General features: G+C 37.6%; 1 long non-coding RNA gene and 1 pseudogene across 1 annotated transcript; one reads left to right on the top strand and one right to left on the bottom strand.

Annotated features, from left to right (window-relative positions):
• Nucleotides 1–38,220: 38,220 nt before the first annotated feature.
• LOC145159571 (cytosolic sulfotransferase 5 pseudogene) lies at nt 38,221–39,444 on the bottom strand (annotated as a pseudogene).
• Nucleotides 39,445–39,613: 169 nt separating this feature from the next.
• Nucleotides 39,614–40,700, top strand: LOC145159654 (uncharacterized). The gene is made up of 3 exons (XR_013737850.1): nt 39,614–40,008; nt 40,267–40,389; nt 40,552–40,700. It is a non-coding gene; the product is annotated as an uncharacterized LOC145159654 (long non-coding RNA).
• The last annotated feature ends 31,389 nt before the right edge of the window (nt 40,701–72,089 follow it).

The raw sequence follows: 72,089 nt of genomic DNA, 5'->3' as shown, positions 1-72,089 counted from the left end.
TTCAATGTATAAATTATACCTAAACTATTACATAGGTTTGAAATTACGATTTGTTACATTATCCCCCCGTTAGAGAGAATTTCGTCCCGAAATTAGTATTTCAGGTAGACTAGGGAAAAGATGTGGATACTTCTGTTTCATTTGATCCTCCCGCTCCCAAGTGAATTCAGGTCCCCGTTTGCATTCCAGCGAACCTTCACTATCGGGATACGACTTTGTTTGGTTTTCTTAACTTCCCCGTCTAGAATCTCTACGGGTTCTTCCACAAAGTTGAGGCTCTCGTTTAACTCGATTTCCTCGAGTGGGATCACAAGAGTCTCATCAGATAAACACTTTTTCAAGTTTGAAACGTGGAAGGTAGGATGAATGTTATTTAGTTCTTGGGGTAGTCGAAGTTCGTAAGCTACAGGACCAATTCTAGCAAGAATTTCGAAGGGTCCTATGTACCTTGGACTCAATTTGTCACGCTTTCCAAAGCGTATCATGCCCTTCCAGGGTGAGACCTTTAACAAGACACGGTCACCAACCTGGAATTCCAAGGGTTTTCTTCGTTTGTCAGCGTAGCTTTTCTGTCTATCTCTGGAAGCTTTAAGTCGCTCCCGAATTTGTATGATTTTCTCGGTGGTTTCTCGAATGATTTCCGGACCAGTTTGAGCACTGTCAGGAGTTTGACCTCTAGCTAGCTGCATGTCACCCACTTCAGCCCAACAGAGAGGGGATCTGCACTTGCGGCCATAGAGGGCTTCGAATGGAGCAGCTTTAATGCTAGTGTGATAACTATTGTTATAAGAGAATTCAACAAGGGGTAAGTGAATATCCCATGCTTTTCCAAAGTCTATCATGCAAGCTCGCAACATGTCTTCTAGTGTTTGAATCGTCCTCTCACTTTGTCCGTCGGTTTGAGGATGGTAGGCTGTACTCATGTCCAGCCTAGTTCCCAAAGAGTTTTGTAAAGACTGCCAGAAACGAGAGGTGAATCTACTATCTCGGTCCGAAATAATAGATATTGGTACACCATGCAGTCTAACAATATCCCTGAGGTAAGTTCGGGTTAGTTTCTCCATCTTGTCGGTTTCTTTTATTGGTAAGAAGTGTGCGGATTTGGTTAATCTGTCGACGATTACCCAAATAGTATCATAACCACCCGAAGTCTTGGGTAATTTGGTTATGAAATCCATTGTAATCCGCTCCCACTTCCATTAAGGGATTTCAGGTTGTTGTAATAAACCCGAAGGTTTCTGGTATTCTACCTTAACTTTGGCACAAGTAAGACACTTGGCCACAAAGGTAGCGATTTTGGCCTTCATGTTAGGCCACCAATATAGTTTCTTAAGGTCCAGATACATCTTGTCTGAACCTGGATGAATGGAGTATCGGGTTTTGTGTGCTTCATTCATAACCACGTCTCTGTAACCACCGAACTTTGGTGTCCAGATCCGGTTCATGAAATAATAAACTCCATTATCCCTGACTTCGAAGCTTTTATCCATTCCTCTCAGGGTTTCACCTGCCACGTTTTCGGGTTTCAAGGCTTCTAGTTGAGCTTCTTTGATTTGTGTGGACAGATGTGAATGGATTTTCATGGTCAACGACTTTACTCGGCGTCCCGAATATTCTTTTCTGCTAAGGGCATCAGCTACTACGTTTGCTTTACCAAGGTGATAAAGAATTTCACATTCGTAGTCGTTCAGTAGCTCCACCCATCGTCGTTATCTCATGTTCAGCTCTTTCTGATTGAAGATATGCTGGAGACTTTTATGGTCCGTGAATATTGTGCATTTCGTGCCATATAGGTAATGTCTCCAAATCTTCAGAGCAAATACCACCGCTCCTAGTTCAAGGTCGTGTGTTGTATAGTTGACTTCATGCGTCTTAAGTTGTCGTGAGGCGTAGGAAATAACCTTTCCTCTTTGCATAAGTACACACCCAAGCCCTTGATTTGAAGCATCGCAGTACACTACAAAGTCTTCTGTCCCTTCAGGTAGGGACAAGATCGGTGCACTGCATAAGGCTAGTTTGAGCGTTTGAAATGCTGCTTCTTGCTTCTCCTCCCAACTGAAAGTTACACCTTTTTGCGTTAGGGTGGTAAGTGGTTTAGCGATTCAGGAGAAATTTTGGATAAACCTGCGATAGTAGCCAGCAAGACCTAAGAATTGTCGGATTTCTGTAGGAGTTGTGGGTGCTGGCCAGTTTTTAATTGCCTTGATTTTGGAAGGGTCCACGTGTATTCCTTCTGAACTGACCACGTGACCTAGGAATTCAACCTTCCTAATCCAAAACTCGCACTTTGAAAACTTCGCATAAAGTTTTTCGGTCCTAAGGGTTTGTAATATTTGACGAAGATGTTGGCCATGTTCTTCTTTGCTTCTTGAATAGACAAGGATGTCGTCGATGAAGACTATGACGAATTTGATGTTTTGAGTATTTTTAGATAATTTAATGTTATTTTATCATGATTTGAATCATGGTTTTATAACACAAAGTTCTTGTGTTATGCTTGTATTCCCCCCTTTAAAACAGTAGAAATTATGAAAATACGGGGCTATGAACTCACTTGATAGATGGTGAACCGGACAGAGTTTTGTTTCACGAAAAAGAGTTTATTTGTCGAGAAACCGGCTCAAATTGGGCAGAGTTTCGACAGGAGAGAGGTTACTTCTAGGGAATCTCGGGGCTTCGAGGCTTGCTTAGGGTTCGAGACTTGATATCGGGGCTTTAGAGGTTGTATATGAGCTTATGGGAGTGGAGAATGTGAAAGAGAATGAAAATTGGGGTGAAAAAGTGTAAAATTTCGGAAGCCCTCGCATGCATATATATAGTCCGAAGGTTCGGACCTGGAGCTATGCGAAGCTGACACGCGTCGGACAGGTGGCTTACTTCGGACCGAAGGCTCGCAAGGTGCTAGGCTCGGATTGGACCAACCCTCGGTCCAATGGGAAGGAGACACGTATGCGAAGGAGGTGTCCAAGGTGCTGTCCGGGGTGTCTCCGGGGTGTCTTCATGCGAAGTTGTTGGATTCTAAGTGGACCTCGGCTGCGGTCCAATCAGGAGGTGCCACGCATGGCTTCGGTCCACTCAGCAGTTGCCACGTGTCACTTGCGAAATTGCCCGGTTTTGCTATTTTTCTTTATTTTTGTGCCAAAACTTGCGAAAATCATAACTTTCGCATACGAGCTCCGTTTTTGGCATTCTTTATATGCACGCGTAGGTAAAATCATACTCTACGACTTTCATTTAGACTTTGTCGGCTAATTTTGATTTATTTTTAATATTACTATTTTAAACAGACCGGGACGGGAATCCGTTAAAAATTCATAACTTCTTCATCCGACGTCCGTTTTCGTCTGTCTTTTTACCGTTTTACTACTACGGACGAGACCTTCAATTCTCGTTTAGGTTGTGTCGGCTAAAAATCGCTCGATCTTTCTTTCGATTTTTTAGCTGTACACTGCTATACTGAAACTTAGAAAAATCATAACTTCCTTATACGAAGTCAGATTTTTCCGTTCTTTTTATGAAAGTTCTCGGTTTAACATAAACTACAACTTTCATTTAGATTGTTAAGGCTAAAAAGTCTTTTATCGAAAATTCAGTTTTTACACTGAACAGTGTTTTGTCGGTTTTGTCGCGGATTTTCGATTAGTCATAACTTCTTCGTTATAACTCGGATTTTAGTGTTCTTTATGTTTTTGGAAACCTTGTTACAATCTCTATCACTTGGTTCATCCCAATCGAGATTGCTAAATAATTTATTTTTGAGGGTCAATTATGTAAATATGCACATTATGCTAAAATTTCTCTTTATTATTATAAAAAGAACTACACATTGACCTAAACTATTACATAGATTTGAAATTACGATTTGTTACAGTTTTCGACCCCTATTATCTCCAGATTGACTAGCCCGGATCTACGGGCGTTACAATTATCTCCCCCTTAGGATGATTACGTCCCAGAATCATCAACGAAACAAGGCTCATATGATGACTCCATACGTTATCTGTTCATCCTATGTAATAATCGTAACTTCTTTGTTTCTTCGAACGAGTATCTAACTCTAAGACTTCCTGACTGCAGGCGGTGCCCGATCTTGGACCCGCTCTCTATCTCATGTTAGATTTCCAATCATGATCTTTATGTCACGATCTCGATCTTTATTGGAGACTCCTTCTTTAACAAACTTGAGATAAGTTTCTTCCTTTAATTATCATAATAGACCGATGGATCATGTTCTGATGACCTCTCATCGTATGATGCATTGCTTGGACTCAGGTCTTTTAGAGTCAAATTCCAGAACAAACTATACCTTCCTTCATGTTCTAATCACAACTTAAAAGGTAGCATTTCTAGCTACAAGCAACTATCACGATACCTCTACCGATGGCTTTGATTATCTTTTATTTCATTCTTCCGGCTTAAGTCAGATGCTACATCAAACTTGGTTCTCTGAACCACGTAACATACTCATCGTAGTCGGACTCAATTCGATATGACCACTAGGGTCGGAATAACAATCATCTTCTTGGTAACGACATATTTGAATAAAACGGTATCAATTACTAGCTTCTTGGTAACCTTGTGACTTTCCCTGATCCAAGTGTGAGTCCTGTGCTTCCGGTAGTATAGGCCTCTACTACCATTCACACCTACTCATACTCGTCCCAAGTACTGGCTCGCAGTTTTTCCAAGTCACCATACAAGAAAATCACACAATAGCTTAACACATCAGATAGCAAACTGAAGGTTTTATATTATTCCTTGAAACGATTACACAGGTGTTCAAGTTCACCCTAGACTATGCCTCTAATAGGCTACACCTCCTGATACTAACCGCATGACCACTTTATAACTTGATCTTCAGATATCAGTTCTCATTCCCGATTCCTTGCATTGTCATCTGCTTCGTCAAGGATCATATGAAATGCTCTTGCCTTCGGCTTTGGCTATACATTTGGCTTTGCGGCTTCTTCTTTCCTTGGGCAGTCTTGCTTGAAGTGTCCTTCCTCACCACACTTAAAGCAGACTTCCCTCTTGGTGGTGCATTCGCCGGCATAATGACCAGTCTTCCCGCATTTGAAGTAGGTCATTTCTTTAGAGCATCTCCCAATGTGCTTCCTTCTGCACTTGTCACACCATTGTGCTCCTTCCCCAGACTTTGTTAATTTTCTCTTCTCGTCGGATCTTGTGGATCCTTCAAACTTTCTCTTATCGCCAACTTCAACCTTGCTGGCGGCTCTTCCCTTGATCATATCTTCAACAGACTTCGCAGCCCAGATAGCTGCATCTAGAGTAGGTGCCTGACGTACCAGCACCGCATACTCCCAGGGAAGTCCCTTTGCATACTTGTCAACTTTTGTCAGCTCGTCTGGGACAAAGCGCAAAGCAAACTCCATTTTGTTCGTGAAGTTGTTGGTGTATTCATCGATGGACATGCTTCCTTTCTTCAAAGTTAGGAATTGGTTCTCTAGCTCGAGCAGGTTTTGGGCTGAGCAGTACTTACGCTTGAATTGCACCAAAAAATCTGCCCAAGTCAATTGCAGGGGCTCATTGGGGCTTAGAGTCTTCCCCAGGGTGTTCCACCAGCGAACAGCGCCTCCTCTGAATTGATGTACTGCAAACGTGGTTTGTAGCTTACCTTTACAACCACATGTCATAAAGGCTAATTCCATCTCCGAGATCCAATCCATGACTCCGATCGGATCTTCCTTCCCAGTGAAAGTCGATGGCTTGCAAGTTAGAAAATCTTTATACTTGCATCCATTCCTCTCGACTCCGTCATCTTGATTGTTCCTCCTAATCACCGGTGGATCAGCTTGACCAATGGTCCTGCTGTCGTTCCCTTCCTCAGACTGCCCGTCATTCAGCTCGGGCTGTTCAATAGGCATCATAAGTTCCTCTTGATTTTGTTGAAGCAAACGTCTGGTTTCCTCCATTTGACGATCCAACATCATTTGGAGCATCTCCTGTACTCCGGCCATCGTGATGGGCTCAGGAGTGGCTACCACAACAGGTATTTGCTCAATCACTGGAGGTTGATTCATGTTTCCGTTTGCGTTCCCGACTCCACTTCGGGTTCTTGCCATTTCGATCTATACACCAATTCAGACGTTCGATGGGTAATGACGAGAATTAAGATAGGAAAGATTTTATTTACGATCGACGTGTAAATCTCCCTATTACTCCGAAAAGTTATATGCCAGTTCTAATACCGTAATTAAACGTTTAGAAATCTGAACACATAAAGTTTCCAGGTCCGGTCGGAAACAAACCATAGATCCGATCATATAATGCATATCATAAATCATTTAGCACATAAAAGCATGTTAGGTATTTTCCCTAAATAAGCTAATGCTTGTGTCTATTCAGGTGTATTACCTAAACTTTATTAGACACACTCCTCACAATCATTGCTTAGAATTCTAAGTTTAAGTCTAGAAATAAATCCATATTCCTAGTTCGCTTAAACTAATGCTCTGATACCAACTGTGACATCCCCATTTTCACGGCCAGAAAAGACCGATTTTGTTTATGCTTTATAAAAATCAGAGTACTTCTTTTAATAAAATGTTGCGGAATTTGTTCCCAGTAAAACATGATAAATACGTTATCAAAGCATTTCCGAATAAATGTATTTTTATTCATTTTTAAAACATTTGGGATGTCATCGTCAATACAGAAACATAAGCATAAACAGAACTTACATTCATTTACACTAGTGATCTACATCTCTTTTCAATCTCTCAGTGTAATGTAACTTCATATCGACAGACACCTGTGATAGAAATAAGTTGGAGTGGGTCAGGTTGGGAAACCTGGTGAGTACATAGGGATTTCAATCCCACAATGTTATATCATATATATAATTTAGAACTCACAAAATATACCATTTCACCATATATATAAGCAACTTTTACCCTACCCCGTTAATCCTTTCAATAAGACTATCCATACTCTCGGACCTTAATTTTTTTACCTCTTACTTAACCCATACTCTCGGATCTAATTTATGCTCTCGGATCAATAATTGTGCTCATTCCATACTCTCGGATTAGGGACAAGTGTCTATGTGTAAATTCATTCTCCCGGATTAACGACGAATAACTATGTCCTATCCATACTCTCGGACTGAGGACGACTGACTATGTCTTAATCCATACTCCCGGACTAAGGACAACTGACTATGTCTTAATCCATACTCCCGGATTAATGACAGTTGGTTATGTCCAATCCATACTCTCGGACTAGGGACAACGACTATGTCTAATCCATGCTCCCGGATCAATGACATATACTAATTTTCTATTCTCTGAGTATAACTCACTCGTACTCATAAGAAAATACCACCCAATATTCCCCATAATTAATTTAGGTTTACTCTTTATCCTAAATCATCATATATAATCAGGTATGTTCTTTCACACGTATTTCAGGCAACATCAAATAACTCGCACATAATCATATATTTAATACTTTAATCAATACTTGTATTAAAATCATGTTCATGAAAGGGCCTATGCACTCACCTGGTAAGGTGGTAACGCGGAACTCGGACAGCGCTTCGTTATCTCAAAACAATTTTCCCTTGACAAAACCTAGTATCAATACCACTAGGGTTTAGTCTAACGTTAACCGCGACTAATTAATAGTCTAGCTATTATTATTATTATATAAGCGTTAAACAACACCCTATATAACTCATAATAATAGCCCAAATAATTATTTTAAGGTCCTAATAATGTTACTATAATTAATTAGAAGCTATATTAAAAATTGCGTAGGCGTAGCTCACTTACAGCGGGTTTCCTTAAAAACCGGGCTTCGCTTGGAGCAGCGTTTCCGAATCGAAAGACCCTTTTTCTCGGGACTCCGGGAGCCTCGGGGATTCCTTCGGGAGCTAGGGGTTTACCTAGGGTTTAGGAGGGGTTTGGGATCCTAGAGAGAGAAAGAAACTAGAGAGAGAAGTGATTTTGGTGCATTTTCTTCGGAACCCTTCGCACCTATTTATAGGCTCAGCACCTTCGGACTACGCTGCGCGTTCAGCAGCACTACGTTGGGTGTAGTTCGGATGAGGGTGCCAACTCGCACCAGCTGGCTCGCACTTGCATCGGAATGGATAAGGTCTGAAGTACGTTGGGCGTACCCGGCCTCGAACGCGGGGCGTAATGGCGACGTGACGTGTCCTTCATCCGAAGGCTATCTGCGATCAGTAATGGACGGCTGGAAATGCGCCACGTCAGCACTTCTATCATCAGCTTCGCAAATTCAAGTGAAATCTTTAAAAATTCATAACTCTCGTGTGCAATCTCCGTTTTTGACGTTCTTTATATCCACGCGTAGGCGGGAACGTACTCTACAACTTTCGTTTAGACTCCGTCGGCTAATTTTGACTTTATTTTAAAAGTTATATTATTAACAGGCCGGGACTGGATTGGTCCGTTAAAAATTCATAACTTCTTCATCCGATGTCCGTTTTCGTCTGTCTTTTTATCGTTACGCTACTATTAACGAGATCTTCGATTCTCGTTTAGGTTGTTTCGGCTAAAAACCGCTCGATCTTATATTCGAATTTCGGGTTGTACACTGCTAAGCCGAAACTTCGAAAAATCATAACTTCCTCATACGAAGTCAGATTTGGGCGTTCTTTTTTTATGGACGCTCTTGGTTTAACGTATTCTACGACTTTCTTTTAGGTCGCTAAGGCTAAAAGTCGCTCTATCGTAAATTCACTATTTACGCTTCCCGGTGTTGTGCCGGTTCCGTCGCGAAACTTCGACGGGTCATAACTTCTTCGTTATAAGTCGGATTTCGGCGTTCTTTATATGTACGGAACCCTTGAGACATATTCTACAACTTGGTTAAGATTATTTATTCTAAATAATATTTTGTCGAAAAGTCATTTTCGACCCCTATTATCTCTAGATTGACTAGCCCGGATCTACGGGCCTTACAAGAGGATACCGTGCAAGGATGAAAAAGGTCAACCCAGTTTCAAAATGGACTGGGTTCCAAAGGCCAACTGATCCCGCTCTGTGTCGGAGCAGCTATGGAGACATATCTTCAGACTTCGGTTTGTTGGTAGTTGTTGTTCCAGGCACATGATAGGAGGCATCTCTCAACTGTACAACATTCAGAACATTGTTTGAGAGTATGTGGCCTTTGCGGGAAAGGAAGAAATGAAGGGATCACACATGGGGTTCGTGCTTAATGACATGAAGAATTTTCGGATCTGTTCTGAGATTATGCGTGCTCTTCTTAGACCTACTGGATGCAAATTCAATCGGTGAATTACGGTTTGAGTTTTTCTTCTCGATACTCCTGAGTTTTTCTTAAGATAATTCGCTTCGAAGACAAATTTTTGTTTTAGGATAGTTTGAATTTGCACATTTACTTTCGTTTCTCTCCTATGCACAAATTTAGGGGGAGAAATAAAAACAAAACAAAAATTTTAAAATTTTAAAAAATCCAAAAACATTAGAAAATCAAAAAATCCAAAAATATTTTTGTTTCCGTTTAGTGTGCTAAATTTTCTTTTAGTTTTGTTTTGTCTTGAAAAGTGAATTCAGTTGTAGATGAGACTCATGGAGACTGAATCGAAAAATTCCAAGCCAAGACTTCATCCGTGAGTGTCAAAGAATTTTCATTCAAAGAAGCAAGAAATGAAGATTATTCTTTCAACATTCAATCATTCCACCCCAGAAGCAAGGTCAAGCTGTAATTGAAGATTATGTGACAGATTGCATTGAAGCCTCCTCAATCAATTTGCTACTATCTTGTACCTGCTGAAGTGATCCTGAAGATTAGTTCTCTCTGATGTTCTCTCAGAAGATTCTCAAGCTGAAAGCGCTATCTTTCAAGAATCTTTTCAAGAAGCCTCCTCACCCACCGTGCGTTCAAAGCCAAATTCTGAAGAAAATCCCAACTGCTCAAGATGAAGTCATTCATAGAAGATTCATATGTTCATCTTGATGCTGTGAAGATATCGAAGATTAAAGCTGAAGCCAAAGCTCCCAATGAAGATTAACAAGAAAAGCCAGCTACTTTTTAGGGGGAGCTTGTTGGGTCAATTAGAAAAGAAAGCTATAAACCAAGGGGGAGATTGTTGGGTCTAAAATATTGGTTTATACTTTACTTTTCTAGGAAAATGTACTTTTATGTCTAGGACCGTAAACAGCTTGGTGTTTACGGCTGTATACGTGTTTACGGCTGTGTTGAACAGGTTTACGGTCGTGAACCTGTTCACGGCCCTTGTATCATATATATATATATATATATATATATATATATATATATATATATATATATATATATATATATATATATATATATATATATATATGGTGAGGAGTGCATGTGGGTAAATAGTTGAGAGGAGCTTAAGTGTGTGTATTCTAAGGTGTGAGAGAACATAGAGAGGAGAGCTTAAGTGTGTGAAACCCAAGGTGTTCTAGAGAGAGAAAGTGAGAGAGAAGAGAGGAGCTTTAGTGTGTGTTAGTGTGTGTGTGAATCTTATATCTGGATCTTAATTCATATCAATTCATACAAGATTCATCATCTTCTTCTTCTTCTTCTCCTTCTTCTTCATTTGATCTGACATCATCCGTTTGATTGGGATTCCGCACCATCAAACGGATCTGATTGATACACAAGCAGATTGGGGACTTACAAAAATGCAAATTGCCGATTTATTAACCAAAGGTCTCAACACAAGTCAGTTTCAGTCTTACTTGGAAAGATGGGTATTATCAATTTAAATGCCCCATCTTGAGTGGGGAGTATTGGATAATGTTTGATAGTTTTGATCCCGTTTTTTATTCTTGGTTTATCCCTTGTATTTAGACTAGTTTGTTATTGTTTTGCTGTAACTATTTATTGGTCTTCAGACCTTTATTGAACGATGAATTAATACCATCAATTTCTAGACTTCCATAGTACCATTTTCTGTCAACAATATTCGAAAACTATGTTGTAAAACTGCCGCATACGCCTAGGGTTGGCAATTCTCGACACGACCCGCGACACGACACGAAATAAATGGGTTTGGGTTGAGTTTTTCAACCCGCCAACCCGCTAACCCATTTATTAAACGAGTCATATATGGGTTTCTCAAAAAATAAACGGGTTGACCCGCCAACCCGTTTATATTTTTTTAATAAAAATATACATATTTTAATTTTAAATGTATTTATGTATCAAGTATTAATATTTAATAAGTATTATATAATATATATATCATTGATTCATAGACCACTTGAATTATCTATGTTTGTATTAATGTTTAGTTTGAATATGTTTGTATTAATGTTTAGCTTGAACATGTTTCTATGAATGTTTTTAACTTTCATTTGGATGTTTAAGAGTTAAATGTCTAAAATTCGGATATGTTTGCATCAACCATCAAGAATTTATTCATGTTTAATTGTCAATTTTATTTATGGAATCTGACCACAAACCCAAATCTAACTCACGAACCCGCCAACATGTGAACCCGTATAAATAAATGGGTTGGCGGGTCATATATGGGTTTATGTTCCAAACCCGCCAACCCGTGACTTGTATATTTAAATGGGTTGTGTTTAGGTTGACATATTTTGATCCGCCAATCCGCCAACCCGCGACACGCCAACCCGAACATGACACGATTGCCAGTCCTACATACGCCTGAACCATTATATAACAAACCATACATAAGATTATCCGGTTAATGATTAACAAAAAAACTATATATTCTGTATGAATATACGATACACGTTATTACAATATAAATATAAATTCTATCATAACAACAATATAGTGTGTATCAAAATTTTTTCTTATATTATATTATCTCTACATGATGCCAAACGAAAAAAAAATGCTTTTGAACTAATATAATCTATAAAATAGTCTTACCTCTTTATTTCCAAAATCTTGCCTAAGCCTATCCAACATTTCATCTTCGTCAAACGTTCCATCATTAGCACAAACATCTTTATGGTCATCCTGATTTTGCATTCCAAACCCACCCGGTTGGAGCTGGAACTTTTGTCAAATTACCATTGGTTACATGTCGGATAAAAGGTAGCCTTTTTGTCTATTGGAACCGTTGAATACTTCATGTTATACACATATGCCAGCTACATCACAAAGGAAAAAAAATCATTATTTCAATAAAAATTAAATACTGCAATTTATACATTTCACTTATATAATAAAACACACTTACTGTTAAGATTAAAATAGGTCCAGTGTAATAGCATGTTTTACCATCCCTTCTCCACATATCCTTTCTATTAACCAAACTGTCGAAAATATACTTACACCAATCAATTTTTGAAAAGTATTTGACAATGACCAACTACTTAACAACATTGATTTGATTAGTGCCTCCCAACATTGATTCAACAAAAGTGTTAACGAACAATGTAAGGAAATTGAGCCTAAACATCATATTATCTTGTTTTGTATCAACAATCCTATCTAAATACTCTTCCCCATTAAATTTTTTTTCTTCATATTGATTCTTCAATTCTTGAAGAATCACATTCCCCTTTTCGCAAATTGGCATCAACATCAAGTTATCCCCTTCATTTGGCAAACCCAACATATCATGAACTGTGTCTTTCGTAATATGAATAACAACATTCTATAGCACTAGTCTGCTACTTTGCGGATCGTAGCTATCTAAAAGGTAGTAGTTCAGTAAAACCGGAATACCATTCATATTACATTCAGTAGTGATCCAAATCCCATACGTACAATCACATTTTTCTGTGCAGGGGACATCACTTTTACAGTTGCACTTATCCTTCCAGCTGTCATTCTAGTCGGAAGTCTTCTAAGTCCTGGTGGATACTCTTTATTAACTTTTTTAACCTTCTCATCAAATTTCCTAACATTCTCATTCTCTTTAATTTATTCTTTTCTCTTTTTATTCTTCTTAATACCTTGCCCATTCATACCTTGTACCTTCTCAACATCATCTTTATTTTGTTTCACATTTTTCACAAAATCTGCCTTTTCATATTTCTCTTTGACCTCATCTTCCTTTCCATAATAAATTCATTTAAACCTCTTGACTTCTTTTTTCAGGTGTTTCTCTTACTGAATTTTCCTTTTTTTTACGCTTGTACTAGGAATATCAGTTGTCTCATGTGGGTGTTGTATATGAACTGCTTAATCGCAAAAAAGAAAACATCAATAAATAAAATTAATATAATCAACATTAATATATTATATAACTTCTATCTTCAATACACATTCAACCAAGCATATATAAAAAAATATACTCATGCAAACAAAGTTGAGAGGTTAGAATCTATTTTCATTTACTAGGTTATTTTAATAAGTTATATTTTTTTTTTCTAATAAAATACAGTCTTCCTAACATATTTATAATATTTTGCTCTTCTAACTTGAATTCTTATTCTCATATTACTACATACTAGTATCATATATCCATTATACATTGGAACTATACTCATTCTCATAGAATTATTTTGAATGATTAATCACATAAAAAGAAATCATAAATTAATGAAATGAATACAATCACCATTAACATATTATATAACATCTACATTCACTACACATTAAAAAAAACAACACTTAGAACACAAAATTTAGTCATTCTAATTCTAAAAGAACCAAACAAGAAAAATTTATTACTTATTCTAAACGAATACATAATATTCTAACAAAATTTGCACCCTTTATAATACTTACAACATAAACAATTAGAATATAATTCAACAATTATGTTAACTTTTACATTCTGATAGAATTTACTCTTAATAACATACTAATCTTTCTCAATTTGACAAATAAAAACTTACACTTTAAACAAACCCATTTTTGAACTTTATTGTACCTATAATTTGTTTGGTAGAATTCATATTTTGCTTTCGATTTAAGATACCAAACAACACTAAGAAACTATTATATCATAGATCTTTCATACATTCCATCAGAATTATCCACAAAAATAACACATTGGAACCTCAATGATTCTTGAAGAATACAAAATTGCATTCAATTGCAACCAATAAAAAAAACCCAACAGAACAAGAATCTGATTATTTTATTTCGTGAATATCGACCCAATAATAACCATTCTCGTAGAATATTATTTCCATATGATGGAAAAATAAACAAAAACAATCACAAAAAAACAAATTCACTAAAATATTAGTATTATGTTAAAAAATGGAAAAAAAAAAGGTACCTTGAGGTGGAGAAACGAAATCATGATCATCGAGATTCACCATTGTTTCCTTGGTGTTCTTGAACTTAGACTTGAACGCACTTGACCTTGTACTCCTCGTTCTTCAAGAATACGTTTACCGTATTCTCTTCACATTAATTTCCTGTAGAATGATCGATCTATATATGAAATACATTCACATAATCTTCCGATTCTAATGTTGATTCTACAAAATCATCAACGATTTTTTGCTCCGATACAAATAGTGATGGATTTGGACGTGTGCGACATTTTGGGGATGAGGTAATCGGTTACCAAATTGTTACCAACATTTCTTATTTTGATGGAGGTTCAGATATATAAAATGTGACATCCCCAATTTCACGGCCAGAAAAGACCGATTTGTTTATGCTTTATTTGAAAATCAGAGTATATTTTTAAATAAATATTTTGCGGAATTTGTTCCCAGAAAAACATGATAAATATATTATCAAAGCATTTCCGAATAAATGTATTTTGTTCATATTAAAACTTTAGGATGTCATCGTCAATACTGAAACATAAGCATAAACAGACATTACATTTATTTACACTAGTGATCTACATCTCCTTTAAATCTCTCTCAGTGTAAAGTAGCTTCATATCGACACCTGTGATACAAATAAAGTGAGTGGGTCAGGTTGGGAAACCTGGTGAGTACATAGGGTTTTCAACCCACAATAATAAAGTTATTATGTTTTATCATCAAACAATTAATCCAATTACCCATCCCCATTATCTTCTTCATTTCTTAAGGATCTACCCTAAGAATTATCTACCACTCATTCCTAAGGAATTTTCCTAAGGAATAGGCACGAAGTCCATCGCTGCCCGAGGTTTATACTACAAGCACTAACGAACGTCGATCCACACATACTGATCCTATACATTGATCTTACAAGATATAGCCTAAAGGATCGATATGAACAACAAACTGACGAAGCTGCTTCGGAAATTCCCTATCAGCAAACGAGGATCGATAAAGACATCAAATGAGGGAAATGAATAAGTTTCACCACGAACCTTCGTTCGTAAAAGAAAGAACCACAAGATAATTAAGTCAGGGGTAGTTATCTAGATAACAATGCCTAGTCGTGGTCCGAATATCGTGAGGTATTTTACCCCCAGACTCACCCTATCCAGTATCGAACTTTGCCTAGCAGTGATCTGAATATCGTGAGGTATTTTACCCCCAGACTCACCCTATCCAGCATTGAACTTTGCCTAGCAGTGATCTGAATATCATGAGGTATTTTACCCCCAGACTCACCCTATCCAGCATCATAACCCCAGACATACCTAGTAGTGGTCTATTACCGACACACTTCATTAGGCAGTTTACGAATTTCCCTCAATTACTTCGTGAAAGGAAACGCTGACACATGAAGCTCGTCCGATCACTTCATAAAAGAAACGAAGACTCCAAAGCTCTTCAAAATAAAAAGTATAGGGAAAATACTAATAAAGTACTCCCGTACGCTCCTGTACCCCGACACGTAATAGTGTCAAAAGAAGGACTTTGTACATGATACTTATCGGATGAACACATAGTTCAAAAATACCTGATGAACACATAGTTCAAAAACACATAATGAACACTTAGTTCAAAAATACCTACATGTTACGAGTTTGCTAACGTTCCACTGGACTATCTAGAATAGTCTGTGGTCGTTGTCCGAGGTTTATACTCTGCTAGATGACTAGATCATCTTAAACATCGATACCTCTCATCAATTTTTATTTCATCACACATCATCTAATTCATCTACCTATGTTTTACCCAACATATTTGTAGATATAAAATACATATACATTTTAAATAAATTAAAACATGTATAAAATTGTTCATCCATCATAGATAGCAAGTATACAGATAATATGCACACATAGCACGTAATTTATATAAAATACTTCATATCTATGTGTAAGATGAAAATAATATTCACTCACTTGATAAGACGACGATTGGACAGCACCTCGTCTATTAAAACAATCGTTTCCGATAAAATCGGGATGTTTTCCTAAAAACCGGGCTTCACGCGGGAAGAGTTTCGGCTCGAAAACTCTTTTTCTCGGGATCTTCGGGGCGTCGGGACTTGCTTCAGGTGTCGGGATGATACCGGGACTTCGGGGGTATTTCTCGCAGAGTAGAAGAGAGAAAAGGGGTGAAAGATGAGTAAAGTAGCAACCAAAACCGGTTGTCCCTTGGTTCTTATTTATAGGGTGAAAATTTGAGGTTCGCCTCGTGAATTTGATCCTGATCATATCCTAGGCTTGCCGTGTATCTTCTAGCCTCGAAAGGTGTCATGCAACGAAGTCACCTCGTGAATTTCAATGTTCACCTCGTGAAGGTCTCGAAGTTTGTGCCCCGAACTTTAAAAATTCATATCTTTTGCATACAAACTCCGTTTTAGACGTTCTTTATATCCACGCGTATATGAAATTATGACCTACAACTTTCATTTAGACTCCGTCGGCTAATTTTGACTTCATTTTTATTATTATATTTTTAACAGACCAGGACAGGAAAATCCGTTAAAAATTCATAACTTCTTCATCTAACGTCTGTTTTCTTCTGTCTTTTTACCGTTGTACTACTATTGACGAGACCTTCGATTATCGTTTAGGTTGTGTTGGCTAAAAATCACTCGATCTAAAATTCGAGTTTTTAGATGTCTACTGCTAAGCTGAAACTTAGAAAAATCATAACTTCCTCATACGAAGTCAGATTTGGACGTTCTTTTTATGCACGCTCTCGGTTTAACGAACACTACGACTTTCGTTTAGATTACTAAGGCTAAAAATCATTCTATCGTAAATTCACTATTTACGTCACGTAGTGTCGTGCCGGTTCTGTCGCGAAACTTCGATGAGTCATAACTTCTTCGTTCTAACTCGAATTTCAGCGTTCTTTATATGTACGGAAACCTTGTCACATATACTACAACTTAGTTAAGATTATTTATTCTAAATAATACTCTATCAAAAAGTCATTTTTTGACGCTCATCGTCTCTAAATTGACTAACCCGAATCTGCGGGCGTTACATAAAAATACCCTTCTATAGTCGTTCCCGTATAATGAAATTCAATTAATTAGTTTTTTGATTTAATAAGAAAAGGATAATCAAATTCATAAATTAACACAAATGACTGGATCACAATAATTTCATATATATATATATATATATATATATATATATATATATATATATATATATATATATATATTAGAACACAAAAACAATATTTTTATATTATTATTCTACTATTAGTTTTGTATTTGTGTAGTATTATAGTAAATTTTAATATGAATATTAACGTATAACTATTCATATTATAAAAGATGAATAATATCTTAAAGTTGTATATATAAAATTCATAGTAGAATAATAACATAAAAATAATGTTCTAATGTTTTCGCTTTATTTAGGTACTGTTTGTTTAAAACAAAACCATTTCAGACCACATTTTGTTGCGCGGCGCAACACTTGCCATCTCACATTCGTTTGTTCTTTTGGAAGGCTTCAGACTACAAAACATTTGCATGTGTTCTGCGTAGCGCGGTACTTGATGTAACAAACCGTTATTTCAAACCTATGTAATAATGTAGGTCAATTTGTAGTTCTTTTTAAAATAATAAAGAGAAATTTTAGCATACTGTGTATATTCACATAATTGACCCTCAAAAATAAAGTATTAAACAATCTCTATTGGGATGAACCAAGTGGTAGAGATTGTAAAACGGTTTCCAAAAATATAAAGAACACTAAAATCCGAGTTATAACGAAGAAGTCATGACCAATCGAAGATCCGTGACAAAACCGACAAAACACCGTTCAGTGTAAAAACTGAATTTTCAATAAAAAGGCTTTTCAGCCATAACAATCTAAATGAAAGTTGTAGATTACGTTAAACCGAGAACTTTCATAAAAAGAACATCAAAATCTGACTTCGTATGAGGAAGTTATGATTTTTCTAAGTTTTAGTATAGCAGTATACAGCTAAAAACTCGAAATAAAGATCGAGTGATTTTAGCCGACACAACCAAAACGAGAATTGAAGGTCTCGTCAATAGTAGTGCAACGGTAAAAAGACAGACAAAAACGAACGTCGGATGAAGAAGTTATGAACTTTTAACGGATTTCCTGTCCCGGTCTGTTAAAAATAATAATATTAAAAATAAAATCAAAATTAGCCGATGAAGTCTAAACAAAAGTCGTAGAGTATAATTTTACCTACGCGTGCATTTAAAGAACGTCGAAAACGGAGCTCGTATGCGAAAGTTATGAATTTCGCAAGTTTTTGGGCACAAAAATCGAGAAATGTTAAAAACCGGGAAAATTCGCATGGTGTACCTTCGGCCACGTCACCCTCGCATGCGAGGCTTCTCCGTGTCTGCCTCGTGGCACCTTCTGATTGGACCGAAGTTGTCCGTGTCGCCTTCTAATTGGACCGAAGTTGCGGTCCAATAGCCAGTCGACACCCTCGCAGGAACACGCCCCTCGGACACGCGCCTTCTTCTAATTCGACTGAAGTTCGGTCCAATGGCCATCCGACACACCGAGCCAGCTGTCCGAAGCGAGCCTTCTTCCCTCGCCACCTGTCCGAACACGCGGCAGCTTCTCCCAGCTTCGGATCCGAGGCTTAAGCCTATATAAGGCCTGCGAGACTCTCCGGATTTTACACATTTCTTTCACCATTTTTCATCCTTTTTCACCCCTTTCACTTCCATAAACTTATAAACAACCCCCAAAGCCCCGGTATCATATCTCAAACCCTAAGCAAGCCTCGAAGCCCCGAGATTCCCGAGAAAAACAACTTTCTCCAGTCGAAACTGTGCTCGATTTAAGCCGGTTTTTCGTTAAATAAACTCCTTTCCAGGAAACGAAACGCTATCCAAATCACCACCTATCAAGTAAGTTCATATCCCCGTATTTTCATAATTTCTACTGTTTTAAGGGGGGGGGGGGGGAATACAAGTATAACACAAGAACTTTGTGTTATAAAATCATGATAAAACGACATTAAATCATCAAAAATACTCAAAACATTAAACTCTTTTATAAACTTATATTTTCCCCAAAATTCATATTTGTGTGTGTGTATATATATATATATATATATATATATATATATATATATATATATATATATATATATATATATATATATATATAAATAAGTTTTAAAAGGCTTAGGACTGATAATTCATTCTAGGTCCTTTTCCTTGTTTGGATGTGGGCTTATAGTACCGATTATTTGTCCGAGTGTCGTTTAAATTTTACTTATATATAGAATTGTGTATGTATATAAATATAAAAGTTATTTCATCAGTTCAAATACCTTTGTAACATGTTGAGCAAGGGGTTACATGCAAAAATAGTTAAATACCGATTCAGTAAGTACATTTAAATTATAATAGGTATAATTTATGATACATAAAACAATAATTCATGATTCAAGTATACTAGAATACACTGTTTTACAAGAAACAAGGGTTTTGATTCAAAACAAATCAAGGGTTTACAATTGTCAAATACATGTTCGGAATACTAATTCATGAACATACTGTCAATAATTTATTTCAGAATGATTGGGTGTTCATGACTAATATACATGTAACGTTTATATGCTTTTTATGAGTCATTCAATTCAAGTTGTTTAATTCATTTAGACAACCAAGGTAAAGTCCTGACATTATAACCAGAATCTCCAGCCAGGGGATCGAAACAAGGTGTGTGTAGATCTATATTGGGATTGACAACCCCACACTCAGGCTGCTAGCTACAGTCAGGCATACACGCCAATGAGTGGCAATTGTTATCAACAGTTTAAACGCCCACAAAGCGTTTGTTTCAGGCCATCATGTCTCAGTATGGTTATAATAACTCATTAAAAAGATATTAACAATACGTTAGTGTATAATCAACTAAACGAAAGTACACCTTCAAAGTATCAGTTTACAGAATACAACCTACAATAGTACAATACAGTTTTCAATAACAGCTGGTGAAACCAGGCACACTCTCAGTTACAAGTTTTACAAATACAGAACATTGGTTTACAAATGGAACGGTTTTATGGGAATAAAACTACTTTTCATATACAACAGAAAATATAGGATTTTCTGGAACAATATACATATTCGAGATACCGAAACATCCTTTTAAACATAAATACATATGCACTCACTCAACTTTATGTTGATACTCTCTTTTCAAATTACTTGTACTCTCAGGGAAATAATACACAGGTACTCCCCGAGCTTTTTGAGAAGACGGAGCTATATCTTCTTTTGTATAACTATTTTGGGTTCAATATACAATGACTGAACATATGTAAATACTTACACTTTCTAAATACAATGGTTGTTTGTATTTTGATTACTATGATTCATGTGTTGTGATACTACAAATGAAGTCCTCCACCCCCGGACGTTTCCGCCGTCTGGTTTGGGGGTGTGACAGATTGGTATCAGAGCATTGTTTATAGTGAACTCACTATATCAATCCATATTAGATATACAAACTATAAATACATCGGGGCTAGGAGCTATGACTACAAGTATACATTCTAAAAATTCTAAGTATTTTTACAAGAAGTATACTAACACTCATACCTACAAGAAGTATCCAAACAAGAAGTATAAAACGACATTAAATCATCAAAAATACTCAAAACATTAAACTCTTTTATAAAATTATATTTTTCCCCAAAATTCATATTTGTGTGTATATATATATATATATATATATATATATATATATATATATATATATATATGTATGTATATAAGTAAGATTTAAAAGGCGTAGGACTGATAATTCATTCTGGGTCCTTTTCCTTGTTTGGATGTGGGCTTATAGTACCGATTATTTGTCCGAGTGTCGTTTAAATTTTACTTATATATAGAATTGTGTATGTATATAAATATAAAAGTTATTTCATCAGTTCAAATACCTTTGTAACATGTTGAGCAAGGGGTTACATGCAAAAATAGTTAAATATCGATTCAGAAAGTACATATAAATTATAATAGGTATAATTTATGATACATAGAACAATAATTCATGATTCAAGTATACTAGAATACATTGTTTTACAAAAAACAATGGTTTTGATTCAAAACAAATAAAGGGTTTACAATTGTCAAATACATGTTCGGAATACTACTTCATGAACATAATGTCAATCATTTATTTCAGAATGATTGGGTTTTCATGACTAATATACATGTAACGTTTATATGCTTTTTATGAGTCATTCAATTCAGGTTGTTTAATTCATTTAGACAACCAAGGTAAAGTCCTGACATTATAACCAGAATATCCAGCCAGGGGATCGAAACAAGTTGTGTGTAGATCTATATTGGGATTGACAACCCCACACTCAGGCTGCTAGCTACAGTCAGGCATACACGCCAATGAGTGGCAATTGTTATCAACAGTTTAAACGCCCACAAAGCGTTTGTTTCAGGCCATCATGTCTCAGTATGGTTATAATAACTCATTAAAAAGATATTAACAATACGTTAGTGTATAATCAACTAAACGAAAGTACACCTTCAAAGTACCAGTTTACAGAATACAACCTACAATAGTACAATACAGTTTTCAATAACAGCTGGTGAAACCAGGCACACTCTCAGTTACAAGTTTTACAAATACAGAACATTGGTTTACAAATGGAACGGTTTTATGGGAATAAAACTACTTTTCATATACAACAGAAAATATAGGATTTTCTGGAACAGTATACATATTCGAGATACCGAAACATCCTTTTTAAAAATAAGTACATATGCACTCACTCAACTTTATGTTGATACTCTCTTTTCAAATTACTTGTACTCTCAGGGAAATAATACACAGGTACTCCCCGAGCTTTTTTAGAAGATGGAGCTATATCTTCTTTTGTATAACTATTTTGGGTTCAATATACAATGACTGAACATATGTAAATACTTATACTTTCTAAATACAATGGTTGTTTGTACTTTGATTACTATGATACATGTGTTGTGATACTACAAATGAAGTCCTCCACCCCCGGACGTTTCCGCCGTCTGGTTTGGGGGTGTGACAGATTGGTATCAGAGCATTGTTTATAGTGAACTCAGTATATCAATCCATAAAAGATATACAAACTATAAATACATTGGGGCTAGGAGCTATGACTACAAGTATACTTTCTAAAAATTCTAAGTATTTTTACAAGAAGTATACTAACACTCATACCTACAAGTACAGTATCACAGTCATTAGAACTTAAAAGTATTTGGATATTGAACACTATAGTCAAACCTGGGCAGTTATGTAATCATATCTGGAATTAATATAGCCTGATCAACTATATTGATTTGAGATATGACCAACATGTGTTTGGGAGTGGTAGTAGTGTTGAGACATGTCTAAAACTTACCCTACATATTCAGAAGAACTATAGAACAGAACACAAAGATTAAAATACTACGGATAGTATTTTACTAACCTTAATTCTAATACAGAATCTATGGCTGAACACAATTTACCTGGGGACCCCTACAATCCACAAAATGCAGGCTGGATCTCAGACTCAGATGAAGAACCCTTTGAAGACAGCGAATCAAGTGGTACGGATACAGAGCCACAAGTCTGCAACCCTGGGGAACGTCCCCTGAGACAAGATGAAGCAGAACCCATAACCGAGTGGGGCCAATATATAAACCATTGGAGTCGGCAAGACGGCCAATGCCCTCCTTACGGGATGGCAAGAGGTTTCTATAACGTCTTTAGAAGAGGATCAGCCGATAGAGCTCTTCCGGCTATAGTAAATCGAATAGCCCGCCAAGCCGATCAAGCAAGGATTTCGATCAATCGAATCCTAGAAGTAAATACGGTTGCGCAGGTTAACACTGCAGATATACTTCGTCTTGATGAAATGCATGACGACACCCAGCATCATACTGAAGCCCTTCAAAGGCAACTCAATGCTGCTCAATCTGAGATAAGGGAATTAAGAGAGCATCAAGCTGCACAAGAAAGGCGCTGGAAAACACAGGATGAAGCAGGACCCAGCAACCGTCGTAGCAACCGCCGCAAGTAGTGTTCGCACTACTTCTACTTTCTACTTTTATATTGAATGTATATATTACTTTTCACGATATGTACAAACCCGAGTATCCATAAAATAATAAGCACTTTACTTCAACAAGAGTTATTACAATGTTCATAAACAGTCTATTCCAGAGGTTTTGTTTACAGATATGTTCCAGTGTTATTTTTCATGTTTTTCAATACGACCGTGAAAATTTTATTTTCGGTAGGTCGGTTTGATGTCGACACTGCCTCAGTATTGTGGTATATTATTGACCTGCTTCAAGGTCAAGTTTTCCAGATTACATATACTTAATATACCAATACAGTCGACATGTATTTTCATACTCTTTGAAAAATAACCACTCAAATTCATATCATCCTGTTGCAAGTTGTTTTGCAATAGATTTCTATTTCCAATCCTTTACAAGATTCATGTTGAATTAAGTGTTTTGTTCAGAGATATCAAATTCGTATTCATTCTTGATATCTTACCATCTTTTATCTTTTAAACTTTTATAGAAAAGATGCCTCCTCGTAGAAATCCAAGACATAACAATGTCAATGAAGCACCGACGCCACCCCCACCACCACCTCCTCAATTCGACCCCGCTATGTTCCAAGCGGCGGTCACGGCAGCTGTAGCTGCTGCCATGTCTCATATCAATACTCCTGGTACTAGTGGGTCGGGAGCTGGTGTACATCCTTCTAACCATGGCGAGAGTCATGAGCACTCACGAGAGTGCACTTATAAAGACTTCTCGAATGCCAAACCCAGGACCTTTAATGGAACTAGAGGAGTGATGGTTTTAAGGCAATGGATTGAGAAGACAGAAGCAATCTTTGAAATTTGCTCCTGTCCGGAGGGTAGCAAAGTTAAACTTGTTGCCTGTACTTTGTCAGATAGGGACCTAACATGGTGGAATGGCCATGTTAAGTCACTGACTTTGATAGTGGTTAATACTATAAGTTGGGAGAACTTAAAAACCATGTTGATGCGGGAATACTGTCCGCGAGGGGAAATTCAAAAACTTGAGCAAGAGCTCTGGGGTCTTACCATGGCCGGTGCAGACATAACAACTTACACGAATCGGTTCTGTGACTTGGCGATTCTGTGTCCTGAAATGGTTGCTCTGGAGAACAAAAAGATTGAAAGGTATATTTGGGGACTGTCGCCCCAGATACAGGCAAGTGTCATTGCTTCTAGGCCTGTTACTTTTGACAGTGCCAAAGAGCTGGCACAATCTCTTATCGACCACGGAGCCCGTCAAAACTCTGTGGTTACTGCTCCAGAACAACCCAATGAGAACAACAACAAAAACAAGAAGAAGGGTTGGAACAAGAGGAAGGGCAAATCTCCTCTGGAACCTTCAAAGAAGCAACAAGTAGTGGCAGTCCATGCCACTACTGTACCTGCTACCATACCTGCTGCTGTCCCTAATAACCTTGCACCAACTAAGCCCTATGCTGGTAACCTCCCTAAAACTTGAGCAAGAGCTCTGGGGTCTTACCATGGCCGGTGCAGACATAACAACTTACACGAATCGGTTCTGTGACTTGGCGATTTTGTGTCCTGAAATGGTTGCTCTGGAGAACAAAAAGATTGAAAGGTATATTTGGGGACTGTCGCCCCAGATACAGGCAAGTGTCATTGCTTCTAGGCCTGTTACTTTTGACAGTGCCAAAGAGCTGGCACAATCTCTTATCGACCACGGAGCCCGTCAAAACTCTGTGGTTACTGCTCCAGAACAACCCAATAAGAACAACAACAAAAACAAGAAGAAGGGTTGGAACAAGAGGAAGGGCAAATCTCCTCTGGAACCTTCAAAGAAGCAACAAGTAGTGGCAGTCCATGCCACTACTGTACCTGCTACCATACCTGCTGCTGTCCCTAATAACCTGGCACCAACTAAGCCCTATGCTGGTAACCTCCCTAAATGAAACAAGTGCAATTTTCACCACAACGGAAATTGCCAAGAAATGCAGTGCCGTAACTGCAACAGGAAAGGGCATACTGCTCGATTATGTAGAACACCACCTCAACCACTTAACCAAGTACCTGCCGCTGGAGTAGGTCGAGCATGCTACCAATGTGGTGATGTGGGTCATTTCAAGAAAGATTGTCCAAAAGCTGGAAATACCGATGGAGTTGGGAGGATTCTAGCACTGGGTCATGAAGAAGCGGTGGCAGACCCTGTAGTGGTCACGGGTACGCTCCTTCTCAACAATACTTATGCATGCATTCAATTTGATTGTGGTGCTGAGAGGAGCTTCGTGAGCCATAATTTTAAACATCTACTAAATCAAAACTCCCAACCACTAAATGAAACTTTCACAGTAGAAATGGCTAACGGGAAATCTGAATCCACCAAGGATATATACATAGGATGTACCCTTACCTTGAATGACTTGTCTTTCCCAATAGACCTTATGCCGGTCTCTATCAAAAGTTTTGACATCATAATAGGTATGGATTGGATGCCCCAACCATGCCGACATCCTATGCTATGAAAGAGCTATTCGCTTAAACTTGCCAACTAATAAAACTCTTATTATCTATGGCGACAAACCCGGAACGAACCTTCAGATCATTTCTTGCATCAAGGTACATAAGTACCTTCGCAAAGAGTACTGTGCTTTCTTAGCTCACGTGGTAGACAAAAAGCAAGAAATGAAAGATATCGTGAGCATTCCTGAGGTCTGCAACTTTCCCGATATTTTTCCCGATGATCTTCCAGGAGTACCTCCCAAACGTCAAGTCGAATTCCGAATCGACTTAATCCCTGGAGCTACCCCTGTAGCCAAATCCCCCTGTTGTCTTGCACCTTATGAAATGCAGGAATTATCCAGCCATCTTAACGAACTCCTAAGCAAAGGTTTCATAAGACCAAGCTTCTCACCTTGGGGAGCACCAGTTTTGTTCGTAAAGAAGAAGGATGAATCATTCTGCATGTGCATAGACTACCGCGAGCTGAATAAACTTACCATCAAGAATCGATATCCTCTGCCTCGCATTGACGATCTGTTCGACCAACTTCAAGGTGCGAACTACTTCTCGAAAATAGACTTAAGATCCGGGTATCACCAGTTACGGATTTTGGAGGAAGACATTCCCAAGACCGCGTTTAGAACTCGTTATGGTCATTACGAGTTTATAGTGATGCCATTCAGATTGACGAATGCACCTGCTGTGTTCATGGACCTAATGAACAGAGTATGTCGTCTATTCCTGGATAAATTCGTCATAGTCTTCATTGACGACATCCTTATCTACTCAAGAAGCAAAGAGGAACATGACCAACATCTTCGTCAAGTATTACAAACCCTTAGAACAGAAAAACTCTATGCGAAGTTTTCAAAGTGAGAGTTTTGGATTAGGAAGGTTGAATTCCTAGGTCACGTGGTCAGTTCAGAAGGAATACACGTGGACCCTTCCAAAATCAAGGCAATTGAAAACTGGCCAGCACCCAAAACACCTATAGAAATCCGACAATTCTTAGGTCTTGCTGGCTACTATCGCAGATTCATCCAAAATTTCTCCCGAATCGCTAAACCGCTTACCACCCTGACGCAAAAGGGTGTAACTTTTAGTTGGGGAGAGAAGCAAGAAACAACATTCCTAACGCTCAAACAAGCCTTGTGCAGTGCACTGATATTGTCTCTACCCGCAGGGACAGAGGATTTCGTAGTGTACTGTGATGCTTCTAATCCAGGACTTGGATGTGTTCTTATGCAAAGAGGAAAGGTTATATCCTATGCCTCAAGACAGCTAAATACACATGAAGTCAACTATACAACACATGACCTTGAGCTAGGAGCGGTGGTCTTTGCTCTGAAGATCTGGAGACATTACTTATATGGCATGAAATGCACAATATTCACGGACCATAAAATTCTCCATCATATCTTCGATCAAAAAGAGCTGAACATGAGACAACGACGATGGGCGGAGCTACTAAACGATTACGAATGTGAAATTCTTTACCACCCTTGTAAAGCAAATGTAGTAGTTGACGCCCTTAGCAGAAAAGAATATTCGGGAAGCCGAGTAAAGTCGTTGACCATGACAATCCATTCACATCTGTCCACACAGATCAAAGAAGCTCAACTTGAAGCCTTGAAACCCGAAAACGTGGCAGGTGAAACTCTGAGAGGAATAGATAAGAACTTCGAATTCGGGGATGATGGAGTCTATTATTTCATGAACCGGATCTGGACGCCAAAGTTCGGTGGTTATAAAGACATGGTTATGAATGAAGCTCACAAAACCCGATACTCCATTCATCCAGGTTCAGACAAGATGTATCTGGACCTTAAGAAACTCTATTGGTGGCCTAACATGAAGGCCGAAATCGCTACCTTTGTGGGCAAGTGCCTTACTTGTGCCAAATTCAAGGTAGAGTACCAGAAACCTTCATGTTTATTACAACAACCTGAAATCCCTGAATGGAAGTGGGAGCGGATTATAATGGATTTCATAACCAAATTACCCAAGACTTCGGGTGGTTATGATACTATTTGGGGATAATCGTCGACAGATTAACCAGATCCGCACACTTCTTGCCAATAAAAGAAGCCGACAAGATGGAGAAGCTAACCAGAACTTACCTCAGGGATATTGTTAGACTGCATGGTGTGCCAATATCTATTATTTCAGACCGAGATAGTAGATTCACCTCTCGTTTCTGGCAGTATTTACAAAACTATCTGGGAACTAGGCTGGACATGAGTATAGCCTACCCTCCACAAACCGACGGACAAAGTGAGAGGACGATTCAAACATTAGAAGACATGTTACGAGCTTGCGTGATAGACTTTGGAAAGGCATGGGATATTCATTTACCCCTTGTTGAATTCTCTTCTAACAACAATTATCACACTAGCATAAAGGTTGCGCCATTCGAAGCCCTCTATGGCTGCAAGTGCAGATCCCCTCTGTGCTGGGCTGAAGTGGGTGACACGTAGCTAGCTAGAGGTCAAACTCCTGACAGTGCTCTCACTGGTCCGGAAATTATTCGAGAAACTACCGAGAAGATCGTACAAATTGGGGAGCGACTTAAAGCTTCCAGAGATAGACAGAAAAGCTACACTGACAAAAGGAGAAAACCCTTGGAATTCTAGGTTGGTGACCGCGTCTTGTTAAAGGTCTCACCCTGGAAGGGCATGATATGCTTTGGAAAGCGTGACAAATTGAATCCAAGGTGCATAGGACCATTCGAGATTCTTGCCAGAATCGGTCCTGTAGCTTACAAACTTCGACTACCCCAAGAACTAAGTAACATTCATCCTACCTTCCACGTTTCGAACTTGAAAAAGTGTCTATCCGACGAGACTCTTGTGATCCCACTCGAGGAAATTGAGTTAAACGAGAGCCTCAATTTTGTGGAAGAACCCGTAGAGATTCTAGACAGTGAAGTTAAGAAAACCAAACAAAGCCGTATCCCGATAGTGAAGGTTCGCTAGAATGCAAAACGGGCACCTGAATTCACTTGGGAGCGGGAGGATCAAATGCAACAGAAATACCTACATCTTTTTCCCTAGTCTATCTGTAATGCTAATTTCGGGACGAAATTCTCTCTAACGGGGGGATAATGTAACAAACCATTATTTCAAACCTATGTAATAATGTAGGTCAATTTGTAGTTCTTTTTAAAATAATAAAGAGAAATTTTAGCATACTGTGTATATTCACATAATTGACCCTCAAAAATAAAGTATTAAACAATCTCTATTGGGATGAACCAAGTGGTAGAGATTGTAAAACGGTTTCCAAAAATATAAAGAACACTAAAATCCGAGTTATAACGAAAAAGTTATGACCAATCGAAGATCCGCGACAAAACCGACAAAACACCGTTCAGTGTAAAAACTGAATTTTCAATAAAAAGGCTTTTCAGCCATAACAATCTAAATGAAAGTTGTAGATTACGTTAAACCGAGAACTTTCATAAAAAGAACATCAAAATCTGACTTCGTATGAGGAAGTTATGATTTTTCTAAGTTTCAGTATAGCAGTATACAGCTAAAAACTCGAAATAAAGATCGAGTGATTTTTAGCCGACACAACCAAAACGAGAATTGAAGGTCTGGTCAATAGTAGTGCAACGGTAAAAAGACAGACAAAAACGGACATCGGATGAAGAAGTTATGAACTTTTAACGGATTTCCTGTCCCGGTCTGTTAAAAATAATAATATTAAAAATAAAGTCAAAATTAGCCGATGAAGTCTAAACAAAAGTCGTAGAGTATAGATTTACCTACGCGTGCATTTAAAGAACGTCGAAAACGGAGCTCGTATGCGAAAGTTATGAATTTCGCAAGTTTTGGGCACAAAAATCGAGAAATGTTGAAAACCGGGAAAATTCGCATGGTGTACCTTCGGCCACGTCACCCTCGCATGCGAGGCTTCTCCGTGTCTGCCTCGTGGCACCTTCTGATTGGACCGAAGTTGTCCGTGTCGCCTTCTAATTGGACCGAAGTTGCAGTCCAATAGCCAGTCGACACCCTCGCAGGAACACGCCCCTCGGACACGCGCCTTCTTCTAATTCGACTGAAGTTCGGTCCAATGGCCATCCGACACACCGAGCCAGCTGTCCGAAGCGAGCCTTCTTCCCTCGCCACCTGTCCGAACACGCGGCAGCTTCTCCCAGCTTCGGATCCGAGGCTTCGGCCTATATAAGGCCTGCGAGACTCTCCGGATTTTACACATTTCTTTCACCATTTTTCATCCTTTTTCACCCCTTTCACTTCCATAAACTTATAAACAACCCCCAAAGCCCCGGTATCATATCTCAAACCCTAAGCAAGCCTCGAAGCCCCGAGATTCCCGAGAAAAACAACTTTCTCCAGTCGAAACTCTGCTCGATTTAAGCCGGTTTTTCGTCAAATAAACTCCTTTCCAGGAAACGAAACGCTATCCAAATCACCACCTATCAAGTAAGTTCATACCCCCCGTATTTTCATAATTTCTACTGTTTTAAGGGGGGGGGGGGGGAATACAAGTATAATACAAGAACTTTGTGTTATAAAATCATGATAAAACGACATTAAATCATCAAAAATACTCAAAACATTAAACTCTTTTATAAACTTATATTTTCCCCAAAATTCATATTTGTATATATATATATATATATATATATATATATATATATATATATATATATATATATATATATATATATATATATATATGTATGTATATAAATAAGTTTTAAAAGGCTTAGGACTGATAATTCATTCTGGGTCCTTTTCCTTGTTTGAATGTGGGCTTATAGTACCGATTATTTGTCCGAGTATCGTTTAAATTTTACTTATATATAGAATTGTGTATGTATATAAATATAAAAGTTATTTCATCAGTTCAAATACATTTGTAACATGTTGAGCAAGGGGTTACATGCAAAAATAGTTAAATACCGATTCAGAAAGTACATTTAAATTATAATAGGTATAATTTATGATACATAGAACAATAATTCATGATTCAAGTATACTAGAATACACTGTTTTACAAGAAACAAGGGTTTTGATTCAAAACAAATCAAGGGTTTACAATTGTCAAATACATGTTCGGAATACTAATTCATGAACATACTGTCAATCATTTATTTCAGAATGATTGGGTTTTCATGACTAATATACATGTAACGTTTATATGCTTTTTATGAGTCATTCAATTCAGGTTGTTTAATTCATTTAGACAACCAAGGTAAAGTCCTGACATTATAACCAGAATCTCCAGCCAGGGGATCGAACAAGTTGTGTGTAGATCTATATTGGGATTGACAACCCAACACTCATGCTGCTAGCTACAGTCAGGCATATACGCCAATGAGTGGCAATTGTTATCAACAGTTTAAACGCCGACAAAGCGTTTGTTTCGGGCCATCATGTCTCAGTATGGTTATAATAAATCATTAAAAAGATATTAACAATATGTTAGTGTATAATCAACTAAACGAAAGTACACCTTCAAAGTACCAGTTTACAGAATACAACCTACAATAGTACAATATAGTTTTCAATAACAGCTGGTGAAACCAGGCACACTCTCAGTTACAAGTTTTACAAATACAGAACATTGGTTTACAAATGGAACGGTTTTATGGGAATAAAACTACTTTTCATATACAACAGAAAATATAGGATTTTCTGGAACAGTATACATATTCGAGATACCGAAACATCCTTTTAAACATAAATACATATGCACTCACTCAACTTTATGTTGATACTCTCTTTTCAAATTACTTGTATTCTCAGGGAAATAATACACAGGTACTCCCCGAGCTTTTTGAGAAGATGGAGCTATATTTTCTTTTGTATAACTATTTTAGGTTCAATATACAATGATTGAACATATGTAAATACTTATACTTTCTAAATACAATGGTTGTTGTTACTTTGATTACTATGATGCATGTGTTGTGATACTACAAATGAAGTCCTCCACCCCCGGACGTTTCCGCCGTCTGGTTTGGGGGATGTGACACTTGACTTGCCTCTCCAAACCTCTTTAGCTTTCATTTTTTCACAAGTTATTTTTTTTGAAATTTGGTATAACATATTTTTTTTATTAAACTTTGATTTTCTTTAAATTTTGATTTACGAAATTGATACAGTTTCTTTTTATAGTTTCCATAGTTTTTTATAACTTGATTTTTTAAAAAATAAAAAACTTTGATTTTTTTAATTTTTTACCGTTTTTGTTAATAATATTTTCACTTTCGGTTGTATTTTTTTTAACATGTGTAATTCTTGTACGAACTTTGTAGACATTGTTTGCAATATTTTCTTAATTTTTTTTATTGTTTACTTTTTTTTATGTTAAAATTAGTTTTTTCTAGAATAAAACTGATAACTTCTTTTATGTGTTTTTTAGATTTTTTTAGAAATTTTATATTTTTGTTTTTTATATTTTTTTAGTATTCTTTCAATCTTTTAAGACTAGAATTATTAAAATTTTGGTGTTTTTTTTATATTTTTTTGTTTAGATTTTTTTAGAAATTTTATACTTTTGTTTTTTTTAAATGTTCTTTTTAGTATTTTTTTATAATGTTTTAAGACTAGAATTATTAAAATTTTGGTATTGAGAATTATTTTTAGTTTATGAAATTAGTTTATTTAAATTTCAATTTACAGTCTGCAGATGTTAAAAAATAAACATATTTCTTATTGCAGGCTGCAACCGTTTGATCCACATTTTCTGCTGCAGAGGATTGCAAAGATGGTCCGTAGACTTTATGAATTTTCGCTTCGAAAAAACACACAATATCTTGCTGTTTTATTTGAACCGTATTATCTCTCTCTTTCTCTCTCTCACTCTCTCACTCTCTCTCTCTCTCTCTCTCTCTCTCTCTATATATATATATATATATATATATATATATATATATATATATCTTATAAAGCTAGCATTTTTCCTTGAACATCATGCATTTGAAACTCCCATGCATCTTTCCTTTCACCATATTCATTTGAAACTCCCATGACTTTTCAATTTCTTTCTAATAATAATTATAAGTTGGTTAATAAGGTTAAATAAATATCAACATAAAGTGTAATCATATATAAACTAAATTTCAATATTAAAATAATATCTTTACTTCTTCTTATAAAGTTATGTTTTTAACTTTTAACATATTATACTTAATTTATTAGTTTAATATATTGTTGGATGTAAACGATTATCATTTTAAAGATACAATTTTGGAACAATTTGTATAAAATAGTTAAATTATTAATTTAAATATAACATTATAGGTCAACTTAAATGTAAATTTTACTTTACCTTAAACAACCCAAAAAATATTTTGTAGATAGTTTAAAGTGATAAATTGTAGTGTCTTTCTAATAATGATTATAAGTTGATTAATAAAGTTAAATAAATATCAAACCTAAAGTATAATCATAAATAAACTAAATTTCAATTTTTAAATAATATATTTACTTCTACTTATAAAGTTATGTCTTTAACTTTTAACATATTATATTTAATTTATTAGATTTAAAATGTTGTTGTATGTAAACTATTGTCAGTTTAAAGCTACAACTTTTGAACAGTTTAAACAAAATACTTGAATTGTTAATTTAAATATAACATTACAGTATCAACTTAAATATAAATTTCAGTTCCACTTAAAAAAAACCAAAGAATATTTTATAAATAGTTAAAAGTGATAAAATTGTAGTGATAAATGGAAAAACTAAATTGTAATCTCAATTTTTAACTAAAATATTTCCCAAAGATATTTTTATAATCATTAAAAATTTTCAAATAAGTAGTTTAAAATAACTTACAATAACAATAGTTAAAAATAACTATATATAAATGGTTATATTGTTACCTTTAAAATCAAAAAACAATGTTCGATGTTTTAAATAATTATAATGACAAAAATTAAAACATTAAGCAAATAAATTTTATAAACTTTATTAACAATAACAATAACTATAAATAACATTAAACCATGTATTATATTTAATTTTAGTCATGTGTAACTCGCGGGTAGAAGTTATTCAAACGATTGAGATAATGCAGTTATAATAGATGTATATATTATCATATAATTCAAAATAATCAATATATTATATCAATTTAGTATACAAATTATTATATCAAATGTAACAATAACATTATTGTTATATTTTAAAAAAACATATATTTGTAAAGACTTCAACTATATAGGTGTTTCTGCGCAACGCACGGGCATTCGCCTAGTATATATATATATATATATATATATATATATATATATATATATATATATATATATACATAGATGGGTTCAATTGAGAAAATAAAAAAGGTTGTGAATAGGGGAATCATTCTCAGCCACTCATTTAATTAGCCTCTAAACATAAAGAACACGGTGACAAACTTGTAAATATGATATAATAGCCTTCAATCACAAATACGTAAGTGTAGAGAATTAGATAACAGTTGAAATTCATTCGTTTTTTGCTCTTTCAATCCAACCTTCAATTCTGCTTGAATACGAACATATCTTCAACATCTACGATTAATTATACTCCCAGCATCATTAGAACAACATCATCGATAATCAACAAAAAATTCAATTCGTATCATTCATTCAACATCGTTCATCAAATAAAACATCGAAATTAAGGTTAGAAAAAGATCAAATCATTTTTTGTTTGAAAATTTTCATATATTTCTCTACCAATCTACTATTTTGTAAGATTTAAATAGTCAAAGTATCATATTTATCACATTTTTAAAAAAGTTAACTTGTATGCACTCCAAGTGTTTGATGAAATGCATAAACTAAATTACCACGTTATATTCACATATGAATATGTTTTCTCACTTGAATCAATATGTAATTATTAAAACACAAAACAAATATGCAAGTCTGTATGTTATTCATATGTGAATAACATATAAAAATTATATATATTTCTGAGAACACCTTGTAATATTCATATATGAATATACTGTGCAATATTCACATATGAATATACCAACTATTATTCATACGTGAATATACGATCTAATATTCACAAGTGAATATACTATGTACTATTCTCATGTGATATACCATGTAATACTATATAATATTCACATATGAAAATATCATCTAATATTCATAAGTGAATATACCATTTAACATTCACAAGTGAATATACTATGTAATATTCACAAGTGAATGCATCGTCTAATATTTAAATATGAATATAATATGTTTAGTATATGCTATATTCATATATGAATGATACTTAAATTGTAAAAAAAATTAATCATAGTTTTTATTAATAAGTGAATAACGAATGTACTGTAGTAAAAACCTGATTCATTTTTATTCACTTATGAATAACGATAGCTGAAAATATAAAAAAAATAATTTTTTTATTTTATCTTAAAACTATATCAATATGGATGTCTATTTGTAGAGAATAAAAAATCATGAATTTTGGTATATTTAAAATCATTTTTCGATAAAAATAGCTTCTTAAAAATTAAAAAAAACGAAAAAACTATGTTTTTGTATATATTAAGGTAATGCTTAGCATAGTTTAAGGAAACATGTTTTGTTGGAAAACACATGTGCATTCGTTTCCCATTTCCGCCGGTACGTTGGAGGCTTTTGCGGCAAAAATAAATGATTGGCTGAGAATAATTCCCCCATTCTCAACCTTTTTTTTTTTCTCAATTGAACCCTCCTCTATATATATATATATATATATATATATATATATATATATATATATATATATATATAACGATGAAGAAGAAATATCTTACATAAGCTGTGTGTTTGAATGATTGATGAGACGATACCTTTAGTGAAATAAATATTAAAAAAATGTTGCTTTTTATGAACGGCCACCCCATATTGCCCCATAATTATGTGACATGTCCACATTTGTCAATTATATTTTGAAGTGATCACAACAATGTCATCTTGACGATGGAAATAATTGATTTTATTAATTAGAAATTATACAAATATTTATTTGATTAACGTAAGTTGATAGAGCAACCTGCAAAGTTGTGGCTCATACAGTCATACACTAATCGAGTCAGCAAGCAACCCGAGACAAGATTACAAGACTGGCGGGAGTGACAACGGAGAGCTATGGACGTAGTATTGTATCCCTCTGGAGAGGGTTATGATTTTTATTTATTTATTTATTTATTATTTTTTTTTTCCATTATCATGATTTAAGTTCTAAGATTTTGTGCTCGTGTTGTGTGGTTTTTGATCTTCCCTCGCTATTTTTTATTTTTTTTATTTTTTGTATTAGGATTTGTTGTTTTAATTTTTTTTAGTTCACTTATAGTTCGTTATCTTATTGTGTGTGTTTGTCAAAGAGCGTTTGAAAGCTTCCAACTTCTAACGTTTCATAAAACGTAACGTTTTGAACAAAAAACCTCATTTGGCACTAGAGACTTTTAGTGTTTAGTTTAAACAAAACGCTTTAAATCTAAAAGTTATCTCACGTAACGTTTAACAAAATGCTACCAGCTGCCAACTACCCGCCTCCCGCTACTCGTTATCCACTATCAGCTAATTTTGCCAAACACACTCGATACACATAGGTGGATCCACATTGGAGCGTGGGGTATCCCAGGATACCCCTAAAAAAATTTCAGTAGTATATTTCGTTTATGTTGAGTTTGAAGTGTCTTCTTCCCCACTAAAACCCTAGCCGACCTCACTCATTTTTCAGTATTTTTCTCTCGGGTTTGGTAGCTAAGAGGGAGGGAGAAGCGATTCAAATGATCCAAGGGAAGGTTACTAAGGGTAATGGTTAAGAGGCTTTCAAAGATTGGAGCACTTGTATGTTTAAATTGAGCAAAAAAGCCATGGATTCGCAGCTGCGTTGGCTGTTATCAAACAAATGAAGATATTACGTTTTTGACACAATTGACCACTCGGGTTTAGCATATAAACGGAATCTACCCTTAAGCCAATTTATCTAATTAAAATAGTTTCTGGAAATTGCTATTTACCCCTTGACATATATATATATATATATATATATATATATATATATATATATATATATATATATATATATATATATATATATATATATATATATATATATATTCTGTAAGAGTGTAAGCTAATGTTAAGAGTGTAAGAGTGTAAGCTAATGTTAAGCTTAGGGTAGGGTAGAATCAAAATGGAAGAAAATCAGAATCGAAACAAAATTTGCAAAATCCTAACTAAAAAACTGATTCGTTCTAATCGAACTAAACAATATCTTAATACATTATCAATTTTATTACATTTGTTACTTGATTAATTAATGGTCTTAATTTGCACTTTTGATGACACTCAAATTAGTTGTATTGTAAAAGATAATTTTTTGTAGATATATTGTGAAACTAAAAAAAAATACCTTTGTCATGTTCTTATAGATTTTGATTTCAAGTAAAAACTATGTATCGACAATGACGAAGTCAGGGTTAAAGTAAAGGGGTATTCCGCAAAAACAAGAAAATAATAAATAAAGTCAGGGTCAAAGTAAAGGGGTATCCGCGCAAAAAAAAAAAATGATAATAAATAAAGTCATGTAATATACAATAAGAAAAAAATAAAAACCGGAATTTCATTAAACATAAAGTTCAACTTGTTTTAAAGTTCACCTCTTTACTCTTTCATTTTACGAAAACGATTAATTGCAAAGAGTGATAATCTATATCTGTAAAATCTGTTTCGATTCCGGTAATTAATTCTATTAATTGTTATAAAAGATAATAATAATAATAATAATAGAAGTAATACTCATAGTAATAATAGAATTAAATCATTATTCTTTGAATAAACATATTATCTTTTATAACAATTAATAGAATTAATTACCGGAATCGAAACAGATTTTACAGATATAGATTATCACTCTTTGCAATTAATCGTTTTCGTAAAATGAAAGAGTAAAGAGGTGAACTTTAAAACAAGTTGAACTTTATGTTTAATGAAATTCCGGTTTTTATTTTTTTCTTATTGTATATTACATGACTTTATTTATTATCATTTTTTTTTTTTTGCGCGGATACCCCTTTACTTTGACCCTGACTTTATTTATTATTTTCTTGTTTTTGCGGAATACCCCTTTACTTTAACCCTGACTTCGTCACTGTCGATACATAGTTTTTACTTGAAATCAAAATCTATAAGAACATGACAAAGGTATTTTTTTTTAGTTTCACAATATATCTACAAAAAATTATCTTTTACAATACAACTAATTTGAGTGTCATCAAAAGTGCAAATTAAGACCATTAATTAATCAAGTAACAAATGTAATAAAATTGATAATGTATTAAGATATTGTTTAGTTCGATTAGAACGAATCAGTTTTTTAGTTAGGATTTTGCAAATTTTGTTTCGATTCTGATTTTCTTCCATTTTGATTCTACCCTACCCTAAGCTTAACATTAGCTTACACTCTTACAGAATAACGTACATTCATTTATCTACTACAGTTTTGTTGGAGTTTTATGTGGAACAACATATATTTCTTTCCGATGTCTACAAAAAAACATCTATCACTTGCAATATGAAAGAACAAATCCAAAACTTTTAACTAATCGACTCAAGGACTGCTTACTCCAAGGATCAATCCGGAACCTTTCAACTTCTCATTGGTAATTCCATCGATGCGTTGTTTCATCTCCTCGCTCAAATAATTTTTCCAATCTCCAATTTCCCCTTTCCTGAAATAATGCCGATTCTCCACCTCCAAAAACTTACCGAACTTCTGAACACCTTTCTTGTTCACCTCAAGATTGCTCAAAATTTCGAAGCTACACAGCTCCACAATTTTCTCCACCACCCTCTTCTCCAGTTCCTCCGCTGTGAATGGCTTCCCCATGAACACCGCCAACTTCCTCAGCACCACCTCCGGCTGCTTCTTCATTTCCTCATACTTCAAGAACAGAATCTTGTCCGGAGTTTCCAGGCTCGCTCTCCAGTATGACAGAACATGTTCCCAAAATGGCCCGTAGTCCGAAATCCCTTGACAGAAAAGCTCAAACGCTTCATCCAACGAGAAGGGAGGTAGATCTTTGGATCTGTGATTGCTCATGAAATGCCATTTTGAAACCAAAACGTCTTTTGGGTCCCTACAGACGTAGACGAACTTGCAGGAGGTAATGCACGGAGATAAGAGGGTGCGAGGGTAATGGGTTGCGAACATTCGGGGAGCAGGCAAGTGGGTGAAGTCGGAAATAGCAGGGTAGGTTTCGATGTCAATGTAAGGGAAAGTTGCGTGTGGGCCATGGTGGTGTAAAGGGTGGTCGGAGAAGGTGTAGCGGTGGCGGTTAATGGTAGAGAACATGAGGGCTTTGAGCCAGGTGGTTCCGGACTTCATGAAGGAGGCTAAAAAGATGTCGGTGGGTTGAGATTTGAAGTATGCGTGAAGAAGCAAGTTATTTTTGATGGAGTTGGGGTGTAACCAGAAGCCATTGTAGTTGTAGAGATGTTGCATACTCCATCCATTGCCTTTGGGTACTGTTTCTATCAGGTGTTTGTGCTCCTCGCAGATCTTGTTGTAGTCTGCATCTTCTTTTGATTCTAGTGTTGTTGTGAGATATGGAGAGATCGACATATTAGAAATTGACAATCGTTATCGTAGTGTGTGTTGGGCACTTTGGCTAATTAAATACACCACAGAGTGAGTGCAGACCGCGTTAATAAATAGAAGGCACCATGAAACTCGATATTTGCCTATTTGGGTAGAAATGAGTAGACCAAAATACCCTCCACGTGTTTTGTGTATTTAACTGTAGAACATGAGAGGAGTTATGGCAAGGGACCAAGGGTGTAAATTGTAATGATTTCAAACAAGAGGGATAATTATCGGCTTCTCCTTTGCTTTTCATAAAGCCGGCTTCAGGTCTTCGGCTTCAGCTAAAACTCTTCAAAGTCATCGGCTTTCTCCACCGCATCTGTTCCCCAATGGTTTTACGCCACCTCTCTAACACTTGCCCTTCCTCAAGAAAACCACCGATTCAAGTAATTGCTCCACCTCTATGCTGCTAGATCTATGCACGCTCAAAAGGTCGTCTGATTCTTTTCAATTTTGATCGACAAAATAAACCCTAGAAAGAGGAAAAGAGAAAAGAGTGTCCTTTGTGGAGAGCGGAGACAGCGAAGATGGTGTTCTACTTCAAAGCCCCACCAGAAGCCGGAGACTACACCATCTTGATGGATGTTGACAAATTCGAGAATGCTTATGTAAGTTCTTGATTCGATTGCTTCTGTATGTACTGAATTTTCTATTGTAATCCGTATGGGTTCGCCTACTGATCAAAATTAGTATACTTGCATCTATCAGAGAGATGGAAAAGATTGGGCATCGAAAATACATAACCTTAAACAACTAAAACTTTTGAGTCGAATCTTTTCTTTATCAGTATACATCTTCTTTGATGGATTTTTATTTTTACTGTTATCCTGAAAGGATTGTGTTATTTATTTATGATTTGGGTGCAGGTGTGCATTACCATGCATCTTATCTTAAATTGTTAATAATACCCAAGGAATTGTGTTATATCAAAGGCATCTGGCTGAACACAATGGAGTCTGACATGTATTGAATCATCAAGGTTTCTCTAGGTAACACTCACATACCTTTGCCATCTTTCTTATCAATACACAAACTTTTATTTATCTTTTTTTCTTCCACTTCTGAAATGTAGGATCCTATAGTGAACAAATTAACAATATATGTTGTTAAAGGATTTGTTGAATTACTAACGGCTTTTATCGTCTTTTCAGAGCAAGCAACAGATGTATCAAACTGGACAAAGACGGAGGCTAAGTTAGAGTGATGCTTTTGCAAGTATAAACACCAATTTTAAAATATTTGAAATATCTATAGATAATAGGGTTAATGTAATTTGACGGGTTAATTTCATGAAATACTAAGCAAGTTTTAAGTTTGTTCCATTAAGATATCTCAATTTTTATTCTAAAGATGTTTTACCATTCAAGTTTTAATTTTGTTTTATTTATATGTGAAAAAAGTAAAATTTAATTTGTTTACTTGTTTGACTGTTTATTTGACAATGATTATGACAATACTCGGCAATTCATAAAATATTTCTCTAAATATTAACATACTTTCGTTTTTGTTCTAACTAAGAGATGCATCCAAGGCTCATTGTCATCAAAGTTTTATCTTGGCACAAACGTATCATCACTACCAATGGACTGGTTGTTAGTACTGGAGAAGGAAATTATTGTATACTAGAGTTTCTATACATTGGTTTAATTAAATGTAAAGGTTATTCGATCTAAAAGACTATTATTTTAAGGGCATGGAAAAAAGATGGACGTAAAAGCTCATGTTGTGAATGAGAAATAATTAATGAGTACATTTGAACATGTAGGTGGGTTGTTGGTGATGCTTTTGTAACAATCACAAGTGGAAAACATGTAGAAAAAGAGGCCGTCCAAATAGAACTTTTCTGATTAGGTGGATCTTCCAAGTTCCAACTCATTTCAAAAGAAAGTGGAGAAAATTAAAAGTTTTTAATTTTTACTTAAGGTAAAAAAACAATATTAATTTTCATAAATAGGAACAATATTTAAACTTGAGGTATTTAAGTGCAACAAAAATGAAACTTAGTAGTAAAACCACTTTAATTTTCTTTTGAGGTGCATAGATGGAACACATGTGAAACTTGATTGATATTTAAATTAACCCTAATTTGCCCAAACTAACTTTTCATTTTTTACTTAATAGGTTTAATTTTTTTTTTCTGTATTCTTTTTCAAACTTTCAAAAAGTGTATCCACAAAGATACTTTTGCATTTCGCAATATTGAAGGGTCAGTCGGTTGTCATGCCTACAAGGCATACCACATACACATGCATTCTTAATCAATATGGAAGCTATATATTTACGATAATAACAAGTAACATTGCGAAAACAATTGAATTTGGATGCCAGTGGGGACGAACTCATAACATGATCGGGAGGGGAAAAAACAAACATTAGAGTAGGTGGCCGAAATAAAAACTTCAAAACAAAATAATATAAACAAACAAGTTTAATTTTATTCAAATGATAAATATAATGATGTGAATTGGAATCTAGCCATCGGGTCTTGTTGTTGGATCTGGATCATAGATCTGGAATAGGTGTCATTAGCAAGCTCCCGACTTGATTCACAGCTGCCATTGTAGAGATAAACCATTAGAACCACCCTAAATACTATGCCCCGTAAGCAAGCTCCAACTACCAAGTTAGATCGATGTGTAAGAGGAGATGGTTTCTCCAGACTATCTTGAGGAGAGGTGTATGTGTATTGTGGGGGCTCAAATCTAATAGTTAGGATTCTCCTCATGGAGGAGAAAGTATTCTATTTATAGGGTTAGATCAAGATACAATTAGATCACACCTTGGGCCAACCCAATTCTGACACAGCTAGTCATGGGTTGGGTTGATATGTTGTTCTCTCCTCGAGTGATGTCTTATTGTGCTGCCAATCAACATTGTCATGATGTGATGCCAAACAGTGTTGTTATGTTGTGTAGGTCGTGCTAATAGATCTAACATCAAGTCCTCCACGCCCACCTAGTCCGATATGATTGATTTACTACCAATTATATTGGACTGGATATAGTCGTATAAGTCATACATTATCAAGCCCCTAGTCTGATATGATTGGTTTGTTGCTAGTTATATTGGACTGGTACAGTCATATAAATTGTACATTATCAAGTCCCTCCGATTCAATGTGATTGGTTTGTTGTCAGACATATTGGAGTAGATATAGAAAATGTCCATCAAAGTATAAAAATAACGATCAATCCTCGTTTATAGAAGATGTAATATTACATAGCGATTATCAAGGTAGACTTGGATATATGAAATGTGGGGCTGGCTTGATAATTGTTTCATATTTCGTAGGATATGATCTTGTAACATCCAATCCAGGTATGACTCATCGTTTGTGTGTTTATTTGTAAAAAACTGGCCACAGCGTGGTGGGGCGTCACCACGTCGTGGCGTATCAGCTTTGTTTGCGGGTTCTAATGACCCACCACGACGTGGTCTTAAGGCACCACGACGTGGTGGTGTTTGTTACTGAAAACCCTAGTTTTCGGGTCTTGGACCCTATTTAAGGAACATTACGGCTAGGGTTTCAGCCTCCATCTTCCTCCCAACCTCAGAAACCCTAACCCTAGCCTCCATTAAAGTCGTGAGCTCATTCTTGGTGCATTTTGGTGATTTTAGGAGGAGAAGGAAGATTTTTGGTGATGTGGTTTCGTGGAAGGCATCATTTCTTCTGCTAAGCTCATCTCTTGGACCTTGGTGAGTGCCAAGCTTAACCTTTTTTTTGCCATGTTGCTAAATCCCTTGTTTTTGTCCCCTCTTTCCATGTTTTGATGAATTTAAGTGATGGGATCTCATAAAGTTTGCAAATTTATGAATCTTTCGGTTAAAATGAGCAAGTAGTGTCTTAGATCTGGATTATAATCAAGTTTTCATGTCATGCATGGGATTTTAGTCTTTAAACCCTATTTTTTTTTCCCTAAAATGGAAAAAATGATGTTTTGGACATGAAAGTCCATAAAGCCATGAACCTTAAGGTCACTTTGGAGCATGAAACATTCTAGAAACTTTAGAGGTGCAACTCTAAGGATTTGGTGCTTAATCGGAATCTTGATGCATTAAGTCACCATTAGTGGTTGTGTAGGGAGTTTGGCTTATGGAAGGACTATATCTGAGCCTTGGAGTTCTTGTAGTTGAAGGAAAAAGGACTTAAGGGGTTAATGTGTCCTGACGCATCACCACGACATGGTGGAGGTTGCCACGATGTGGTGACTTGGTCCAGACCATCTGTTTTGGCGGTTTGTGACCACGACATGGCCAAGGAGGCCACGATGTGGTGGCTTGTTGGGTGGACTTTTGAATTTTGATTTTGACCAAGTTTGACCTAGGGGTATTTAGGATATTGTGATATGTATTCTGAGTTTTAGTCACTGTATTTTTAAGGTGACTGATACAGTCGATTCCAGAGCAGCGTGTTGTTTCAGTTTCTCATATATCTATGAGGTGAGTCTCCTCACTATACCCGTGGGTCGAAGGCACTAATGCCGACCCACTAGGAATTGTATTGTAGAATGCTAGTTGTTGTGTGATTCTTGCATGAAAGACCATGGGGTGGCCCATGTCCCTTGTATGTAAGACCAGGATTTGGCCCTCAGTATTACAAGGAAAAGACCATAGGGGTGGCCCATGGTATTTGTATGTAAGACCGAGATCTGGCCCTCGACATTACATGTATCATATTATTGGGTTGAGATATACCACAGGCTGGGCCTCTATTTGTATGTTTGGTATATGGTACTTTGGGGAACTCACTAAGCTTTGTGCTTACAGTTTATGTTTATGGTTTTAGGTACTTCTGATTCGAAAGGGAATTGTCCGACGTGATGTCACAACATCCTCCCCTCATGATTTCCGCAAATTGAATAATTGTACTCTGATGTTTTTAATATTATGGTTGATAATGGATTTGTGAAACAATTGATGAATGATTTGATTAACTTTTAAATGAAATTTTTTATTACTATTTTTGGTATGTTACAGATCTGGTCGATGTGATGCAATATAGTTTCTGTTATGATCAAACAACAAGGTTGTTATAATTATAATACACCAAGGTTGTTGTGTAGTGTTTCTGTCGTATCTTGGTTAAATGTCGTTAATATTCATCTTCATCATCTCTTCTACACAAGCTTCAATAATTGTCTTCATAATCTTTTTGCATGGGTTGTGCCTAAGTGATTTCTCACAGTCCGATGTAGGTACCTTATGTAGCCATATTAGACTATGGTGAGTAGGGAAAGGCTATTTTATGATAACACACAACAAGGTCAGTGTTTTGATTATATACACCAAAGTTGTTGTGTTGATGATATACAATAAGGTTGTTGGCATGATAATATGCAACAAGGCACCTATCATGATAATGCGTAATAAGGTTGATGTCTTGATAATAAGCAACAATGCTATTGTCTTGATAATAATACGCATCAAGGATACCGTCATGATAATACTGTATCTGAAGAAGAACTTTGTTGCAGTGAAATGTAACGTGAGAAGTTCTTGTTGATTATCTAAGCAGAGAAAAACCATGTTGATGATCCTTTAGCATGTTCTATAGTAGTTGCTTGCTTGATTGCTTGTTTCCATGTTGTATACTTTCATGCTAAGATTTGTGCTAGGGTTTTGGTCGTGAACCATGGAACCTTTTTGGATAATTAGAAGCCAAGGGGTGTAGGATTGTTGCTTCTGGAGTCGAGTTCAATACTATGAGACCCATTAGGTTAGGTTTGGGTAAAGGAAAGTGTTGATTTCATGCCACGATTTTAGTTCATGGATCTTGTAACCCTGTTAAGCTAATGTCACCATTGATGATACGCCTAGTTTTACTTCATGGACCTTGTAACATTTTTAGGTTGATGTAGCCCTCATAGTAATAGTAAGGTTTATGATGTAGACCTTGGAACCTTTTTAGGCTAATGTAGCCATCATGATAATAGTAAGGTTTAGGTTGTGGACCTTGTAACCTTTTCAATTTGATGCAGCTATCAAAGTTATAGTAAGATTTAGGTCGTCGACCTTGTAACCGTTGAAGTAGATCCAAGTCTTCAAAAGTGGGATCTATATGTATGCTTTGGGTTATCAGTCTGGGCAAAAAGATTATAATAATTGATACCTTGGTTAGTAGAACTTGGTTCCTTAGTTAATGGTAGTTGGTGCTTGATTGTATCAACTATAAGTCAAGAGATAATTAGGATATATAGTACAATGAGGCTGTTGTTTTGAGATGTGCAGCATGGATGGTGTCAAGAGTTGGGCTGCGAGGCTACTATCATGAACTATGCAACAGGGCTATTGTTTAGAGTTGTACAACATGGCTACTATTTGATTCTTCTAGCTAGATTAATGAATTGTATTTTAGGTATAGGTCGTCATGTACAACATCAAATTAGCTTGTTTTAGTAAGTTTGTGTCTTGTTTGTTTATACATGTCAAGATAAAGAACATTAAAATTAAGTTTCCTATTTCTATATTATATAAATTAAGAATAATAGATTAAGTTAATGGCAAAAAAATAATAATGATATGGGCATGTAGTTTTAGAAGTTATTTGTAGCATGTATCATTATTTAGACATGTGTTTTCTGTTTTTGTTCTTCGTTATAATCACATAAGTTGAACAATTTTAAGGAAATAATAGGTCATTGTATTGGTGGCTTACCATTTCTCTCCAAAAAATCAAATTTTAATAGTAAGGGTATCTTGTATAAAAAATCTTTGAAACAAATAATTTTTTTTGTTAGGTGTAGTATAAAATTGGGTTGTTATAAATAATCTCTTTAGCAAAAAATGACTAAGAGAGGAACAAATTAGAGGAGGTACAAGTAGCAACAATCCTAAGAAAGAAAGACAAAAAGATCCCAACTCGGACATAGGAAACTCATATTGGAGTCAAGAGATAACTTGTGTAAGAATGCAATCAAAGAGGTAGTAGGCATGATATTGTCTACATATAGAAATAAGTATATGGTATTAGTCCCATAATGCTATGTATATATAAATGCATCAGAAGGATTTTTTTAAAAGAGATGATGGGAGATGCAAAGAAAAAATGATGATACCAGGCACTTGGTACCTACTTAAGACCATACACGACCTTACGAGCCGAAAGACATGGCTATAAATTTAATGTTGCACATAACCAAGAGGTTTTTTCATATACACTAACTTATAAGATCGCCAAGTAAGAGAGAAATTTTCACATCAAGTTAATAGATCAGCCAGTGACACGAGATGATAACGCTCAAGACAATACGACTGGTATCTGGTTTGATAACATGGCTGAATGTATCATAAATTTTCACATCAAGTAGTTATGAGAACCCTAGGGCAACAAGTCAACCTTTATAATGGTCGGTCTTGCCATTACTGTTAAAATTACATTGGTAAAGTCAATAAAAACCAAAAATGTTAGCGTTAGGAGGTTAAGACACAAGATCTTAAGTATGATTTGTAGAAAGAGATGACATACAAGAAAGCTATCATCACTGGTAGATAACTTAGAAACATATGACTAAGGATATTAGGAATTGATCTAATCACTGTAGAAATCGATAACTGACTATTAATATCCATTGCACTTCATTTGAATCAGCCATAATCATTAGGGGATTTGAAATCTAAACAAAAGTATATTTTTTATATTGCTGTTAGAAAGTTTATTTATTATTGTTGTGTAACTCCCAGTTCCAGGTAAGCACCATTTTAGAATTTTAGCTTTAATTCTCAAGTTTAAACCTTGCCCATGACGTGAGTACTTAGGTGTCACAGCGTGAGCCCAGATGGAAGAAACGCGAAATTCTTTGCGACTCCTGACGTGAGCCTTTATGGGTCACGACATGAGACACGACTATAAGGAATATCCTAATTTTGTGGGATTTGTTCCATATTTAAAGGAAGTGAGAGCTAGGGTTAGCCTACCCTCAGCCTCCATCACCTCCTAACCCTCCCCTTTGAAACCCTAGCACCCCATTGTTTATTTGAGCTCATTTGTGGTGATTTATAGCAAAGAAGAAGAAGAGGAAGAGAATCTAGTTCATCATTTATGCATTCAAGCCTCACTATCATTCATCTTCACACCTTCTGGACCCTTTTGAGTTTCCAAGATCAATGCTTTATGAGTCAATAAGCTTAGATCTAGGTCTCTTATGCATTATCTTTCATGTATAGAATCATATAGTGTTTGGAATCCATAAATTTACCAACTTTATGGATCTCCAGTATCCCTTGGGTAATATAAGTGTTAGATCTGAAGTATGGTTGAGTTTTAAGACTCTTACATGAGCTTATAATTATGTTTCTTCCTTTTGTGCCCTATTTGTGTTTAGGACATGCATGTCCAAAAATCCATGATTTTATGATGTTTTGGAATAGATAATACATTCTAGAAGTTTTAGGTGCTTATCCAAAAGGATTAGGAGCTTATTGCATCAAGCAGTTCAGGACGTTTCTCACGACGTGAGGGTTTGTGGCTCATGACGTGAGAATGGTATAACCCAACTATTTTGTCTTACTCGGTCACGACATGACCATCAGTTGGTTATGACATGACATATGGTTGTGCGGTTTTTGAGTGTGGACTTTGACCTTTGATCATTGACCGTTGACTTTGACCATTGACCAAGTTTGACTTTAGGTTAAATAGAGTATTTTGAGTAGTAGATTGAGGTTCAGCTATATTAGTTGGTAAATCTGTATGATTACATGTACTTGTTGGTTATTGTTTATTGATATATGTTATATTGTGTGTAACATTCTATCTCGGGATTTAAATAGCTAAGATTAAATAAAATAAATAAATAAATAAACCCTGGGATGAGAAGTATATTTCATATTATTTTATTGAAGCCACAAATCCATAATAGTTTATTAGTGTCAGCCTTGGGAGTAAAATGTTATAAATTCGGGAATTTAGGGTTTAAATGGTATCATTTGGACTTGTGTTGAATAGATTTTGGGAAGCAAGGGCTAAAGGGTAAATTTTGGATTCATTTTGTAAAGATTTCTGAGGGCAGGGGCTGTTTGCTAAGTTTTGGATTTAAATTGAAAAAGATCTTGAGAGGAGGGGCTGAATTTGGAAAAATAGACAAAGGTTTGAATTGAGACACGTGATTAACCCCATATCTCTTTTCCCTATCGTTATGGTGATACAACCCTAACCCTAGCGTTCAATACAGCCGCCACCATGGGAGCTCTCTCAGTGATCGCCACATCGTCAAGTCCGCCGCCGCCGCCTACATTGCCGTCGAACGTCGCCATTACGACCCTTGCTGTCGGAGACGTCGTGGGCAACCGGAGAATCGCCGAGGATCGGGAAAACACACTGTGTTCGTCGTGTGTGGGTCGTGAACCAATGGAAACTCTCGGTATGATTAACTTCTTTCCTATCCTCCGTCCCTCTCTGAATGTTTGACGTTAGATGCGTCGTTGCTGCCGCCGGTGGCCTTGGCCACTGTTTTCGTGTTTTTCCAGCAACGTCAGCCGTTAGGTCGGTGGCTGAGGGTTGTTGTTTCTCGTCGTATTTTACGTGTGATGTTGCGGGAACTCGTGAAGAATGTTGGCCGGAGGTAGGCGCACCACCATGGCAGCCAACCATGGTGGCTGTCGTTTTCTGCCACTCATTGCCGCCACCAGCCACCGTGTAGAGGTGGGTGTGTATGTGTGTTGTATGGTGTGTGAGTGTGTGTTCTATTGATAATTGTTGTATCAATTTTCTTAGTCAAAATTGAAGAAATACCACCACCGCCGCCATGAGGTGGTAGCTGCCGTCGTCGACCACCACCGCCCGAGGTGGCAGTGGGTGGTGCTCATCATAGTGAAACCCTAATCGGCCCAATAGCTTAATCTTGGACTTAGTTGGCTTGTGATTGGGTTGGAAAACCTAATTAGGGTTTAGAAAATCCTAATTTTGGGAGATGTTAGTTTTGGTTTGTCGGGACCCACCTTTGGACTGTTGGACTGGATTGGAACTTTGAATTAATCCCGAACACATTGTATGTTTGACTTAGTAGAGTGATGTACTTAATGGGTTAAGTCCTTAATGGGTTAAGTAAATAACACTTAACCCTAATTGTCATTTCATGTGAGAAACCCTAGTTTTGGTTGGGCATTGAATTGGGCCTTTCTGTTGGGCTTTGGTGATTGGGCATTGAGTTTTGGTTGGGAGAAACCCTAGTTTTGGTTGGGCATTGAGTTGGGCCTTTCTGTTGGGCTTTGGTGATTGCGTTATTGATGGGCCATCCAAGAACAAGTATATGGACTAGAATATATGAATTTGGCTTTAGGATAAGGCCCAATGGAAAGGCTAGGGCCCGATTTAGAAAATTGGGCCATAGATGGGCCATAAGTGGGCCTTAATGATTATGAGATATTGGACCATCGGAATGCCAAGTGTTTGGACTAGAATAAATGGTTGGGCCATAAGGTAAGACAATGTAGAAGTTTGGGCCCAATTTGGAAAATTGGATCATATATTGGGCCTTGGTTGAGTAATTGACTTTTGGTCTTTCAGAGTATGAGTTGGGCCTTGGACTTGGACCAAGTTATGTTAGGGATAAAATGGTCCTTTTACCCCAAGTGTGTATTTAGGGTGATGCATTGAAACCCAAATGGTTAATTGGGTTTTGTTTTGACGATTGATAGTTCTGGGACTTGTCAGCCAACAGCCAGAGAATTATATGTGGGACTTCAGCAGTGCGAGGTGAGTTTCCTCCTGGTTGAACGAGTCGAAGGCACCAATTCCGGCCCGTGTAGTTTATATGTTCTTGATAGGAACACGGAGTGTGTGCAGGGCCCGTATCTCATTATTACCTGAGTATAGATATCAGTCAGATTGTTGGATTGCTATCCTTATTGTCTGTGTGATACCTGTATGTGTTGTTAGGAATGTGAGTGTGGGTGAGGCCTGTATCTCATAGTCAGCGGAGTGTGGGCAGGGCACGTATCTCATAGCATTATTTGAGTATGTATTTAGGACTGATTGATAGAATTGGCTATACTTGTTGTATGTGCGATACTTGTATGTATGTTTAGTAGCTGAGTGTGGGCGGGCCCGTATCTCATAGACAGCAGTGTGTGGGCGGGGCCCGTATATCAGAGTTAGCTGAGTGTGGTCAGGGCTCGTATCTTATAGTCAGCAGAGTGTGGGCGGGGCCCGTATCTCCTAGTTAGCCGAGTGTGGGTGGGGCCCGTATCTCATTGAGGGTAGGCGGGGCCCGTATCTCTTAGTAGCATGATTATGTGTATGGTATGTGGTAGTTTGGGGAGATTCACTAAGCTTCGTGCTTACAGTTTTTAGTTTTGGTTTTAGGTACTTCCGGTAGAAAAGGGAATAGCTTGGGATGACTGCAGTGCACACACCATGATTTTAGCCATGGATGTTTTTAATCTGATATGTTTGACAGATGTTTATAATGTTTTGAGAAACAATGACTTATGATTTTATGTGATGATTTGATAATTGTGGTTTTATTAATAATTTAAAATGAAATTTTTGGATCGTATTTTCGGGATGTTACATTGTGGTTGGGTTGAGGCGGTCCCACTTTGTGTTGAAGGCCAAGATACCCAGGGCGGTACGGATAGGCTATAGGACCTGCGAGGCGGTTCATATAGGCTGTAGGCCTTGCGAGGCGGTCCAATCATGCTGAAGGCTCATGTATGCATGTTGTTATCTGTTTGGTGGTGTGGGGTACTTTGGGGGAAACTCACTAGTATTTGGCTTACAGTTTGATTTTATTGTTTCAGGTACTTCAAAGGACAGGGGCAAGGCAAAGGCTTGATCATTCACATCATCCTGGATTTTTATGTGATTTATGATTTTAGGATACTCTGATTCATGTTTGTGACTTTTGGAAACTATGTTTTATGAAACTTACAGATTTTGGATTGGTTTTGAAAATGAAAATTTTGCCTTGATTTTTGGGATGTTACAAGTTGGTATCAGAGCCCTAGTTTGAGAGAATTGGATGAACAGTCGTGTGAATCCAGACTCAAACTAAGGATATGCAAAAGTTTTCAAATTATTTTCAAGAGTAACCAAGGAAGGATGATATGTGTACGATCAGCCGGAGCAAGAAAGTATTCCCCAAGATACCCACACTGTTATTTGCTTATGATGATTATGATAGAATTGCATGCTCGTTGTAGGCTAGGGATCTTCATGAATTACATGATAGAACTTTCTGATGTATGATGCCTGACAACCTAGGAAGATACCATGTTATGCGATATGGAACTGGCATTATTTTTGTGGTTGCTTAGTGTATGCATCATTGTTGTACATAACTAAAATTTTATAGTTGGAGTATGTTTGATTTAGCCTTATTTCTTTTTCGTTGTTTGGTTCTGGACTTAGGGTAGAATTAGGTATTTGAATGTCTATGGAATCCAGTGTTATGTATGATTAGCATACACGAGTGGTTGTAGGGTCAGTGGAAGTTTCATGAGTGAGAATAGATTATAGTAGGCCAGCATGAGGAAGGTTAGCCACTCTTGAAGGAATATTTATAGGATGTATGCGTATCCTAGATGTTGGGCCTTGTGGCTTGGTGGTCTGTGAAGACCCCTTGAGATGAATACTGGTAGGTGTGGAAGGTAGTATGGGCTCGTACTACTGGAAGCTCACGACCCATACGCGTAACAAGAAAGTCACGAACCTTGAGGGTTTAGTCTTTCCATAGTAATTGTAATAGCTTGAATTTTGGATTTTATGATGTATTCCAATTTGTTTTCAGTATGTCGATCGCTAGAGGTTCTGGATCAGGAGTTGGCAGCCCGGAGAGGTGTAACATCCATAAAAATCATGCAAATTTAAAAAAAATTTAAAACATTTAAAAACCAATAATTATTAAAAATTGTTTCCAAAATAGTTTCATTTCAGAGTATCGCAAAAATCAAATCAGAAAAACATAAGGAGGTGCACGATCACGCCTTCGCCTTCCCGCGATCATCTGAAGTACCTGAAACAAAATCAACAACTGTAAGCCCGAAGCTTAGTGAGTTCCCCTAAAATACCAACGCCATAAAAACCATAACAATATCATACAAACAACATGCATAATGAGCCATCAACCTGACTGAACCGCCTCTTAGGACCTGCAGCCTATCTGAACCGCTCCTCGAGCCATCGGCACATCTGGACCGCCTCGCAGGGCCTACAGTCTGTCTGGACCGCTCGCCGGGACTTCGGCTTGACTAGTACGCCCTTACCAAGTCTATAGTCTATCAGGGCTGCCCTGGGTATGTTGGTACAAAGCATATAGCAGGACCGACTCAACCTAACCCCCAATCAAACAATCATGTGCACATAAATATCATACGCTACCTAGCATGTACAAATAGTTATACAGATCTAACAGATCACTAACATAGCATCATCCTATAACCAGGATACCGATCTAACAGATCACTAACATAGCATCTGATGGGTTTTGAGCATAACAACAATCCTATGGTGTACATGCAACCCTAATTGCTTTGGATCTAAGTTTTTCTCTATTGAACATGCAAATACAAACTCCAAAGCAATAACCCTATGACTAGCATACAATTTTCAAAATTGACATACAAATTAGGGTTAGAAGCTTACCTTATTTGTTATGTAGCAATAACAAGATTAATCCTTCTTGATCTTGACTTCTGAAAGCCTAGTGCCCCAAGTGTTGCACCTCTAATGGATTCACAAACACTCAATGCAGCAAGATGACTTGGAGAGGGAAGGATTTCGGCTAGGGTTCTATTAGAAGCTTGCATTGGCCGAAAATCCATATAGAGGGGTTCTTTATATAGTTGTGGCTGCTAGGGTTTTCAGGTTGAAACCCTAATACCTTACTTAGGCAACAAGCAGCCCATGGACACCTCCTCAAGAGGCCTTAGACGAAATATATAGGGCCTCCTATAGGATTTCGTCCACTCTATTATTAAGGAGTCCAATCAGCCCAGTTCTGCAACTATCAATGATTTGCAGAACAGTCCCTCAATTGTTAATCAGTTCCTTTAATCCCAAAATTAATATCAAGTTAATTTCTGATTAATTACTAATTAATAATATGATTTCCAAATAATATATTAATCTTGTAATATATTAATAAAACCATTTTGAGTACCAATTTATCATTCATATAATAAATCCTACTCTCTCTCCTCTTGTCATCCTATCAAGTTGCATGAGTGAAGGCAACCCAAAAGGACCATGCTCATAATCAAGTCAAGTACATACCAATTATAGTTATGAATTTAGACACATAATCCAATAGTCTCCCACTTGGATAAGTCTAATTAATATTATTGCAAGTATGACTTCAGAATCTGATTAGCAATCGTAGATTTCAAAAGCCGTTGTCGAACTCCGATCTTATCAGAAACGCGTCCTTTAGATAAGGGATCAAATATTCCTCCATTCTACAAGATATCGTATGGAAATGAGACATGGATTATAATCATTCTCTCTGTCCATGTGTTGTTTCCCAATTTCTGATTTATGACGACTGACAACAAACTAGAATTTGAACACATCAACTTAGTCCAGGCTTGGCCAAGCTCTTACGGTGTCATCACTAAATCATCGATGGGCCCATAAATATCTCTTTTATCCCATATTGGGTAAAAGTAACGGATAAACTTCGACTCATATGCTTGCTCAATTTACTTATCAAATCACACACAACAATACGTTTTATAACACCAAGTTACTGATGCGTTTACATATCATCAATGTGCAACCGACTTGTAAAGTACAACTCATATGTCTCTGTTTCAAGAATATAAGATATTATCGTCTCATAATCACTCGTAAGAAAATCCATGAAGTGATTCAAATGAGCATGGGTTTAATCCAATACTTAAATCTTATTTCATAAGTACTCATGAACACTGCAGCAAACTTGGGCTATGTCTAAATACTTAGACAATCTACAGTCGGATTCATGACAGCCTTACCTCATTACTTAGTTCTAAAGTATGATTGACTGTGGATGTTTGAATAACCTAGTTATTCAGGAAGTAAAACATGCAAAGTGAAACACAAGAATAATCTAATTAACTATGGTCTCAAAACTTTTGAATATAAATAAAACACTTGTTATTTAATCACCATATTGATTACACATTATTCATTGTATAATGTTTTGACTAATCAACATAATACTTGAATTAAAACAATAGTCATTGCATGCTCTTAGCATGCACACCATGGTTATCTTCGGTCCTTAATTTGTGAAATAGATCAATTGAAAACATTTCCAATGATGCTCATTTCACACTTCCAAAATCCTTATCGTAAGTGCAATAATACCAAATTCTTGCCATCTACTGTAATCTGTAAGATTCTAAACTTATATGCAATGATCTATTTGTAATGTCAAGGCACCAAAGTCATAAAGATTTTGCCAATGATATTACAAATTATTCCAATGGAGAACAACTCCATGGAAACGAAGTCTCATATCCAAAGTACATTCCTTTGAACATCCTTCTTGCATTAAAGTTTCTAATCTGAATCACAGATCTTATGATTAACTTCCACTTATGGAAACATTTCCATATTCCCATTGTGACTATCACTCTGAACAAGAGTTACCTCTTCTCAAAACATGTCAGTATGGTCCTTCCAAAATTATAATATACTTCCAACTATCCACAAGCAACCAATCTTCGGTAAACCTCATATTGCCCTTGATAGTTGCTTAACAGCTTTAGTCATATCTCGTTCTAATCCTTTTTCCCTCTTAATGCCCTAGGCGTTAGGAAAAATTAGAAAAGATTAATATTATAGCATATGCAATCAATCCTATATCTGAAGCATATGGGATACGATTCATAATGTCTCACATAAATACATGATACTTTATCAGTCTCTCGCTATAGTATTTCCACATATAGAATTACCTTACGTTAAATCATTAAACATAACATTCATATATGTCCATGACTAAATTAAAATTTCAAACTAATCTTTTAGATTTGAAATTAAGTATGAGTATATTCTCCCTATAACTTTCTATAGCGAAACAACATCCAAACTTTCAACTTTGCAAATTTGTAACTTTTGTTTCCTATAAATAGCATTGCCTACTTGCAACACTGAGTATAATTATGATCCCACTAGCATAACAATTATACTCTTACTAGCATAACACTTATGCTCCCACTAGCTTTGACATGTACCCATAAATCAGACGGGCTTCTAGAAATCAATACGTATTGACTTTCTTACCAAAGTTTATATTTCTGATACGTGGTGCTTCGATAAGTCTTCGCCTAGACTTCTCAAGCTCATACACCTTTCAGATTAAATAGCACAAGTGTGTGTTTAAACTTTTCAGAACTTATAGAAATAAGTCTCGAATGTTCAAACTAATTGCCATTTTCTCATAATTCGAACTATGAAGAGGGATTCCATAATCATATTCGAATTCAAGAACGCAAATATCACAACCGCTAACTCTAATCCTCTAAAATCTACTTAGTGAAAGTGTTTCCTCACAATCATTTTCATGAAGTGGAGAAAAAACTTTTGCCACTTAGATTTTAAGATATATGTGTTCCTATCCATGTGAATTCGTCATTTCCAACCACTATCATAAGATAAGGTCTATGATAAATTCAAACTCATATGGACTGAACTTCTTCAATCTTAATTTATTGCTATCTAGTAGCATAATGGTCCTACCATTGCTTCCAAGTTGTTGAGCAGCTCACCCCTACAGATCAATGTACCTTCCATTGATCAAGGTGCTTTGCCTTATGCAGTCAAATGAGAACTCATAGAACTCACATGCATAGTCAACTTACTGGGATGGCACAAAAACCAAGAATATGTCAATCACGATAGGTTGTAAACCTCAGATCGTGTCCTAGTGATAACTTAAAAGGCTTAGTCTTGATTAGTACTTGAAACTATTCAAGACCATTAAGACTCGCACTGACCTCTTGACATATAAGATTCTCTTTCAAGGAACATTTCTTGACAACCATATATTCAAGAGTTAGTGTGAGACCTTATTAAGACAACACTTCATGTAATTGGTCTTAGTTGATCTTTGTTTTATCCAAAACATCACAACTACCAATTTTAAATATGCAAGAGTTAGAAAAAATTTCTACTCCACATTTTATGAGGCGTTATAAACCTACTTAGAACATATCACTCAAGGCACAATCTTGGAGTATGACTCTAAGAATCGAATTTTTGAACAAAGTATGATTCATCTTCTTGATTTAACCATTTCAACAATTCCCGATTCCTCTTCTTAGCCATGTAAATGTACTAAGGTGTCCTTAGAGGATCAATTGTGATATGGTTCCACAATCAATAGGATGATCATAAAACACGATACTAAACTATCTTTCTGCCCAATTTGATTCTTCTTATTCGTCCTACTATACTTTGAATCTTTTCAGGGTATCAGAATTATACTTAATCTTGTAAATATAACCATGTTTACTGACCTTTTAGTAAATCATGACGAATAGACTTTATCGTCCTTTGTGGTGGATCTGATCAGTGCACATCAATGTGTACTAGATCCTTTCATCTTTCACTTGACTTACATACATATGTAAACAATGAATTAGTCCCAATTTACCAAGTACCAAGATTTTCATACATCACATTATTCGAATCATATGATTCCAAGCTTCTGTCCAATTGAAACTTGGGCGATGAGAATCTTTCATTACTTAGAAAATTACGACACTACCACAATTGATATAACTAAGAATCAAACCATTTTCAACATTGCTATTAATAGAAACATACAAACAACAATTTTTACAAATGTCATTGCAAGGAAACATAAAATAAGATAAAATAAAAATTTTCTTTATTTATAAAATGCGGAAAACTTGTCCTTACAATGCAAATTTATATGAAAACTATGTTACTAAATATTCCTAAGCAATCTATCATAACTCCTAAGCAGCAGCTCAAAAATTTGATCATCGAACCATGCGATCGAAATCCATCTCTTCGCAGCCAGACTCAACTCACTCTTCCTTTAAGCTTCCTTTCTTTTCTTCGATCCTACAAAACATCAAAATGCAATCTTATCACATCATGTATTAAGAATCTATAAATAGGAACTTAATAGAGTTAGATAGTGGATTTACCCGAAGTAGAGTCATACATTTTGACTTTACCATCCTTGCGATCCTTCAGGTAGATACGGCAGCTTCGCATCCAATGCCCCTTCTCTTGGCAATAGAAACAAACAGACTCTTTTGGGATGGTGCATGGAATTATCTCAGACTCAGCCTTTCTCTTTACTATCTAGTCAAACAGTTTGACCTTGGCCGATCCTTTTCCATTGGGAAGAGAAAGCTTTTCTGGACTTCCAATGTGGCCATTGTCAATGTCCATGGAAGTTTGGGAGATTGATCTTCCAGACAAATTTTCTTGACTAGTGCTCCAAATCATTGCTGATTCAACAACAATAAGCAAATAGGTTAGATCAATAAGGGTCACGTCGTGGTATCCCATATAGTAGTTCTTAATGAACCCGCTATATGACTTAGGAAGTGACTGAAGAACCAAGTCAACAGCCAGCTTCCTTGAGACAACGACACCCAACATTCCCAGCCTATCAATATGCAAGACGTGAGCACATACAGACTTTCCATCTTCATGTTTGTTTGCCAATAGGGATTGAGTGACTTCAAACTTTTCAAGTCGAGAACACGTGGGTTAGGGAGAACTATTGGAGGAGGTGGAGGAAGTGAAGTATGATCTCTAGTTCCTTGATCGAAACGTGGAACATCATCTTCATGAGGAGAGCTTTTTCCAAAAGATTCGGGAAGACCATAGTTGTCAGAACTAGACATCTACAAAAGGGAGAAATTCAAGTTAGTTGATTTAATCCTTTATATAACACCCAAATGAAATATTAAGGCTAGGATCCAACACAATAATTTACAATTCGGAAGAGGGATGTCGTAATCCAATTGTAAACTATTTGTTGGTAGGTAAATGACGATTTACCAATTCCACCACGAAAACGAAATTTTAAACGAATTATGTTTTAAATGAAACTCCTAGATATTTTGAGATTTATTGAAATTTTCAATGGCATGTTTAATCTCAATTATGCCCTTCAAGTGTGTGACTGAGATACCGAGGATCACACGCAAGGTGTAAATCACCATGCAAATTAGCTTGGTACTCTCGAAGTCATTTATCACCTAATCAATGTGCCCGTTAACCACACACGCTCCATCGATCTATGATAATTAACGAGCTACCCATTGCCATCATTCATTAGTCTCAAATTAGTGTGCCGATTAACCACACACGCTCCACTAACGACCATTAAGGCGCAATGTGCAATTTCATGGGTTAGCATCAAATTCACATTTTCCTAAAGTAACTAAGATTTGGAAATTTACAAAAGCGTTTAGTTACTTTATATTTCATTATACTTATTAATGAGAGTTTGTGTCCTATCCTACCCGTTCGGCTAACGACCCTCCACTGGTCAAGGGTGCGGTGGGTAATAGTGGATACCCAATGGCGGTCATTTTACAGGTCGCTTCCTTAAACACCCCTTATAGACCAGCTTCGTGAATGAGGCTTACTAATGGTAAGACTGGCTGTTTACTTATACATATATAATATATTAGCCTTTTAATTTTATATAGTATAAGGGTGTATTTTATACATTAAAATACTAAGGTCTAATCTTTTAATAAATTAGAATTTTAATTTAATTAAACTTAAACCCATCTATGGACTTATTAATTGTCCGTTAATTAAAACACTTAATTAATTAATTAATAAAATCCATGAGGGTGTAATTTAAACTATTAAAAAATACTAAGGTTCTAAATTTAAGATTTTAAAATTAAAGCTATTTAATAAAATTTTAAATTTCAAAACCATGAGGGTCTATTTTTCATCCATTTAAATTACTAGGATTTAACTATTTAAATTACCAAAAATTAAAACTTTTAATTTCAAATTTAAATTATAAAACCACAAGGGTGCAATTTGAATCTTTTCAAAACTAGGTTAAATCTTTGAATCAAAATAATCTTATATTATCCATATTTAACCAAATCCATTAATTTGGATAAGGATATCACATACCAATTAGAAAATTCGAATTTAGGCATTAAAAACGAGTTATGATAACTATCCAAATCAAAATAACTGATCAAAAAGTTGAAAATCTCGACACCAAACGAGTCAACTCGTCGAGTCCACTATGGAACTCGTCAAGTTCATGCAACTCGTCGAGTCCATACATGGACTCGTCGAGTTCAACAGTCAGACAGCACATATTTTCTATTTCTTGATCTTTTGGGAGTCTACTCTTGCACCAATTCAATAGAAAAACGACCTAGGCTCTGATACCACTAATGGGTTTTGAGCATAACAATAATCCTATGGTGTACATGCAACCCTAATTGCTTTGGATCTAAGTTTTTCTCTATTGAACATGCAAATACAAACTCCAAAGCAATAACCCTATGACTAGCATACAATTTTCAAAATTGACATACAAATTAGGGTTAGAAGCTTACCTTACTTGTTATGTAGCAATAACAAGATTAATCCTTCTTGATCTTGACTTCTGAAAGCCTAGTGCCCCAAGTGTTGCACCTCTAATGGATTCACAAACACTCAATGCAACAAGATGACTTGGAGAGGGAAGGATTTCGGCTAGGGTTCCATTAGAAGCTTGCATTGGCCGAAAATCCATATAGAGGGGTTCTTTATATAGTTGTGGCTGCTAGGGTTTTCAGGTTGAAACCCTAATACCTTACTTAGGAAACAAGCAGCCCATGGACACCTCCTCAAGAGGCCTTAGACGAAATCTATAGGGCCTCCTATAGGATTTTGTCCACTCTATTATTAAGGAGTCCAATCAGCCCAGTTGTGCAACTATCAATGATTTGCAGAACAGTCCCTCAATTGTTAATCAGTTCCTTTAATCCCAAAATTAATATCAAGTTAATTTCTGATTAATTACTAATTAATAATATGATTTCCAAATAATATATTAATCATGTAATATATTAATAAAACCATTTTGAGTACCAATTTATCATTCATATAATAAATCCTACTCTCTCCCCTCTTTTCATCCTATCAAGTTGCATGAGTGAAGGCAACCCAAAAGGACCATGCTCATAATCATGTCAAGTACATACCAAACATACCAATTATAGTTATGGACTTAGACACATAATGCAACAGCATCATCCTATAACCAGGATACCGATCTAACAGATCACTAACATAGCATCATCTTATAACCAGGATATAGATCTAACAGATCACTAACATAGCATAATCCTATAACCAGGATACAAATCATAAAGGGTCGGCCTTGGTGCCTTAGACCCTGTTGATATAGTGAGAAGAACTCACCACACAAGTAGCTCTGGATGACAACCTCAACTCCCCAAATGCAGCTCCAAACTCAAACACCTACAATTAGCATGGAACCAATTCTTTAAAACCGAAATTACCAAAATACCCTTGAAGTTAAAGTTGGTCAACCCTAGTCAAGGTCAACAGTCAACAGTCAAGGTCAACGGTCCTTGTTAACCCAACTCGTCGAGTGCATCTAGCAACTCGTCGAGTTCCTTCAAAACTTAGAGACCAAAAACTCGAGTCAACTCGCTGAGTTTCCAAACAACTCGTCGAGTTCATGCCGTGTCCAAATATGGGAAAACCCTAACCAACTTGTCGAGTTATAACACTAACTCGTCGAGTTCATGTTGAATCCAGAAAGCGGGAAACCCCTATTCAACTTATCGAGTTGACTATGCAACTCGTCGAGTTCCTTCAGTCCATTTCTCATTCAGACGCTTTTAAGCGAAACTAAAGCTCCAAACTATAGATCTAGCCTCCTAGGGTGTAGTTGCCACAGAAAGTTGCTAACTTTACGTGCATGCAAGGATCCAAGAAGCTAAAACACTCATAACTAGCCTTAGGAAGAGGTTTTGGACATGGAGGAGGGCCAAAGCTTCATAAAGCTTGAGGCTTTATGTCCAAGGGCCTAGAGGAGTCCAGATCTGAAACCATGCCCTTGTGAAAAGCTTAAATCCGAAAGTGGCACTGTTTTGCACTAGAAATGACCATTTTCTTTCACAATTGGAGATCTAAGCAACGAGAAGTCAAGGTAATGACTTTTTACCTTCAAATGAAAGTCAAGACAATGTAGATGCTAGATCTACAAGCTCCTTCTCGTTCCAAGCTTCTCAACCTTCAAGCTTCTTCAACAAATGCACCAAAAACACACTTTTAGCCTCACACACACTTAAAATAGGGTTTAGATCGATTAGGGTTTGCTTCTGGCCATCAAAAGGTGGTAAGGAGGCTGGAGGAAGGACTTAAGGTCCTTTAAATAGGGTGCAAACCCTAAAAATTAGGGTTTTCATGCACAGCCTCTACTCGTCGAGTTGGGGTCTTCCAACTCGTCGAGTAGGGTCTAATATCCACGCGGCTTTAACCTTATCTACACGACGAGTTGGGGCATCCAACTCATCGAGTAGATCTAAAACATAATATATATATATATATATATATATATATATATGTATGTATGTATGTATGTATAAAGCTTTAAAATTATACCTGGGAGTCGGGATGTTACAATTCTCCCACACTTGAACTAGACTTCGTCCTCGAAGTCTACTGTGGTGAACAACTTCGGATAATTCTCCCGCATATCTGCCTCTGGCTCTCAAGTCCACTCGGATCCCCTCCGATGCTCCCACTGTATCTTTACCAAATGTACTTCCTTGTTCCGTAGAACCTTCACTTTCCTCTCCAGAACGGCCACTGGCCTCTCCACGTAATTCAGGCGCTCATTGACCTGTATATCATCCGATGACACTACTGCCTCCTCATCTAATATGCACTTCTGCAACTGTGACACATGGAAATTGTTGTGGATCTGACTAAGCTCCTCCGGAAGATCTAGTCGATATGCCACCTCCTGAATGGCCCAATGTATCAGGGACCCAAATTCCCCCTCTTCCTGAAGTGAATCACACCCTTTTAGGGTGAGACCTTCAGGAGTACCATGTCACCAACATGAAACTCTAACTCAGATCGGCATCGGTCGGCGTAGCTCTTTTTCCGACTCTAAGCGGTCTGCGGCCGCTGTCTGATCTGCTGAATCATCTCGGTAGTCTACAGAACTACCTCGGTCTGTATAATCACCCTATGACCAACCTCGCCCCAACAGACTGGGGTACGGCATCTCCATCCATACAACAACTCATAAGGTGAAGTACCAATGCTGGAGTGATAGCTGTTGTTGTAGGAAAACTTTGCAAGGGGTAGGTAGGAGTCCCAGCTTCCACCAAAGTCAATGACGCAGGCCCTCAACATATCCTCGAGGGTCTGAATGGTCTGCTCGCTCTGGTCGTCTGTCTACGGATGGTATGCGGTACTGAAATGCAGTTGTGTGCCCAGTTCCTCGTGGAACTTCTGCTAGAAACGGGAGGTGAAACGCACATCATGGTCTGAGACAATAGAGACCGAAACCCCATGGCGAGCAACGATCTCGCGTATATACACATCGGCCAGCTTCTCGGCCGATGAGCTCTCAATGGGCAGAAAGTGGGCACTCTTGGTCAATCGATCCACGATGACCCATATAGCGTCGAAACCCTTTGCCGTCTGTCTCGGCAATCTAGAGGCTGTAGCTTTCCATGCGGCCTCTGATGCTCAGCCTTGACCATCCTGCAGGTCAAGCACCTATAACGTACCAAGTGATCTCTCGCTTCATGCATGGCCACCAGTTGTCAACTTTAGATCCCGGTACATCTTGGTGGGCCCCGGGTGAATAGAGAAGCAAGACTTGTGAGCCTCCTCCAGTACAATCTGTCTGACTCCACCAGACATCGGAACCCATACCCGGCCGCAACAGGTCAACAATCCCCGACTATCCTGCACAAATCCGGTGATTGAGCCCCTGATCCTCTCAAGCTTCCAGTTCTCCTGCCATACACCCTCAGCCTGAGCTTCCCTGATCAAGCTCACAAGTGTAGAATCCACTGATATCCTCATACATGTCGCAGGAGTAGAAGATCCAGCCAACTTGCGGCTCAGGGCATCCGCCATAACGTTCGATTTACCCGGATGGTAAAGGATCTCGCAGTCATAATCCTTGACTACGTCCAGCCACCTGCGCTGCCTCATGTTCAGGTTTGGCTAATCCATGATGTGTCTCAAACTCTTGTGGTCTGTGTATATGGTACAACGGAACCCGTAAAGATAATGTCTCCAAATCTTGAGAGCGAATACCACCGCTCCCAACTCCAAATCGTGCGTGGGGTATCTTGTCTCATGCGGCTTCAACTGTCGCGATGCGTAGGCTATCACTTATCCTCTCTGCATGAGGACCGCTCCCAGTCCTGTGATGGATGCATCACAGAACACTATGAAATGCTCAACTCCCTTCGGGAGAGTCAAGACTGGAGCCTCGCAAAGTCGATGTGTGAGGGTCTCAAATTCCCTCTGCTGCTCAGGGCCCCACCGGAAATCAACCCCCTTCCTCGTCAGACGAGTGAGGGGTACTGCAATCTTGGAGAAATCTTGCATGAATCTCCGATAGTACCCTGCCAATCCCACGAATCTCCTGATATCCGAGGGAGATTTCGGAACCTCCCACTGCATAACAGCCTCGATCTTGGCCGAATCAACCAAAATCCCCTCCTGGTTAACGAGATGCCCAAGAAACTGAATCTCTCGTAACCAAAACTCGCACTTCGACAACTTGGCATAAAGCCATTCTCATCTCAAGACTCCCAATAGCTCCCGAAGATCCTCCTCGTGCTGCTCTCTAGTCTTGGAATACACCAAGGTGTCATCTATAAACACAATGACTGAGCGATCGAGCATCAGTCTGCATACCCGATTCATCAGGTCCATAAATATAGTTGGCGTGTTGGTAAGCCAAAACGGCATCACCACGAACTCGTAGTGTCTATAACGAGCCTGAAACACGGCCGAAACACGTTATTCTCCACGTCCTCCTCCCGTACCCAGACCTGATGGTACCCGAACCTCATATCTATCTTGGAGAACCAATATGCTCTCTATAGCTGATAAAAGAGATGATCGATCTGTGGTAGTGGATAACGATTCTTCACCGTCAACTTGTTCAACTCCCGGTAGTCAATGTACTTCCACTATGAACCATCCTTCTTCTTCACGAAGAGAATCGGTGCTCCCTATGGAGAATTGCTCGGATGAATGAACTGCTTCCCTAGCAGCTCCTGCAGCTGAGATGACAGCTCTTGCATCTCAGGTGGTGCCAATCGGTTACGGCGCCTTGGCGATAGGGGCCACACCTGGCACAAGGTCGATCCTGAACTCGACCTACCTCTCCGGAGGCACTCCGAGTAACTCCTCCGAAAACACATTAGTGAACTCCCTGACGACTGGAACCTCCAAAACCGAGGTCTGATTTCTGACCCGCGTATCCACCACATACGCTAAGTAATCGGCATAATCGTGTTGAATATACTGCCGAGCCCTAGCGTCTGAACAAAATCATAAACCCAACCTGGTGCCCTCGCCGTAGATAACCAGTTCTCCCCCACTTAGGGTTCGAACTACCACACGCTAACCCTCGCAGTCGATCATAGCACCGAATCAACTTAGCCAGTCCATACCCACTATCACACAAACCTCCCCCATGGGAATCAGAATTAGGTATATCGGGAAGGATACCTTGAAGATCTCCAAAATACAGCCCCGATAGACTGAAGAAGCAGAAATCCCGTGTTCGTTGGATATGGAGACTCGCAACGGACACTCTAGCTCTCCTACATGCAAACCGAACTCCCTACTGAACAATCGAGAGACAAATGACCGACTCTCCCTGGAGTCAAATAATACCAAAGCAGGTAAGGAGTTCACTACGAATGTACCTAACATGGTACAACACATATTAGCAGAAAATAAAGATAATCAACAAGATAAAGGATAGAAACATACCAGCAACCACATCTGGTGCTGCCCTGGCCTTCTCGGCTGTAAGCTGGAAGGCGCGTCCTTAAGCCCTCGGGGGCCCTACTCTACCCTGACTCCTGTCAGTAATCCTCAGTGTAGCCGGCACCGGAGCCTGTGCTGGCCTGGCAGCGAGCACTGGACAGTTGGTCTTCATGTGACCAACCTGAGTGCAGTGGTAGCAAATCCTCATATCTTGAACCGGGGCTGGCTGGCGGCAATCCCTCACAAAGTGCTCCTCCTTGCCATATTTGCGGCACGCACTACCAGATCTACAAACTCCCGAATGGCCCTTCCCGCATTTCCCACAAGTGCGTCCACGCTGGCCTCCAAACCTAGAATCAGCGGTCTTAGACCGCTTTGGCGTTGGCTGTGACTGTGTCGGGGCCAGCCGCTGCTCTCTCAACTGCAGATCAATCTCTAGCTCACGCCGCCTAGCGGTCTCCTGTAACTCCAAAAGCGTATCACAATGCTGGGTAGCCACAAACTGTTGGATGTCAGTCTTGAGCATGCTCAAATAACGTGTCATCTGAGCCTGCTCGGAATCAAACTCCGGGAAAAACATCGCCCTCTCAGTGAACATACGGGTGATCTCCGTCGCCGACTCAGCATCCAGTCTCAACTCCAAAAAACTCCTGAGCTAACCTCTCTCGCTCGACCCGCGGAATGTACCGGGAGCGGAACATCTCCTTGAACTGATCCCATGTCACTGCAGCTCTCTGCTCATCAGTATACGACCCTGTCATCAACCTCCACCAGTCCTTTGCCCCGGACCTCAGCAGGTTCAGGGCACATCTGAACTTCTGGTCACTAGGACATGAGCGTGTAAAAAAACATCCATCCACGTCAGATAGCCACCTCATGGCTATGATCGGGTCCTGAATCCCATCAAAAGTCGGAGGCTTCGTGTTATCGAAGTCTCAGTACTGGAAAGCCCGGTTGGCCCCACTGCCTGCAGCTGCTACGGCTGCGGAAGCAGCAGCGGCAGCTGTCTCAGCGATGGCTGCATATCGCTCATCAAAGTACTCCACAATGGCGGTCTTGATAGACCCAAACATCTCCGGCAACTAAGCCCGGAACAACGTAGCAACCTCATCATGCAGGATCTCCCGAATCCTGGTGTCCATGTCATCTGGCCTCATCTGGCTGATAGTCTCGGACACTGCCGGTACACCCTGACTGCCCTGTCCTGATCCTGATCTGGATCCAGTCATGAATCGCCTCGTAACCACCATACTGAAAATATACCAGAAGATATTAGATACCGCATATAACAATCGGGGAACCAACTCCCAACAATCCCTAGGGGTTGTGACTTCCTTGCTACGTGTATGGGTCCTGTGCTTTCAGTAGTACGGGCCCATACTACCTTCCACACCTACCCATATTTTTCTCAAGTATCATCACAACGCCCTAACAATATACATATGCATGGCGAGCACTCAATCTTCACTTCCTAGAGGAAGGCTATATATCTCATAACTGGCCGACTGACCCCGCACAACTCGTCCTACCACCAACTGCCACATGATCCTTCATTGGTTCTAGTTAACTATTACATGAAAAAACTCACATGCCACACGGCTTAAACAATCTTAGACTAAAATATTTAATCCTACAACAGGTGGACTCAGACATGCGCAGCAGGACCAAATCCCTTACCATAAGACCATTTAACCCATATAGCATGTGACTTAGAGTATTCACTCAATAGTTAGTTCACACACGAAAGAGTCATACAACAATCAATGAGGTACTCTACATAAGATAAGGCATCAAAGATCAAGCAATTCTATCATACGATTCTCGAGGATCCCTATCTTATCACTACCATGCTTTTCTAACATATCACAAAGTCAAATAATCCGTAAGGTATTTTGGGGTCTACTTACTGGCTTCGGCTGATCGTACACTTGCATTCTCCTTTAGTATTTTAAAAGCCATTTGAAAATCATTTTAAAATCTTGTCCTTAGTTTGAGACTGGATACACACGAGTGTTCCTCCAATTCACTTAAACCAAGGCTCTGATACCAACTTATAACATCCATAAAAATCATGCCAATTTAAAACTTTTTAAACATTTAAAAACCAATAATTATTACAAATTGTTTCCAAAATAGTTTCATGTCAGAGTATCCCAGAAAGCAAATCATAAAAACATAAGGAGGTGCACGATCACGCCTTCGCCTTCCCGCGATCATCTGAAGTACCTAAAACAAAATCAACAACTGTAAGCCCGAAGAAGCTAAAACACTCATAACTAGCCTTAGGAAGAGGTTTTGGACATGGATGAGGGCCAAAGCTTCATAAAGCTTGAGACTTTATGTCCATAAGGGGCTAGAGGAGTCCAGATCTGAAACCATGCCCTTGTGACAAGCTCAATTCCGAAAGTGACTCCATTTTGCACTAGAAATGACCGTTTTCTTTCACAAGGGGAGATCTAAGCAATGAGAAGTCAAGGTAATGAATTTTTACCTTCAAATGAAATCCAAGACAATGTAGATGCTGGATCTACAAGCTCCTTCTCGTTCCAAGCTTCTCAACCTTCAAGCTTCTTCAACAAATGCACCAAAAACACACTTTTAGCCTCACCCACTCAAAATAGGGTTTAGATCGATTAGGGTTTGCTGATGACCATCAAAAGGTGGTAAGGAGGCTGAAGGAAGGATTTAAGGTCCTTTAAATAAGGTGCAAACCCTAAAAATTAAGGTTTTCATGCACAGCCTCTACTTGTCGAGTTGGGGTCCTCCAACTCGTCGAGTAGGGTCTAAAATCCACGCGGCTTTAACCTTCTCTACACGACGAGTTGGGGCATCCAACTCGTCGAGTAGGTCTAAAACATAATATATATAAAGCTTTAAAATTATACTTGGGAGTCGGGATGTTACAAGAGGCCAGGATTGACAAATGAGAAGATTCGTGAGATGATCACCACTCAGGTGACCATGGTTGTTAGGGAGGTGATCCCACATGTTTTTGGGTCTATTAAGACCGTGATGATTGAGCTTTTTGATGTGCGATATTCCGCCGTGACCGAGGCTATTGTTGCAGCAGCTACCACAGCTGTTTCTACTGCAGGGGCTCAAGGGAGAGGGTCATCTCAACATCGGTACTTCAGCAATACGAAGTCCCCAGAGTTCGACGGGGTCAAGGACCCGGTCGTGGCCATTAGGTGGATTTCTAAAGTGGAGGGCTATTTCTTTACTTGTTCCTGTCCGGATGAGTGGAAGGTTAGGTGTGCCTTGAACCTTCTTCATCTGGGCGTGAAAGACTGGTGGAAGCTGGTGATCGGTTCTTATACTCCCGAGCAGAAGGCTGTTGTTACTCGGGAAGGACCAGATATGAGCTTTATAGCTCTTGGAATTGTTGTAAAATATCTTAATATGTTAAGATGTTCAGACCATTCCCCATGGAGAGGCCTTTAGGCTGTCACGACGTAGCGACTGGGTAAGGACTCAATTGTTTTGCCCTTACGCTGCCACAACGTGGCCAATGGATGGCCACGATGTGGTGACTCGCTAATTAGGGTTTTTGGGGCTGTGGACTTGACCGTTCACCATGAGGGTTGACTTGTTAACTTTCGGACTTAGTTGAATTTTAGTCAACTTGTGAGTTTGGACTTTAGACTGAGGTTGAGTTCCTACTGTCTTATAGGTGAGTCGTGGTGTCGACTTCGATCTCAGGAATGAGCTATTGTATTATCTGCTTGATTTCGAGGTGAGTTTTCTTACTATTCTTATGGATCTAAGGCACCAAGGCCGACCCACTTGATTATGTTATGTATCCTTGGCTATAGGATGTTGCTATGTTATAGGGGTATGATAGGTAGGTAGAGTTGTTATGATTACATGTGTTTGCTTGATATTATTTATATGTATATGTCAACGTGTTGTGGTTGGGTTGAGGCAGTCCAACTGTGTGCTGAAGTCCAAGAGGCTCGGCGGTCCAATTGATATTGTAGGCCCAAGGTGAGCGGTCCAGATACAATAGTCTTGCGAGACGGGTCAGTAGATTGTAGACTCGGGAGAGAGATGCAGGCATATTGTAGACCTTGCAAGACGGTCCAGGCAGACTGAAGGCTCATACTTGCACGCATTGTGTTAATATTTGGGTGTGTGTGGTATTTTAGGAAAACTCACTAAGTTTTGGCTTACAGTTGTGGATTTCAATGTTTCAGGTACTTCTGAGGATTGAGGGAAAGCGAAGGCATGATCATGCACATAATCCCATGGACTTTTATATTTTGAGAGATATTGATACTCTGATTTTTCTTGATGAGTTGGAAAACAACGTTTGATTGACTTATGGTTTTATTAAAATGGTTCTGAAAATCAAAAATTTTTACTATGGTTTTTGGGACGTTACAGCCATGTCAGGATAAACCACCAAACTTAAATGTAACATCTCGAAAATCCAAGGTAAATTTTTTATTTTTAAAACAATAATACATATAACAATTTGTTCTCAAAACTATTGAAGATGAAAATAGTATTTAAACATCAGAGTAAAAATTACCAATGCGGAATAAACTCTGGGGGATGCTGTGCAGTCACGCCGGACCCTTCCTTTTCGATCCGAAAGTATTTGAAACCATAAATATGAAACGTAAGCACACAGCTTAGTGAGTTCCCCAAAATACCACATACCATACATATCATTGGGCATAGCCCGCACATTGGGGCCAACCCATAATAATGGGCCTAGTTCTTCCTAATTAATGGGCCTAACCCAACATACAAATAGGCCTATCCCGATATACAATGGGCCCAACCCTCTCATGCAATTGGGCCTAGCCCTACTCGCATGGCCTTGGGCCCAGCCCATCATACAATGCAAAAGTCATAAAGACAGATAACATCGTACATAACATATCCTAGTGGGCCGACATTGGTGCCTTCGACCCACGGGTACATTGAGAAGACTCACCTCTATCCGAGATAACCGAAACACACATGCGTTGCTGCTACCGAGATCCTCACACTGAACATATCCAAAAATCATAACTAATTAATAATTAAGACAATAATCCATAATCCAAGGACCAAATCATATATTACCATATCAAGGGGTAAACGACTATTTTACCCTACCCATACATGGCCCAACAAAACAAGGCCCAAACCCAAAACGACCAAAGGCCCAAAATGGCCCAAAAGCCCATATGGTGAGTACACCCCGCGTACCTCCCTCGTAAGCCTGATGTACTTCACTAAATCCTGCTACGCACAACATACCAGGAGGGTACGCCCAACGTACTACTCTGCTGCCCAAACTCAACCCCAAGCTTCTTAATGCCTTAAGACAAAACGGCTAACTCCTAGATCTTATTCATTTGGGACGTCCTAATTCATAAAGTTCCTGACTTTATGACTTTGCATGGTTTAATGGTGTCCAAACCAAAGCCCTAAATCCATAATTTCATCAAAAGGTCACTAGCCCATGCATGGAAGGATAATACTCATCAAGATCCGATTTTTTTGACTTAATGACCTCAACAAATACCAGAAATGGGGATCAAAGGTTTTGGATTAACTTCTACTCACAAGAACCACAACCATAGGACCAAAACATTACAAATCAAAACCCAAACTAGATCTACATGAAAGAAGCATCAAGATTAAAACTTTATACCTCCAGAAGCTTGCAAAGGCGGAAAAGAGTTATGGATCTTCAATCTTCTAGCTAACCAACACTCCTCCAATGTGTTCTTCTTCTTCCAAAAGCACCAAATACACCAAAATCACTCAAAGGCTCAATAACATATCAAATGGGGCTAGGGTTTCAAATTTAGGGTTATAGAGGATGGAGGCTGAAGGTAGGAAGGGTTAGGAGTGAGTTAAAGCCTTTAAATAGGGTCCAAGACCCAAATTAGGGTTGCATTTGACTGGCGTACGCCCAACGTACTGGGAAGAAACTTTGCAACCAACCTTTCCTAGGACGCCCAACGTACTAGGCCAAAACCTAAGCCAACCTAATTTCTAATGGTCATAACTTTCGCGTCCCAAATCCGTTTCCATCGTTCTTTATATGCTCAGAAAGGTAATGAAAAGCCCTACAATCCTATCAAATCTCCTTTGGATTAAAACCTTCCGAACTTAAATCCTTAATTCATGAAAGGTCTGAAGCATCACCTTTACCATTATACCCTTGGGCTCCAAAGCACGAACCCAATTCTTGGATCACATAATATACATTACCTACTTCCAATGAGTATAAACCTCTCTTTCCTCAAAGTCCGAAGCCTTAAAATAATTGATTCTCAGGTCACGATCCTAAATTAAGAAACGACTCGGAACAGGGTGTTACATTAAAAACCATTGTTTTTTAAAAAATAATAGCACAAAAGTCATCACGTCAAAAATTAAATCGCATGTAGGCGTGACAAGTTAGCAAAAGCCGCCAACCTTGAAAGATGTTGTTTTAAAAAAAAATAATAGCACAAAATTCGCCATGTCGACAGTTCAATCTCATGCAGGTGTGCCAAGTCAGCAAAAACCACCAAACTTGAAAAACGTTGTTAAAAAAAATAATAGCACAAAAATCATCACATCAACAATTCAATACCATGTAGCGTGCCAAGTTAGCAAAAACCGTCAAACTTAAAAAGCAATTGTTTTTCAAAAAATAATAGCACAAAAATTGTCACGTCAACAATTCAATACAAACCAACAAAACCATCAAACTTTGTTTTTAAAAAAATAATAGCATAAAATTTACCACGTTAA

This window comes from Lactuca virosa, chromosome 1, assembly GCF_052849685.1.
Source record: "Lactuca virosa cultivar CGN04683 chromosome 1, Lactuca_virosa_CGN04683_v6, whole genome shotgun sequence".
Taxonomy (NCBI): Eukaryota; Viridiplantae; Streptophyta; class Magnoliopsida; order Asterales; family Asteraceae; genus Lactuca; species Lactuca virosa.
This window is presented reverse-complemented; position numbering and strand designations above follow the sequence as displayed.